At 37.0% G+C, this 72,089-nt stretch overlaps 1 protein-coding gene across 2 annotated transcripts; it reads left to right on the top strand.

The window, feature by feature from the left end:
- Positions 1-41,759: 41,759 nt before the first annotated feature.
- Positions 41,760-58,398, top strand: P2ry10 (P2Y receptor family member 10). 2 transcript variants are annotated; one of them, XM_076918328.1, is made up of 3 exons: positions 41,760-41,811; positions 43,473-43,569; positions 54,210-58,398. In XM_076918328.1, the coding sequence occupies exon 3, from the start codon at positions 54,259-54,261 to the stop codon at positions 55,243-55,245; it is 987 nt and encodes a 328-aa protein (XP_076774443.1). In that variant the 5' UTR covers positions 41,760-41,811; positions 43,473-43,569; positions 54,210-54,258; the 3' UTR covers positions 55,246-58,398. The 2 variants fall into 2 exon arrangements, with proteins under 2 accessions (XP_076774443.1, XP_034341691.1); XM_034485800.2 differs by lacking the exon at positions 41,760-41,811 and having other exon boundaries at positions 43,368-43,569.
- The last annotated feature ends 13,691 nt before the right edge of the window (positions 58,399-72,089 follow it).

Consider the following 72,089-nt stretch of genomic DNA (forward strand, 5'->3'; position numbering starts at 1 on the left):
ATAAAATACAGGTATCATGTTACACTCCACAGACCTGAAGAAGCTAAACAAGAAGGAAGGTACATGTGAGGAATCTTTGAATCTCACTTATAAGGGACTAAAACAGTCATAGGAGGCAGATGGAGGAAGGGATCTGGGAGAGAGTGAAGATGGGGAAGGGAATCGGGGATTCAGGATCATATGTGGGGAATGACAGAAGAGATGGCTAGATGGCCATGAGAATGAATGGAAATCTTCAACTGACAGGAGTGAGGAGGTTGGGGTGGGGGATCTCCAGGATGAAACAGAGCCATGGGATAAGGGAAGCACCCAAGAATAAATGGGGGTGACTTTAGTTGTGACTCACTACATTGGGGATATGGAACCTGAAGAGGCCACCTCCTGTTGCCATGCAAGAGCCCAAGTGGAACAACAGAGAAACAAACCTACTAACAAAATTTTGAACCCAACATTTATCCTGTCTAAAAGAAATTCAGGATCAGGGCATGGAGCAGAGACTCAGAAAATGTCCAAGCAAAACCGGCCCAACATGAGACCCATCCTATGGGCAAGCACCAATCCCTAACACTATTAATGATATTCTGTGGTTATACTTGCAGACAGGAGCATGTTGTCTTGTGAGAGGCTCCTCCCATCAGCTGACTTAGACAGATACAGATACCCACAGCCAAACAGTGTATGGAGCCTGGGCACTCTTATGGAAGAATATAAGGAAGGAATGAGGCCCTGAAAGGGATAGGAACTCCACAGGAAGACCAACAGAGTCAACCAACCTGGACACTTGGGGCTCTCAGCCACAGAAGATACACAGGCTGTACCCACACCTCTCTGCTCACACGTAGCAGATGTGTAGCTTGGTCTTCATGTAGGTCCTGAGCAAATGGAGCAGGGGATATCCCAAAAGCTGTTGCCTGTATGTGGAATATGTTCTAGATGGGCTGCCGTGTCTGGCCTCAGTGGGAGAGGAAGTGTCTAGCCTCACAGAAACTTGAATTGCTAGGGAGAGGGAATGGGGGATGAATTGTGTATGTATGGTGACTGGGAGGGGCAGCAAGTGGGATGTGAAGTGAATAAATAAAAAAAAATAAATTAAATTTTAAAAAGACTAAACCTCACAACACATTCATGTTAACTAAGCCCTAGAGAATTATCTTTGGGTCCTCAGTTTCTTCTTTTATAGTTACAGCAAAGTGAGAAACCACCTTGAAGGTTTATGAGGTCTTGGTCTCTTAGGTAATAGTAATCCCTGAGAAATTTTCTATAGTCCTGAGATGAAATAGTACTCAGCTCTTAGCTCTTAAAAAGCTTAACTTGAGGGGTACTATAAAAATTTCCACTATTCCTGTGACAATCCTGAACAGCTGCCCACAAGTATGGACGCTTTATGCTCCAGGGTGTATGCTTAGGTATCCTTGTTCTAGTGTGTATTAGTTCTGAGCCATCTAACTGGTCTGAACTTAGTTAAGCAAGACACAGGTGTGCAGAGTTACTGGGTCTATCCTTTTACCTTTTACTTCTTTATTATCTCCATCTATTCATTATTATTAATTGTAAAACAGTCTTTCTCTCCTACTCTCTTTCTACCTTTCCTCTATGTCAATTTGCATGGGATTCTCCACTGTATTCTTCAACAAAGTGTTACTTATAATGAATACCCTTGTTAACACAATGGTGGGCAGCTATAATCCTAAAGACTAATTAATTATCATTTTGTGCTAGAATTTTATAGAACAATTCTCATGTAAGCAATGGATATTTTCATTAAGGCATTACTCACCTTCTTTGTCCCATATACAAATCAATCTCAGTAGAGGAGAATTTCATGGGCTCTCAGCGTCATGCTTAATACAACCAGTACTCTAGAATTTGACAATATGAAAAACAACTGTAGTCAATGATTGGGTGGATGTGAGCTTCAGAAGTAACTTTTAGGTTTTGTTTTTTTGTTTTTTTTTTTTTTTTTTTAAAGAATTCTCTATAAGACCAATAGTCAAAACATGGAATTTTTCAGTCACCACAGTGAAAAAAATTCTAATGTTTCTAATAAAGGAAGTGAGAAATTGGTGTCTGAAACAACAAGGCTGTTTTAAAGCATCTAAAACCGCTTTCATTTTATGATCTATCAAAATCCACTTCATTGTGGTTGCTGAGATTAAGGGACACTGTTTTATGACTAAAGAGGTCAGCCTGGAGGGACAGACCTCATCGCTTTTTCTGTTCTGAAGATATTTAAAACAAAAGACCCCAGCATGAAATCAAATTACACTTTATAAGTTATTTTGTTATTTTGTTAAGTGTTGACTAAGCAACACTCTGCCTCAACATCTCTTTGCCTGGCCTACTGTGGCTTTTGATAGGAGACTGATGAGCCTCTTCTGACTCTCACCCAAACTCTTCATGTTAACATTGGACAGGCCACTTGGCTTTGATCCTCTTGGAGCACCAATTCTACTAACTGCCGGTCCCAGCACCTGACCCTCATCAGGCAGCCATTTCTGTCTGGAGACCATGCTGTGGAACTCCCCCACACTGGCATGAACTTTGTTTATACTTTGGAAAGAACCCAAAGACTCAACTCTGAGAGATGATCTTCTTAGAGCTCAGTATTATAAAAAAAAAAAAAAATCATGAACTGCTTCTTCATTTTTCCAGTGAACTACTTCTCTGATTCCCAGCCACTGATTCATAACAGTACAAACTTGCTTGCCTTTCAACTTGTAAATTCTGTCAGCCTGGCAGCTAGTACAACTTGCAACTAGTTCTACAAAAAAAGGAGACTTCGTGAGAGACCAAACTGGAAAGGAACAAAGGCTTAGGAATATTATTTTTCTGCTCTTCTAAAATTTTAATAAAATATAATCACATCACTCCACACCCATTCATTCCCTACTTCCAAAGCCTCCTATGACCCCTCCACTTTCTTTAAAATTGATGGCCTCTTTTTTCTTTGATAATTATTTGATTTGATTATACACACATACATACACACACAAATGCATAAATATATAAATATAACTTGCTGAGACAGTTTAGTGTTGCCTTTGTCTATATGATTTTAGTGATGGACATTTTTCTCTCATGATTATATAAATATTTCACCTTTAGCTTTTTTCTTACTCTGATACTTCATAGCCTGCTTGGAGTCTGTAAGAGTTCAATATATAATGGATAGACCCATAAAAAAGATAGTTTAATAGAGACTTCAAAAACCATGAATTGTTTTTTTGTAAACTCAAATTTATTAAAATTACTTTTAGAGAAACACAAAGTGAAAGAATTATGAACTTTAGAGTCAAATCAATATAGATTTTAATTAATAATCATGTGCTACCTGAAAAGACCCCATTTTCTTCATTCCTAGTAAACTTTTTTGGTTTTTTGTTTGTTTTTTTATTGGATATTATATTTACATTTCGGATGTTATCCCCTTACCCCTTTCCTCCCCCTGTACAGGAACCCCCTATCTCATTCCCCATCCTCCTGCTTTTATGAGGATGTGCCCCCACCTGCCCCCCCACTCCCACCTCTCCACCCTTGAATTCCCCCACACTCAGTGTCCAGCCTTCATGGGACCAAGGATCTCCTCTCCCACCTATGCCTGACAAGGGCATCCTTCCCTACATATACATCTGGAGTCATGGGTCCCTCCCTATGTGCTTCCAGGCTGGTGGTTTAGACCCTGGGAGCTCTGGTTGGTTGGTATTGTTGCTCTACTCATGGGGCCACAAAACCTTTCAGCTACTTCAGCTCCTTCTCTCTAACTCCTCCATTGGGAACCCCTTGATCAGATCAATGGTTAGCTGTGAGCATCTGCCTCTGAATATGTCAGACTCTGACAGACCTCTAAGGAGACAGCTATATCAGGCTCCTGTCAACATGCACTTCCTGACATTCACATCAGTGTCTACCTTTGGTGACTGCACATGGGGTGGATACCCAGGTGGTGTGGTCTCCAGACGGCCCCTCCTTCAGTTTCTGCCCCACACTTTGTCTCCATATTTTCTCCCAGAGTATTTTGTTACTCCTTCTAAGAAGGACCAGAGCACCCACACTTGGTCTTCCTTCTTTACAAGCTTCATGTTTCATGTGGTCTGTGAGTTGAATCTTGGCTATTTCAAGCTTTTGGGCTAATATCCACTTATTAGTGAGTGAATACCATGTGTGTTCTTTTGTTGTTGGGTTACCTTACTCAGGATGATATTTTCTAGTTCCATCCATTTACCTAAGACTTTCTCGAATTCATTGTTTTTAATAGCTGAGTAATACTCCATTGTGTAAATGTACCACATTTTTTATATTCATTCCTGTGTTGAAGGACATCTGGGTCCTTTCCAGCTTCTGGCTGTTATAAATAAGGCTGCTATGAAAATAGTGGAACATATGTCCTTGATATATGTTGGATCATCTTCTGGGTATATGTCCAGGAGGGGTATAGCTGGTTCCTCAGGTAATGCTATGTCCAATTCTCTGAGGAACCAACCGACTGATTTCTAGAGTAGTTGTACCAGCTTGCAATACCACCAATAATGGAAGAGGGTTCCTCTTTCTCTACATCCTCACTAGTGTCTTCTATCACCTGAGTTTTTGATCTTAGCCTTTCTGACTGGTGTGAGATGGAATCTCACGGTTGTTTTGATTTGCATTTCCCTGATGACTAAGGATGTTGAACATTTTTTTAGATGCTTCTCAGAAATTTGAGATTCCTCAGTTGAGAATTCTTTGTTTAGCTCTCTCTGTACCCCAGTTTTAATAGCGTTATTTGGTTGTCTGGAGTCTAATTTCTTGAGTTCTTTGTATATATTGGATATATTAGCCCTCTATTGGATGTAGGATTGGTAAAGATCTTTTCCCAATCTGTTGGTTGCTGTTTTCTCCCATTGACAGTGTCCTATGCCATACAGAAGCTTTGCAATTTTATGAGGTCCCATTTGTCAATTCTTGATCTTAGAACACAAGCCATTGGTGTTCTGTTCAGGAACTTTCCCCATATGCCTAGGTATTTGAGGGTCTTCCCCACCTTCTCTTCTATTAGTTTCAGTGTATCTGGTTTTATGTGAATGTCCTTTATCCACTTGGACTTGAGATTTGGATAAGAATGTATAGATTTGCATTCTTCTACATGCTGACCTCCAGTTGAGCCAGCACCATTTGTTGAAAATGTTTACTTTTTTTCCACTGGATGGTTTTAGCTCCTTTGTCAAAGATCAAGTGGCCATACGTGTGTGGGTTCCTTTCTGGGTATTCAATTCTATTCCATTAATCTTCTTGGCTGTTTCTGTACCAATACCATGCAGGTTTTATCACTACTGTTCTGTACTACATTGAGGTCAGGGATGGTGATTCCCCCAGAAGTTCTTTTATTGTTGAGAATGGTTCTCGATATCCTGGTTTTTTTTTTTTTTTTTTTTGTTATTCCAAATGAATTTGCAAATTGCTCTTTCTATTTCTATGAAGAATTGATTTGGAATTTTGATGGGGATTGCATTGAATCTGTAGATTGCTTTTGGCAAGATGGCCATTTTTACTAAATTATTCCTGCCAATCCTGGAGTATGGAAGATCTTTCCATCTTCTGAGATCTTCTTTGATTTCTTTCTTCAGAGACTTGAAGTTCTTGTCATACAGATCTTTCACTTGCTTGGTTAGATTCACTCCAAGATATTTTATATTATTTGTGACTATTGTGAAGGGTGTCATTTCCCTAATTTCTTTCTCAGCCTGTTTACCCTTTGAGTAGAGGAAGGCTACTAATTTGTTTGAGTTGATTTTATATTCAGGCACTTTGCTGAAGTTATTTATCAGGTTTAGGAGTTCTCTGGTAGAAGTTTTACAGTCACTTAAGTATACTCTCATATCATCTGCAAATAGTGAAATTTTAACTTCTTCCTTTCCTATTTGTATCCCTTTGACTTCCTTTTGTTATCTAATTTCTCTAGTTAGGACTTCCAGTACTGTATTGAATAGGTAAGGTGAGAGTGGGCAGCCTTGTCTAGTCCCTGATCTTAGTAGGATTGCTTCAAGTTTCTCTCCATTTAGTTTGATGTTGGCTACTAGCTTTCTGTATATTGCTTTTACTATGTTTAGGTATGGGCCTTGAATTCCTGATCATTCTAAGACATTTACCATGAGGGGCTGTTGAATTTTGTTAAATGATTTCACAACATCTAGTGAGATGATCATGTGGTTTTTTTCTTTGAGTTTGTTCATATTGTGGATTGCATTGATGGATTTCTGAATATTGAACCATCCCTGCATTCCTGAGACAAAGCCTACTTGATCATGATGGATGATTGTTTTGATGTGTTCTTGGATTCTGCTTGTGAGAATTTTATTGAGTATTTTTGCATCGATATTCATGAGGGAGATTGGTCTGAAATTCTTTCTTTGTTGGGTCTTTGTGAGGTTTAGATATGAGCATAATTATAAGCTTCATAGAACGAATTGGGTAGTGTTCCTTCTGTTTCTATTCTGTGGAATAGTTTCTATTCTGTGGAATATTCTATTCTTTGGAATAGTTTGAAGAGAATTGGTATTAGGTCTTCCTTGAAGGTCTGATAGAATCCTGCACTAAAACCATTTGGTCTTGTGTTTTTGTTTGTTTGTTTGTTTTTGTTTTGTTTTTTGTTTTTTGGGTTTTTTTGGTGGGGAGACTTTTAATGACTGCTGCTATTTCTTTAGGGGTTATGGGACTGTTTAGATGGTTTATTTGCTCCTGATTTAATGTTGGTACCTGGTGTCTGTCTAGGAAATTGTCCATATCATCCAGATTTTCCAGTTTTGTTGAATATAGGCCTTTGTAGTAGGATCTGTTGATTTTTTAAAATTTCCTCAGATTCTGATGTTATGTCTCCCTTTTCAGTTCTGATTTTATTAATTTTGATACTGTCTCTGTGCCCTCTGGTTAGTCTGGCTACAGGTTTATCTATCTTGTTGATTTTCTCAAAGAACCAGCTCCTGGTTTTGTTGATATTTTGTATGGTTCTTTCTGTTTCTACTTGGTTGATTTGAGCTGTGAGTTTGATTATTTCCTGCTGTCTACTCCTCTTGAGTATATTTGCTTCTTTTTGTTCTAACGCTTTCAAGTTGTTAGTGTATGCTCTCTCCAGTTTCTTTTTGTAGGCACTTAGAGCTATGAATTTTCCTCTTAGCACTGCTTTCATGGAGTCCCACAAGTTTTGGTGTGATATGTCCTCATTTTCATTAAATTCTAAAACGTCTTTAATTTCATTCTTCATTTTTTTCCTTGACCAAGTCATCATTGAGTAGAGCCTTATTCAGTTTCCACATGTATGTGGGCTTTCCATTATTTTTGTCATTATTAAAGACCAGCCTTAGTTCATGGTGATCTGATAGGATGCAAGGGATTATTTCAATCTTTTTTTTATCTGTTAAAGCCTGTTTTGTCACTAATTATATGGTCTATTTTGGAGAAAGTACCATGAGGTGCTGAGAAAAGGGTATATTCTTTTGTTTTAGGATGAAATGTTCTATAGATATCAGTTAAATCCATTTGGTTCATAACTTTTGTTAAGTTCATTGTGTCTCTGTTTAGTTTCTGTTTCCATGACCTGTCCATTGCTGAGAGTGGGGTATTGAAATCCCTCACTATTATTGTGTGAGGTGAAATGTGTGCTTTGAGCTTTAGTAAAGTTTCTTTTATGTATGTGGGTGCCCTTGAATTTGGGGTATAGATGTTCAGAATTGAGAGTTCATCTTGTAGATTTTTTCTTTGATGAGTATAAAGTGTCCTTCCTTATGTTTTTGATTACTTTTGGCTGAAAGTCAATTTTATTTGGTATTTGAATGGGTACTCCAGCTTGTTTCTTGGGACCATTTGCTTGGAAGATTGTTTTCCATTCCTTTAATCTGAGGTAGTGTCTGTCTTTTTCACTGAGGTGTATTTCCTGTATGCAGCAAAATTCTGGGTCCTGCTCATGTATCCAGTCTGATAGTCTACATCTTTTTATTGGAGAATTGAGTCCATTGATATTAAGAAATATTAAAGACAAATGGTTGTTGCTTCCTGTTATCTTTGTTATTAGAGGTAGAAATATGTTTGTTTAACTATCTTCTTTTGGGATTGTTGGAAAATTACTTCCTTGTTTTTTCTAGGTCGTAGTTTCTTTCCCTCCTTGTGTTGGAGTTTTCCATCAATTATTCTTTGAAGTGCTATATTTGTGGGAAGATATTGTGTAAATTTGGGTTTGTCATGGAATATCTTGGTTTCTCCATCAATAGTGATTGAGAGTTTTGCTGGGTATAGTAGTCTGGGCTGGCATTAGTGTTCTCTTAGTGTGTGTATGATATCAGCCAGGATCTTCTGGCTTTTGAAGTTTCTGGTGAGAAGTCTGGTGTAATTCTTATAGGTCTGCCTTTATATGTTACTTTACCATTTTCCCTTACTGCTTTTAGTATTTTTCTTTGTTTTCTACATTTGGTGTTTTGATTATTATGTGACAGGAGGTATTTCTTTTCTGGTCTAGTTAATCGGAGTTCTGTAGGTATCTTTTATATTCATGGCTGTCTCTTTCTTTAGGTTAGGGAAGTTTTCCTCTATAATTTTGTTGAAGATATTCACTTTACGTTGGGAGTCTTCACTCTCATCTATACCTATTATCCTTCGGTTTGGTCTTATTGTGTCCTGGATTTCCTTGATGTTCTGGGTTAGGAGTTTTTTGCATTTTGCATTTTCTTTGACAGTTGTGTTAATGTTTTCCATGGTATCTTCTGCACTTGAGATTCTCTCTTCTATATCTTGTATTCTGTTGTTGATGCTTGCATCTATGACTCCTGATCTCTTTGTTAGGTTTTCTATCTCTAGGGTAGTTTCCCTTTGTGTTTTCTTTATTGTTTCTACTTCCATTTTTATGTCCTGAATGGTTTTTGTTTAATTCTTTCACCTGTTTGGTTGTTTTTTCTTGCAATTCTTTAAGGGATTTTTATGTTTCCTCTTTAAGGGCTTCTATCTGTTTACCTGTGTTCTCCTGTACTTCTTTAAGGGAGTTACTTATGTCCTTCTTAAAGTCCTCTATCATCATCATGAGAAGTGATTTTAATTCTGAATCCTGCTTTTCTGGTGTAATGGGTTATCTAGTGCTTGCTATGACGGGAGAACTGGGTTCTGATGATGGTAAGTAACTTTTGTTTCGGTTGCTTATGTTCTTGTGCTTGCCTTTCACCATCTGTTTAACTCTAGTGCTACGTGCACTCACTGTCTCTTACTGGAACCTGTCTTTCTGGTTATCTTGCTTGTGTCAGAACTCCCGAGGGTTCAGATGCCTCTGTTATCCTGTGCTCCTGTGATCCTGAGCTCCTGCTGCTCTGAGTTCAGTGGCTCCTCTAGGATGTCTCAGGATATGGTGTCTCTAGGGGAGCAGACAGGCTAGGTGTCTGCCCCAGCCACAAGGACCAAGTAAGGTCCTGTTTTCTTAAGGATACCACAAACTTGTGAATCCAAGAATCACTATGAACCCTACTGGAGATTTTGCAAGAGTATGGCATCTGGTGGGGTTGCCAGGAAACCCTGGGGTATATTTTTGTGCACAGGTATTAATGTTTATTTTCTCTTTCCCAAAGCTACTGCACCACTAGGATCTTCTTCCTGATTTTCCTGAAAATGTCTTGCACAAATATTTCTCCATTCCCAGATTTTGAAGCAATAAGAGTTATTGTATTTATGAATTCATTCATGTACACATTATACATGCATTCCTATGGGTGAAGAAGTCTACTTTTTTACTAATAGAAGTAGATCAAATCAATGAGAATTTCTCTTTCTAACTTATGTAAAATGTCTCAGCACTTGGCAAAAAAACAAACAAACAAACATTGTTTTTAGAGCTCTATAAAGCCCTTATCTCAATCAAAGATTATGGTGGTTGATCTGAAAACAACAGGGCCAATAAGAAAATAATAGAAAGATGGGTCATTCTGAGAAGAGACAGTCTCTTCAATACAACTATAAGCACTAGAATATAAATCCTCATTGTACCCGGAAAAAACTGTAATGTAGAAGTTAAAACTGAACAGATAACTTGTGTCTAAGTTCCATATAACATTTCAAGCAAGCAATGCTAATAGAGGCTTAATTTATATGCAAATTATAACCACTGGAATATCAGAAACACAAGTAATGACTCCCTTACCACTTGAATTATTTGGTTTGCTTGGGTTATCTCTGATGGTAGACAAAATGTTATCATACAGGCTGAAAGATAATTATCCAAAGTAGATAAATATTAATGGGCACAAAGAATACTCAATACAGTAAAAAGAATCAGAGATAAAATAATGAATGGCCTAGGAAGATGACTCGTTGTGTAAGAGTGCTTGCTCTAAAACCAGGAGAACCTGAAATTGAAACCCTAGCAACTATGTAAAAAGACACACATAGCTGCTTATTCCTGCACTGGAGAAGAGGGAGGCTGAGTTAAACCCAATAGTTTTTAATAGGACAACCTAGCTAAAATGGAGAACTGCTTTAGTGAGAGACCCTGTTTCAAAGCAATAGTAGAGAGATAGGGAGGGGAGAGAGAGACGGAGAAAGAGAGAGAATAAGTAAAAGAGAACAAAGTTATAGAAGATACTTAGTCAATGTTCTGCTGCAACCTCATGCAAATAACACACACAGAGACACACAGACAAACACACATGAAGGCACACACTAAAACTTTATTGGGTATTGGGCTAAAAGAAGGAGAGGGATAAAGAATTACATTTACATTCCTAATATAGTAGTGGTTTTGAATACAAAAAAGAAAAATGTTTGAGGGAAAACTAATATATATATATATATATATATATATATATATCATTTGAGTGTGTCTGAGGCAATAAAAGAGATGCAGTAAGTGGGCTTTTGTGGAATATCAATTTGGGATTAGAAAACTTTTTTTCTGGAGATATAAATTTAAGAGCACTTAGTTTGTAATGAATCTTTCTTGTTATAACAATTTTAGAGGTTTTGGTATATCTAGTCTCCTGAGTATATTTGATCATATTTGAGGTATTCAAATAGGACTATATCACATAGTAAGAAAAGTGGAACGTAGGGTGGAGTAAGAAGGGAACTAGATCTTTCACAAAATATTCAGTGTTTTATCGGATAAATTAGAACTCTGTTTATCTGTTTTCTGCATCACTCCAACAAAAAAGGAAGTGTTTTTTTTTCGTTTTTGAGATTTATTATCATTTTAAAATTTTTATGTGCATGCGTGTTTTGCTTGCATGCATATCTGGGTATTATTTTAATTCAGTGGCTTGGAGACCAGAATAGGGTGTAGTAGTCCATGGAACTGGAGTTGTAGATAGTTTTTAGCTGCCATGTGGATCCTGGAATTAAACCTGGGTCCTCTGGAAGAGCAGCTAATGTTGTTAACTGCTGAGACATCTCTCCAATCTCAGTAAGTTTTTTTCTTCCTAATTCATCTTTCTATATAATTGGGAAGTAGCTAGATTTGAATACATTAATAAGTATAAAGTATGTAAAATCCTTGCTGTGCTGGATTTCATTAGTGGTTTCAATGAATTAGGTTTCTACTGCTTATATACCATGATAATTCAATGTTGCTGCAGTTGTTGCAGAATAAGTTCAATATAACAAGGCATAATTTCATTGACTATCTGCTTATTGCTGTGTTTATAAACACCTGAGTGAGGATTTTACAGATGTTGAACTGCTGTGGCAGTGGCTGTATGGTTTTAAAGTGCTTCTTGACATTGTCTAATTATCCTTCAAAACATTTAGTATAGGTGATTCCCCACTTCCTCGTGAATATTAAATATTATCAATAGATCCTTGCTTGTTTTATAAGTTGTTCTTTTCTTCATGAAATATACCAACTTTTCTTATTTGTTGAAGACCTCAGAAGACAGCAGATAGTGATGGCTCTTTGTTAACAATGTGACTAAATAATGCTTCTATTCTGAAACCTATGTGGTCATATTTTTGAAGTGATAGCTTTGGTACATATAAAATATTTTCGGGTAAGAAAACTTGCTTCTTTGTTGAATGACATTTTCATACCCTCAGAACCTTACCCATTCTGTGACTTTCAAAGATTCTGGATAAATGTAAAATGTTGCAGATTTTGTTCACCAAATTTCTTTTCATAAGAGTGATGAGATAAATGATTGAATTAGAGAAAAACAATACGATGTTGCCAGATTCTATGGTAACTTCTTGACTCAGTACGCACATTTCCCCCCATGAGAATCTGGTATAAGTTACCACACAGCTGCAAGAGATCTGATCAAGAAAAAGGACCAAGGATGACTTCAGCAAAAGCATTACTGGCTTCCTGTTTCTGTATACTCTAAAATATCATTAGACTGAAATGCAAAGAGCAAGGGAAAACACTTGGAATAAATCTGAATCCAGATTTGACAAGTCAGGTTTGTTTTTAGAAGGTTATTCACTTAGCAATTGAGTTGTTTATTCTTGTTTATAATTTGGTTGCTAAGATGACTTGATCAGATCAACTGTTCTGGGATCTATACATTTTTCTTCACTCAAGGAAGAAAAGGAAGACTTTCATATGACTTAATCTAATTATGTTTTTAATGCATTGTACTGATCTAATATTTTCATTAAAGATCAGTGAAGCATGTAATAGTACCTGACTTCAGTGTCTTGTTTCTCTATTTCAAAAGCAGTCACTTCACATGTATTCTTGCCCTTAGTTCTTGCAAAAATCCTCTGAGGCAAGAATTTTTATCTACATTTTACAGCAGAGCCGGAACTGAAGCCCAGCTTATTTATCTCTTGCCCTTTCCTCTTGAAAGATAGAGGAAATCTCTCATGAATAGAGGTATGACAGTTGCTTTAAGAATGTAAAAACAAGCTTAAAATAATTTGACTAAAAATTAGAAAAGAATCATAGAAATTTTAAAGGTGGCATCATTTCAATAGTGTCATTTGTATTTGAGTCACACCAAAATTTTCCACTAAATTGGATTGATTGTAACATCATAAGTGGACATTTAATTTAAAAAGTAAAAAAAAAAATCCTTATTACAGGCAAACACATATGTATATTGCTTAAATGTCTTGTTTAAATCATATATATGTGTGTGTATATCTTAAAACTTGATGACCATGAGATTCAATTCAATTCAATTCAGTTTAATTCAATAACATGACTCAACCTTTTTACATATACATAGACATCATACACACTTATATGTCATATATGCATAACACACACACACACACACACACACACACACACACACACACACACAACTTACACTCGATATCCAGAAGTTGAAGGGGCACATTTGATGAAACAAGTAGACAGAAATAAAAACCCCAATATAATGTAAATGAGTACACATTCTGGATGTTCAAAAAGCATAATGATCTCCTCCAACAAAGTAAGAAAGATGTAAAATTTGGACAATAATTTGACAGAAAATTGTATAAAAATTTAACTGGCAGCTGTGGAACTGGAATTTATGGAGATGAATTGATTTATACAAAGGCTTGGAGATAAGACATTCCACTATGTTTGGATATTAAGATGATTAGTTTACTTGAAGCACAGTACCAATTGGGGGCAGAGAAGGAATGGTTTGAGATCCAAGTAAGAGTGTGTCACAGAACTGGTGCATTGTTATGGGTCACTGAAGGTTTCAAGCAAGATAGTAGACATGATTAGAGCAAACCGTTGAGGAGATGAAGCTGATAGTTCTGTGTAGGACAAATGGCCATGTGAAAAAAGACTCTGAGTACAATTACAAACTAGAAAGTGGGTGTAGATGTAATTGAACAAGGGAGTCATGTTCCAGCTACAACAAATAGCAGAACTTGGCAGCTTCAACCACATGGTTCTGGCTTTGAAGCCAAGGACACAAGAAATGGATGACAGAATCTTCATCTGTGACTAAGGAAAGCTGCTGAGACCAGGCATGCATCAAGGGTGTCCCTGTATATAGAGAGGCCTAGAGAGGCCATTGTGTATAGTTGTTAAAGTAAAGCCTGAATTGCCATGGAGACCCCCAAAATGTTGGAGATGCCAGAGTCATGAGATACTTGCTAAGTAGAGCTGTTAACAGGAAGTGGAACCATCTCAAGAGAAGGGTGTTGCTGTCAACAAAGCTGAAAGGGGTTGAAGGTCTGAAGATCAAACCAAGAGATGCAGAGTTTGGAGTTTGTCCAGATGGATTTTGGTCTTGCTTTAGTCCAGTATTTTCTCACTAGGCTCCCCTCCCTACTTTTTGGAGAAGTAATACATATTCTGTAACATTATATTTTGGAAGTATGTTATGTACTTTTTGATTTTCATTTCATAGGGTATCACAGTTAAGAGATTGCAAGAGTTTCAGAAATTAGGTTTTAAACAAGGCTGAGATTTTTATAGACTATGAATGGTTCTATTTAAAGTTGGACTAAATGCAGTTTGCATTATGATATGGCTACAAGCCTATTGGGGCCAGGGAGTGGGATGTGGTGGTGTCAATAAAAATGACTCCCATAGGCCCATAAAGAGTGGCACTATTAGGAGGTGTGACTTTCTTGGAGTATGTGTGGCCTTGTTGGAAAAATCATGTTATTTGAGGTCTCAGATACTCAAGCCAGGCTCAGTGTGTCACTTCTCTTCCTGCTGCCTGTGGATCCAGATGGAGAACTGACAGCTACCTCTCCAGCATCATGTCTGCCTGCATGGAACCATGCTTCCTGCCATGATAATAATTAACTAGATTTCTGAACTGTAATACAGGTCCAATTAAATGTTTTCCTTTATAAGAGCTGGTTTACAGCAACAGAAACTCTAAGACAGGTAGTTTTGTTCAGACTGCTTCTTAAAATGTTATTTTTTAGTAAATTTATAGAATAGTCCATATAACATTTCAGACATCTTTAGTATTAGTTATCCTTCCCCCATCCATTCCTTTGTCTTACCCTCCCATAGCCCTTGCCACATAGACTTGCTCCTCCCATTAGTTCCCCTTTCCACTTCATATCATCTTTCTTCCTACTATCCTCCCTTTCTTATGATCTTTCTAACTCATCACTCAAAGGTTATTTTCTAGTTTCCTAGATCCCACAGGCACTCCAAACCTGCATTAAATGCACAAACCTAAAGACTCAAAGTTAGAATCCATTTATGACAGAGAACATGTGGAATTTATTTTTCTGGGTCTGGGCTGCTTCACTCAGTAACATTTCCCATTAGTTTCAATCCAAAGGTCCCTCAGTTTATTGCAGAGAACTACCTCCAGTATTCCTAGGACCAGGCTGCTGCTGATCTCTTTTCATTTCTAGATATCATAATTTATGTAAAGGCTATCTGGTAGGAAAAGAAACTAATTATACCTGTTTGAAAGGACCAGAGTTTTCTTGTATGATCCGATGTACCTGCTCAGTTTTCCAGCCTCCTTTAGCTGACTGCCTGAGCTACTGGTATTGAAATGAAAGGGAGCTAGTCTTTGTTCCACATCTTCAACTTTAATTGTGATATATTTTCCAATGAGTTTGCTCCAGTTGCGTTCTTCTGGGTCTACACTGAATTATAAGAGTAGATATTGGCAAGTAGCATGGAAATGTATTCTCAACCAAGAAGCTTGAAGAGTATCTTCTGAAGATAGTAACTGGTTATAATACCAGGTTTTTATATTGAGATACCAGGTAACAACTTTTCATCCAAGGGTGTGCCATGCAGCTCTTGGGTCAAAGGACCGTTCTGTTTACAATGTTTCTGTGCCTTTTTTCTCACTACATCTCTTCCCCTTTCTCACCATATTACTCTTTATTCTCTCTCATGCAATTGGGCCACACTGGGCCTAGGGTTGAGGCGTTGTTTCTCACCTACTTTCCAATATAAAAGGAAGAACCTCTGGTATCTTCAAGTCAATATTAAACTTCAGTGCTTTCACTCAGTCATCTATGTCACTTAGAAGTGAGTTTCCACTTGTTTGAATTCCAACCCGCTGAGAAGTTAAAAGATTCTACTTGCTTCTTTTTAAAATTAATTTAGCCTCTCGTATATGACATCCAGACAATAGCTTTCCCTCCCTCCCTCCCTCCCTCTTCCCCTCCTATCCCTCCACCCCTTCCTTCTCATCCACTCCTCTCTTACTTCCCTTCAGGTAAAAGCAGGCCTCCCAATGATATCAACCAAATATGGCATATCATTTACATGTTTCTTAAAAATCTGCCATTGTGGTTCCTTCCTAGGTTTATTTTTAGTGGATAGACAAAACGTGAAAACTGTATATGCATACAATTAGGAGTTATCACATGATGTTTTAGCATGGATACACAGTATAGAATGTTTAAATTAGGTCAAACATATCTGTTATCTTAAACATTTATCATCTATTTATTTTTTCAAGGTTTAAAATATGCAGTATTTATCATTATCAATAGTCTTATGGCTATGCAAGAACATGCCAGAACTTTCTACTATGTAAGTATACTACTTTCAAGTTTTTGAAATCAATGTTTTAGCATTCATATATTAAGTATTCTATTTTTTTCACCTTCCCTTCTCTCTCTCACTCTGGCCCCACTCATTCCAGCCCAAAGGTTTATTTTTTTACTTATGATATGTAAGTACATTGTACCTGTCTTCAGACACCTCATAAGAGGGCATCAGATCTCATTACAGATGGTTGTGAGCCACCATGTGGTTGCTGGGATTTAAACTCAGGACCTCCAGAAGAACAGCCAGTGCTTTTAACCACTGAGCTATCTTACCTGCCCCAAGATTTCTATTTTTTTAAAGTTAGCAATGCTAAGTAGGACCCTGATAGCTTGTTTTATTAAAATAAAGCAGCTGTTGGAGATTTTAAAATTTCCTTTTTTGTTCTCGGTTTCACTTCTTTCTGTTTTCATTTTTGTTGCTAGTTGCACCTTATAAACTTTGGCATTAGTTTTTCTATTTTAGTGACTTAAGGCATAATAAGTTGTTATTTTGGGGATCATTCTTTATATTAATATAGGTAGTTTAGAATTTTCATTTAGAGTGGGTTTTCTTGCATCCCACATGATTGACTGAATTGTATTTCCCTCCCTGATTTGCCCAAAGATATTTTTATTTTTAATTCAATTTCTTACCATTTCAAAAATCTCATATAATAACAACAGTGCAAATTGATCATACACATTCACCATTACCTTCCTCAAATCTCCTTAGTGGCCCAACTCAGCTTCCTCTCATCTTGCTGTCTTCTTTAAAAGATATTTTTATTAATAACCCCTGGGTTCAGTTAGTGCCTTTGCACATAGGTATGGACCATTTACTAGGGCACAAACAGTATACTAGTTATTATATTTCCCTAACAGAGAGTAACTATCCCTCCTTTGCCAGTCATCAATATCCAGTAGTTTCTCTTGGGTATAGGTGGGGCCAAAGAGATTCCTCTCATCTAGGCTGGAAATTTGACTGGATTTATTATGGGTAATGTGCTATGAATTTATTCATGCAACAGCTATGTTGTACACAGAAGTCTGCCTTTCACTGATCTCTTCCTCATCTACTGGCATTTACATTCTTTCTGCTGCTTCTTATGCAAAGTTTCTTGAGCTGTGGGGAATAGGAGGTTGCTACACATGACCCATCCACTGCTGAGCACTCAATTGTGTTTGGTACTTTGATGTATTATGGGTCTCTATCTATGTTAACCATCAGCGACTGCAAAAGGTAGCATCCCTGAGCAAAATTGAGAGCAGCTTAAAGGTATGGGTATAAACATTGTGCATATATACTTTGAATTTCTCCTTTGATCCTGTGGTTGTTCAATAGCACATTGAGTAAATTTCTCTTGTTATTTATGCCTATTTTCATATTATTGGGATTAGGTGGAACACAAGATATGATTTCAGTCTTCTTAGATTTGATATGATTTATTTTGGGGCAGAGTATTCTGGAAAATATTTCACATCTAGTAATGATCAATATATCTTTTACTGGTATTGGATAAAATATTTTCATGTTGTCATGTTCATATTATCTGAAATATGATTCAAATCTAGTATTTTTGTACAATTATTATTGGAATTAGAGTGTTGAAGATACTTTATATTATTGTACATGTCTCTTTCTTCCTTCTCATGCATCTTAAATAGTTATATACTCCAATATTTTTAAGTACATATTTGTATTTTTATCTCTTCTTTATATACATCAGGCTTTAAAGCAACTTTTATCAAAATAGATATATTTATGAAATCAAATTTTTAAATTAAGAGGAATTTTATTGTTATGAATAGTTTGCACTTCACTGATACGAGTCTAAGACAAAACTTTTCAGTTGAATCTTCCTTTAAAAAAATTCTACCAAGAACAATTTTCCTGACTATATATTATTGGATGTGTGACATTACACTGGAGCATGGTCAATTTAACAGGGGACATATCAGAAAAGAAATCTGACTCTTCCTTTTCAAGCAGCAATCAATTGCCTATATCTTTTAAGATAGGAATGAGACTTCATACTCACTTTCCCTCTTCTTGTTACCATTAATAAAACAGAAAGTACACCTCAAGAATAGGAAGTATACAACCACCTCATTAGCTGAAGAAATGGCTTTGACAAAATCCAACATCCCTTCTTTATAAAAGTGCTGAAATTGAGAATCTAGGGATACAGGGGATATATCTCAACAAAATAAAATCAACATACAGGAAGCTCACTATGGAGCTCACTATTGTCATCTTGTTACTTGTTTTCTGGCTGTTTTATAGATTCTTTGTTCTTGTCTTCCTGTGTATATTGCACTTTGGGGAATTCTGCAAGTACTATGTTTGGATTCATTGTATCATGTTTGGATCTATTATGCCTTTTGTGATTATAGTGAGACAGAAATATCTTATACTGATACTATTTTAATCTGACAATATTAGATGCCATGTATAAAAACTTGTAGCCTTTATCTTCCTTTCTACAATTTATAATTTTGGTGTCACTTCTTTATATTATATAATTTATGTTATATATTTCTTAACAACTTATCGTTAATTTAGTTATTTGTGACTGTGTCTATTATTAAACTTCATACTACAAATATAAATTACCATTAAACTACTAGTATAATATTGGAGTGCTCTGAATTTGAGTATATTTATATTTACCTATGAGTTTTATAATTTTCAATATTATCATGTCAATAATTAGTATATTTTTGTTTTCTCTTGAAGAACTCATTTAGGCACCTTTGAAAGCCAGATTTATTACTAAATTCTGTCCATTTGTTTTGTTTTTCTTTTTCATGGGAGAAATATTAATTATTCCTTCATTCTTAATGTAAGTTAATATGTATTAATATATATCTCAATATATCATATAAATAGAAATTAAAAGTTCATATAATGACATATTTTTCTTTTTTTCCATTTTTTATTGGATATTTTTATTTACACTTCAGATGCCATCCCCTTTTCCCCCATTCCCCCCCCCTTAGAAAGCCCCTATCCCATGCCCCTTTTCCTTTTTGTTTTATACACTTTTTAAAAAATGTTAATCAAAGGCTTTATAAGTTTGGTAATGCTCAGTCAGAGGAGTAACCCACTACCCGACCTAGATATATCAACTATCTTTGACTGGTGGAGATACATGAACATCTGCCTCCCTGTCTCCCCCCTCTTTCTGTCTTTCATCACCTAGCTTCTCCTCTCCTTCTTCTCCTCCTCTTCTTACTCCTTCTCTTCCTCTCAGTACTCCTCTCACATTAACTCCTCCTACATATCACCCTTCCTGTTAAAATGAAACTTTTCTCTCAAAATACAATTAGAGCATAATTATGCCAATTTGTACCAGTGAGGTACAAGATAGTCCTAATACCCAGTCCATCATTTTGTTGACTAACCAGAACCTCTGTCATCTATCCTAACTAAAACACTTAGTTCTGAACCTGGCTTTTTCCTTGGTTTTAGGATGAATGTCAGCTGATGACCATCTACTCAAACTTTCTCTCAAGGTAAATACCCAGGATTGGCTATGAGACTATAAGTTTTCATCCCCATCAGAAATCCAGAAATGACTGAGTTAACTATAATTGTGGGAAGCACAAAGCATAGCTTCTAAAACTTAGCTAATTTATAGAGACTGCTGAACACCTGGACACTCCCTCTACTACAAAACGTTAGAGCATCTGTTTCTTCTGCCTTCTGGCCCGGGATCATCTGACAGACCTTAGTGCTGCAGAATTATTAAGGGCTGATTACTCTGTCTAGGCAGATATAATCAGTTGACTATTCTGCAAGTGTGTCCTTTTCTGGACAGTAATTTGTATGTAGAAGGAAAGAGGCAATTCTTGCCTAGTGGCTGTCTCACCACAACTGGAGTAACTCCAAAGATGCTCAATTTCTTCTTAGAATTCAATACAGGAAGCTGTCAGGAGCAGACAGGTCTCTAATCAAAATGAACATTAATACAGAAATGTTTGTCATGTCAATTCTGTGGATTTCTGATGTTTTGAAAACCAACTATCCATGTAAGGTAATCTGGACTGTTGTCTGTTAACTCCACTCAGCTATTTCTAAATAAAACATAGAGAACACCCTTATAATAAACCCCAAGTCATGAATTTGCTATAGTCCCTTAACTCACAGGCTGACCATCTCAAATCAGTTAAAAAAGTTAAAGAAGGACTGGGTCTAAGCCTTGTATTCCTAAATGTGTTATACTGGTACAATGCCTATGAGAGTAACAATATCCATCTCACTTTTATATCAATAAGAAGCTCATACCAACGAAAACCTTAAATTTGAAATCAAAGTAAATTTTGTATCATTTAAGAAATTATAGCTTCATCTTGATATTAATTATACAGATTTCTACCAATAGTTTATGGCTATGCAATAAGTCCTAGCTAGTCCTTCCTGTTCCAACAAAACCACTACTTTTCCCTAGAAAGACAGACAATATTAACCACCTCAGTCCCCAAGCCCAGGGAATAGGGGCGCTGACTCTTCTTTAACTTCTTCAAGCTGATTATGGGCGTTGAGATATTAGAAGGGGGGGGGAGAAGAGCAATTGATAAGCCTCTGATGCTGTGTCTTCACTGCCTCCAGATGGAATTCCGGGACCTCAGAGGTTTGAGCAGGTCTGCCCAGCTTGCTTGTTGAGTAGATACACCAAGGCTGATCATTCTGCAATATACAATTCTCAAAACAAATTTTAGCATCAAGATAGTTTTTTTTTAAGAGGGCTGACATTTTATTAAGGATTTTGGTTCTAACCACTTTTCTTTTTTTCCCCCTCTTTTATTGGATATAATATTTACATTTCAAATTTTATCCTTTTACCGCATTCCCCCCACCACCCAGGAACCCCTTATCCTATCCCCCCTCCTCCTGCTTCTATGAGGGTGTTTACCCACCCCCCCAATCTCCTTCCTCACCATGAGACCCGCCCCACTCAGTGCTCAGCCTTCAAGGTACCAAAGACCTCGTCTCCTACCTATGCCCAACAAGGCCATCCTCCCCTACATATACAGCTGGAGTCATGTGTCTCTCCATATGTGCTCCTAGGCTGGTGGTTTACACCCTGGGAAGCTCTGGCTGGTTGGTATTATTGCTTTCCTCATGGGGCCACCAACCCTTTTGGCTCCTTCAGTCCTTCTCTCTAACTTCTCCATTGGGAACCTTTGATCAGATAAATGGTTAGCTGTGAGTATCTGCCTCTGGTATGTCAGACTCTGGGGGACCTCTAATGAGACAGCCTTACCAGGCTGCTGTCAGCTTTCCCTTTCTGACATCCATATCATCGTCTATTTTTGGTGATTGTACATAGAATGAATACCCAGGTGGAATGGTCTCCATACAACCTCTCCTTCAGATTCTGTCCCACACTTTGTCTCCATATTTGCTCCCTTGGGTATTTAGTTACTCCTTCTAAAAAGACCTAGGCATCCTCACTTGTTCATTCTTCTTCATGAGCTTCATGTCGTCTGGTAGTTGAATCTTTGTTGTTTCAAATTTTTGGGCTAATCTCCGCTTATCGGTGAGTAAATACCATGTGTGTTCTTTTGTGATGGGTTACCTCACTCAGGATGATATTTTCTAGTTCCATCCATTTACCTAAGAATTTCTCAAATTCATTATTTTTAATAGCTGAGTAATATTCCATTGTGTAAATGTACCACATTTTTTTTTTATCCATTCCTCTGTTGAAGGCATTTGGGTTCTTTCCAGCTTTTTGCTATTATAAATAAGGCTGCTATGAACATAGTGGAGCATATGTCTTTGTTATATGTTGGGGCATTTTCTGGTTATATGCCCAGGAGTGGTATAGCTGGTTCCTCAGGTAGTGTTATGTCCAATTTTCTGAGGAACTGCCAGACTGACTTCCAGAGTGGTTGTATCAGCTTACAACCCCACCAACAATGGGGAAGTGTTCCTCTTTCTTCACATCCTTGCCAGCATCTACTATCACCTGAATTTTTGATCTTAGCCATTCTGACTGGTGTCAGGTGGAATCTCAGTGTTGTTTTGATTTGCATTTCTCTGATGACTAAGGATGTTGAGCATTTCTTAAGGTGTTTCTCCACCATTCGTGTTTCCTCAGTTGAGAATTCTTTGTTTAGCTCTATACCCCATTTTTAAATGAGTTTATTTTGTTGTTTGGCGTCTAATTTCTTGAGTTCTTTATATCTATTCGATATTAGCCCTCTATAGGATGTAGGATTGGTAATGATCTTTTCCCAATCTGTTGGTTGCCATTTTGTCTTGTTGACAGTGTCCTTTGCTTTACAGAAGCTTTGCAATTTGATGAGGTCCCATTTGTCGATTCTTGATCTTAGAGCATAAACCATTGGTGTTCTGTTCAGGAACTTTTCCCCTGTGCCTAGGTATTCGAGGGTCTTCCCCAACTTCTCTTCTATTAGTTTCAGTGTATCTGGCTTTATGTGAAGGTCCTTTATCCACTTGGAGTTGAGCTTTGTACAAGGGGATAAGAATGGATTAATTTGCATTTGTCTACATGTTGACCTCCAGTTGAGCCAGCACCACTTGTTGAAAATGCTGTCCTTTTTCTACTGGATGGTTTTAGCTCCCTTGTCAAAGATCAAGTGGCCATAGGTGTGCGGGTTCATTTCTGGATCTTCAATTCTATTCCATTGATCTTCCTGCCTGTCTCTATACCAATACCATGCAGTTTTTATCACTACTGCTCTGTAGTACAGTTTGAGGTCAGGGATGGTGATTCCCCCTGAAGTTCTTTTATTGCTGAGAATAGTTCTTGCTATCCTGGGTTTTTTGTTATTCCAAATGAATTTATAAATTACTCTTTCTATCTCTATGAAGAATTGATTTGGAATTTTGATGGGGATTGCATTGAATCTGTAGATTGCTTTTGGCAGGATGGCCATTTTTACTAAGTTAATCCTGCCAATCCAGGAGCATGGGAGATCTTTCCATCTTCTGAGATCTTCTTTGATTTCTTTCTTCAGAGACTTGAAGTTCTTGTCATACAGATCTTTCACTTGCTTGGTTAGATTCACTCCAAGATATTTTATATTATTTGTGACTATTGTGAAGGGTGTCATTTCCCTAATTTCTTTCTCAGCCTGTTTATCCTTTGAATAGAGGAAGGCTACTGATTTGTTTGAGTTGATTTTATATCCAGCCACATTGCTAAAGTTGTTTATCAGGTTTAGGAGTTCTCTGGTGAAGTTTTAGGGTCACTTAAGTATACTATCATATCATCTGCAAATAGTGAAATTTTGACTTCTTCCTTTCCTATCTGTATCCCTTTGACTTCCTTTTGTTGTCTAATTGCTCTAGCTAGGACTTCCAGTACTATATTGAATAGGTAAGGTGAGAGTGGGCAGCCTTGTCTAGTCCCTGATCTTAGTGGGATTGCTTCAAGTTTTTCTCCATTTAGTTTGATGTTGGCTTCTGGCTTGCTGTATATTGCTTTTACTATGTTTACCTATGGGCCTTGAATTCCTGATCTTTCCAAGACTTTTAACATGAAGGGATGTTGAATTTTGCCAAATGCTTTCTCAGTGTCTAGTGAGATGACCATGTGGTTTTTTTCTTTGAGTTTATTTATGTAGTGGATTACATTGATGGATTTCCAAATATTGAACCATCCCTGCATTCCTGGGATAAAGCCTACTTGATCTTGATGGATAATTGTTTTGATGTTTTGATGTGTTGTTGGATTCGGTTTGTGAGAATTTTATTGAGAATTTTTGCATCGATATTCATAAGAGAGATTGGTCTGTAGTTCTCTTTTTTTGTTGGGTCTTTCTGTGGTTTCGGTATGAGCGTAATGGTAGCTTCATAGAACGAATTGGGTAGTGTACCTTCTGTTTCTATTCGATGAAATAGCTTGAAGAGGATTGGTATTAGGTCTTCCTTGAAGGTCTGAAAGAATTCTGCACTGAAAGCATCTGGCCCCGGACATTTTTTTGGTGGGAAGATTTTTAATGACTGTTTCTATTTCTTTAGGAGTTATGCAACTGTTTAGATGGTTTTATCTGTTCCTCATTTAACTTTGGTACCTGGTATCTGTCTAGAAAATTGTCCATTTCATCCAGATTTTCCAATTTTGTTGAGTATAGGCCTTTGTAGTAGGATCTGATGATTTTTTTTTAAATTTCCTCTGTTTCTGTTGTTATGTCTCCCTTTTCAGTTCTGATTTTATTAATTTGAATACTGTCTCTGCGCCCTTTGTTTAGTCTGGCTAAGGGTTTGTCTATCTTGTTGATTTTCTCAAAGAACCAGCTCCTGGTTTTGTTGATATTTTGTATAGTTCTTTCTGTTTCTACTTGGTTGATTTCAGTGCTGAGTTTGATTATTTCCTGCCGTCTACTCCTCTTGTGTATATTAGCTTCTTTTTGTTCTAATGCTTTCAGGTTTGCTGTCAAGTTGTTAATATATGCTCTTTCCAATTTCTTTTTTGAGCACTTAGAGCTATGATTTTTCCTCTTAGTACTGCTTTCAGTGAGTCCCACAAGTTTTGATATGATGTGTCTTCATTTTCATTTAATTCTAAAAAGTCTTTAATTTCTTTCTTTATTTCTTCCTTGACCAAGTTATCATTGAGTAGAGCATTGTTCAGTTTCCAAGTGTATGTGGGCTTTCTGTTGTTTTTGTCCATGTCAAAGACTAGTCTTAGTCCAGGGTGGTCTGATAAGGTACAAGGGATTATTTTAATCTTTTTGTATCTGTTGAGGCCTGTTTTGTGACCAATTATATGGTCTAATTTGGAGAAGGTACCATGAGGGGCTGAGAAGAAGGTATATTCTTTTGTTTTAGGATGAAATGTTCTATAGATGTCAGTTAAGTCCAATTGATTCATAACTTCTGTTAGTTTCATTGTGTCTCGGTTTAGTTTCTGTTTCCATGATCTGTCCGTAGCTGAGAGTGGGGTGTTGAAATCTCCCACTATTATTGTGTAGGGTGCAATGTATGCTTTAAGCTTTAGTAAAGTTTCTTTTATGTATGTGGGTGCCCTTGCATTTGGGGCATAGATGTTCAGAATTGTGAGTTCCTCTTGGTACATTTTTCCTTTGATGAATATGAAGTGTCCTTCTTTATCTTTTTTGATTACTTCTGGTTGAAAAATGATTTTATTCGATATTAGAATTGCTACTCCAGCTTGTTTCTTGGGACCATTTGCTTGGAAGATTGTTTTCCAACCTTTTACTCTGAGGTAGTGCCTGTCTTTTTCACAAAGGTGCGTTTGCTGAATGCAGCAAAATGTTGGGTCCTGTTTATGTATCCAGTCTGATAGCCTATGTCTTTTTATTGGAGAATTGAGTCCATTGATATTAAGAGATATTAAGGAAAAATGAGTGTTATTTCCTGTTATTTTTGTTATTGGAAGTGGTGATATGTTTGTGTAGCTACCTTCTTTTACAGTTTTTGGAAGATTACTTTCTTGCTTTTTCTAGGTTGTAGTTTCCCTCCTTGTGTTGGAGTTTTCCACCAATTATTCTTTGAAGTGCTGGATTTGTGTTGAGATACTGTATAAATTTGGATTTGTCATGGAATATTTTGGTTTCTCCATCAATATTGATTGACAGTTTTGCTGGGTATAGTAGTCTGGGCTGCCATTTGTGTTCTCTTAGGGTCTGTATGATATTGGTCCAGGATCTTCTGGCTTTTATGGTCTCTGGTGAGAAGTCTGGTGTAATTCTTATAGGTCTGCCTTTATATGTTACTTTGCCTTTTTCCCTTACTGCTTTTAGTATTTTTTCTTTGTCTTGTACATTTGATGTTTTGACTATTATATGGCGGGAAGTATTTCTTTTCTGGTCTAAACTATTTGGAGTTCTGTAGGCTTCTTGTATATTTATGGACATCTCTTTCTTTAGGTTAGGGAAGTTTTCCTCTATAATTTTGTTGAGGATATTTACTGGTCCTTTAAGTTGGGTGTCTTCCCCCTCATCTATACCTATTATCCTTAGGTTTGGCCTTCTCATTGTGTCTTGGATTTCTTGTATATTTTGGGTTAGTAGCTTTTTGCATTTTGCATTTTCTTTGACAGTTGTGTCAATGTTTTCCATGGTATCTTCTGCACATGAGATTCTCTCTTCCATCTCTTGTATTCTGTTGGTGATACTTGTGTCTATGACTCCTGCTCTTTTTTTTTTAGGTTTTCTATCTCCAGGGTATTCTCCCTTTGTGATTTCTTTATTGTTTCTACTTCCATTTTTAGATCCTGGATGGTTTTGTTTAATTCCTTCTCCCGTTTTGTTGAGTTTTCTTGCAATTCCTTAAGGGATTTTTGTGTTTCCTCTTTAAGGGTTTCTATCTGTCTACCAGTGTTCTCCTTAAGTTCTTTGAGTTTGTTATTTATGTCTTTCTTAAGGTCCTCTATCATCATCATGAGAAGTGATTTTAATTCTGAATCCTGCTTTTCTGGTGTGATGGCGTGTTTAGGGCTTGCTATGATGGGGGAACTGGGTTCTGATGATGTCATGTAACTTTGGTTTCTGTTGCTTAAGTTCTTGCGCTTGCCTTTCGCCATCCTCTAGTGCTGCTTGTATTTGCTGTCTCTAACTGAAGCCTGCCTTTCCAGTTATCTTGCTTGTATCTGATCTCCTCGGGGACCAGATGTCTCTGTGATCTTCTCCAGCTGCACTGAGAACAGTGGTACCTCTAGTATGCCTCAGGATATGGTGCCTCCAAGGTGGCAGTCCAGCTAGGTGTCTGCTGTTCTGCGTGCAGTGTCTCCTCTATGATATCTCAGGATATGTTGTCTGATGCTCTGAGTTCAGTTGCTCCTCTGTGGCTCTGGGTTGAGTGGACCTTCCAGTATGTCTCAGGTGGAATCCGGGGTCCACACAACAGTAGACTGGGCAGAGTTCTGGTCTAGGCCTCAGATCCGGGAGAGGGGCGGAAGGGGAGTGCTAGTTCGTGGGGGTGGGGGTGGGTGTTGGGTATCTGCTGGAATCTGAGTGCTCACAGTACCCAGCTATGGGCTCAGGGCAGTGTGTGGGTTTTCCTACCTAGGCTGGCTGTGGGATCCGTGGAGCCTCCAGGATGTCTCGGGCAGAATCCCAGGATATATTTTCCCGATTTTATTCAATTGTTTATCTGTATTTTATTGTATCTAACCAAGTTTCTTTAAGATCACTATTTTTAATTCTACTTTAGGTAGCTTATAAATTTCCATTGGTTTGAGTTCAACTGGAGAATTATTTGTTTTTTATGGTATCATGATTCTTTGCTCTGTTCCTTTTATCTTTGTATTGGTGTCAATAAATTTTTCAGGTCAGTTACTTCTAAACATTTCTGAGTGTCTTTCTTAGGGAATCATTTTTATATGTAGATGAAAGCCATGGAACCCACTTAGAATGGCACAGTTGTTCTTATTGTGAGTGTGTATAATGGTATAGTATCTTTGTGAAATTTATTCAATTGTGTTTAGTGTATTTAATTGTGTACTTAAAATGTCTTTGTTGCAGGGCCTTGGCAAAATAGGCTAGGATTGTACAATGTCAGTAGCTTTTTGAATACGTATCTTATACACAATGGAAAGTTTTAGCTAAGGGTGTCATTTTTGTTGTTGTGTCTGAGATAACAGGAAGGAAGACACAGGTGCACTGTATTGTAGCCTGCAGTGCTCATAGTGGTTATGGTCTGAGATCCTGAATTTAGAGGTTTTGGCAACTACTGTAACACCTGGATCTTAAGCTGTGTGTTTATTATCTGGATATATAACCCACAAACCAAGGTCTTTGATTGTGAGATATATACTAGCAGCTTGAATATAGGAGGTAAAGATATAGCTATAGCTGACTTTTGAATGCAACACTGAAACATTGCTGGAGAAGATGGAATGCACTAGACCTGTAAATTTGGTTCCTAGAACAATAGTACACAATGGCAACTCAGGCTCCTGGGTACGAGCCACCACATGGTGGTACCTTAAGACACTGGGATGTTGTGACATTGATAGTAGATCACTTCACAAAGTTAAGTAGAATGACAAGAGGGACTTAAGAATGACAGAGTGCACCCGTGGCTTGGGTGCTGGAAGGCAGGCAATGAGTAATGTCCTTATTGTATGGTAAAGTAGAGCACCACAGCCACTCAGTCTTTGGAGCCTATTCCATCCAAGGAAACAAAGCACCACAAATGTTTGTCACTGATGGTAGGGTAGTTCTGTATAAATAATGCTTTGATTACCTGGGAATTAAGACAATGCATAAGTTTCTTGGAGAGGTACAATTGTTCAATTTGGCTAAAACACCAGTTCCCTGTGGGGCAGAATATTGTGTCAGCTCAAAAACCAATGCAATAACTGTTTTCATTAACTGAAGTTCTGGCTCTTCAGAATATAGGTCACTGCATCAGCTAATTGGGCTCTGTATTTAATATTTTCTTAAGAATTACAATTTAAAATTTTATATTAACATTCATTACTTATATATATTAATGGAATTCAATGTGATATATTTTTTATTCTTTAATCCTTTTTTTACAGCCCAGTCTTCATTCCCCTTCCTATCTGCCCCTCGACTGCTCCCCATCCCATATCTCCCCCCCCCATCTCCAAGAGGATGTCCCTACCTCCCATTGTCACCTAACCAGACCTCCCCACTCCCCAGGGCCTCAAGTCTCTCGAGTATTAGGTGCATCTTCTCTCATTGAGGACAGACCAGACAGTGCTCTGTTGTATATGTGTCAGAGGCCTCATATCAGCTGGTGTATGCTGCCTGGTTGGTGGAATACTTCTTAGCTATTGAGAACAAGGACATCATGAGTTTTGCAGGCAAATGGATGAAACTAGAAAATATCATCCTGAGTGAGGTAACTCTGACCTACAAGGACATACATGGTATGTATTCACTAATAAGTGGATATTAGCACACCCCAAAATTACAGAATACCCAAGACACAATCTCCAGAATTCAAGAAGTTTAACAAGGTGAAGGGCCCAAGTGAGGATGCCCCAATCCCTCTTGAGAGGGACAAGAAAGCAATCATGAGGGGCAGAGGGAAGAAGGGACCTGGGTGGGAGAAGAGACAGGGAGGAGAAGAGGGGAACAAGATTGATTTTGATACTTTAATATATGCATGCTGCATGAACTAGTTAAATCCAGCAGTCCTTTATCCACTCTTCTCAACACTGTCCAAAAGTCATGCAGTATGCATACATGTGGAGGCCAGAGTTAAGCATCAGATAGATGTATTCTCTATTGCTCTCCACCTTATCTTTTGAGACTGGATGCCTCATTATCACTAACTTGGAACTCACAGTTTAGCAAATATAGCTCCAGTATTATTTTGTCTTTATGTCTCTGGTGATAGGGTTACAGGCATGAGCAACAAAACTCAAAGATTGTTTTGTCATTTTTGCTTTTATATGGGTGCTGGAGATCCATACTCAGGCTATTGCCCTTGTATTATGGCTACTGACACATATGTCAAGCCCACAAATTTTCTTTACCCATCTGTTTATGATTTGCTAAACTCATTCTATATTTTTACAGTCTTTAAATAAACATGGGTATACAAGTATATCTTTAGCATGCTTATTTTAGTTACTTTTCATTTATGCACAGAAGTAGGATAACTAGACCACATGGTAATCCATTTTCAGTTTTTATGAATTCCCATACATTGGCAATAAATGGACTTATTCACATTTCCCCAATAATATATTAAAAGTTTTTTATTTACATCTTCAACACCACTTATATTTGTTTTGATCATAGCAATTATAACTGGCATGAGATATTATCTCTCACAACTGCATCTGAGTCTAGTTTTCTCAAAAATATTTTTTAAAACCACTGTGACCACATTGCTGTAGCAATGAATCTTCAATAATTCTCCAGTGCTACCCACGCCCACAATGTTGAGACTGCTCAGTGCAGTACTTAAGTTCCTCTAACAAGTCTCAGTCTCTCTATCCCTTTTCAGTTTGTATTAATTATAGACAATCCAGTCAAATCTGATTAATGATTTTGTTGAATAATGATTTGAATTGTAGATTTATAAAACTATTTAATAACCTCTATCCAGACTTTGTCTCAAGCAACCACAATAGGTATTCCTTCGAAAAAAATGCAGAGTGCCCAAACAAAACTGCCAAGATTCAAGTGCTAATATCTTTGTTGGTTTCATTGTTGTCTTTACCTTACTTCAAATGGAACAGATATTGGTTGGAAAGATATTATTTTGGTAAATTATTTCATATTAAAGATGGTGTAGATAATATTTGTATGGCCCAATATATGATGTGTTCAGGTTCTCCCTTAAGTTTCTGATTAACTTGTAATTCCACTCCCTGCTTTAAAGTGCCCAAATAGAGCACATAGGGGGGACCCATGACTCCAGCAATATATGTACGGGAGAATGGCCTTGTTGGGCATAGGTGGGACAGGAGATTCTTGGTCCCATGAAAAACGAACACAGAGTGGGGGCAGGAATGTGAGGGTGGGGAGGGAGTACTGGGGATGGGGGATAGGTGGGGGCACAGCCTCATAAAAGCATGAGGAGGGGAGATGGGATAAGAGGTTTCTAGGTAGTGGGAGGAAGTGGGGTAAGTGGATAAAATCTGAAATGTAAATATAATACCCAATAAAAATAATAAATAAAAACAATTCAAAAAAACATTGAGTGCCCAAATAATTTTTTCCATCATTTTTTACAGCTTGCTTCATCCTGTTCCCCTGTCTTGGTATATGCTTCTATCTATACACATCTGTAGTTTCTGATGAGAAATGATTACTTTCAAGATTGTTTTTGTTTTTTGCTTAATCAACTGATGTAGTTGTGTATCTCTAAATTTATGCTATATAGAGTTTACATAGCTTCTTGAATGTATACTTTCTGCCATTTATTTTTTTCACTGGACTAATGCTTTCTGCCATTATTTCTTCAAAGACACTTGAAAAATTTCACTCCTTTTTTTTTCTTTCTGAAATTCCCATTAGGTACACATTGATTTGCATAATAATTCTACATATTTTCTTCATTTTTATTCTTTCTTTGTATTGTTTATTTTATTAATTGTAGGATTGATTCATTTTAAAAATTGTAATATAATCAGTCATTTTACCCCTTTTCATTCACCTCTCCAATCCCTTCTGCATACTTCCAAGTTCTTTCTTTTAAAAAAGTTATTGTTTTACACAATCACATAATAAACACACATACATACAAACAAACACACACTCTCATGTGCAAGCACACACATATGTGAATGTAACCTACTCAGTCCAATTAGTGTTACTAATGATTTCAGAGTTGACCAATTGGAGGTTCATCTCTGGAAAGACTATTTAGATTGGTAATCTCAATTCTTCTATCTTAAATTAGAATAATTCTTTGATATTTTGAACCTTATTTATGTTTATAGTGAGATTTATTTCACTTTGTAGTTTCAATTTTAACATTTTAGTAGACTGTTTTGAAGTTTTCTCTGAACTGATTTGTCTTTTTAAGAAAAAATTTTTTCTTTTTTTTATTTGTAGTTTTTATTGGATATTTTATTTATTTACAATACAGATGTCATCCTTCTTTCCCATTTCCCTTCCCTAGAACCCCCTATCCCGTTCCCTTTCTTCTTTATGCTTTTATACTGTTTTGAGTACATGCATGTATTAAGGTCAGTTCTAGGTTGAGGGGCTAGCAATATAACAGATGCAAATAGTCAAGTGACAAGCAATACAATAAACACAAATAGTAAAAAAAAATGCAAGGCATTAAACCCAATTATGTGAACACTCCCATGATCACTGTTTCTAAGGGCTTATCAGGATGATCAAAGTATCCGAGCCTACTTCCCTGTCCTAGCCCAAAGTCATCTTCATGTCTGAAGCCTACTTCCTTGTTCTAGCCTAAAATTTAGATTCCTGTCTGAAATTACTTCTTTGTTCTAGCATAATATTTAGGTTCACACATGCTCCACTATATTCATGGCAGCCTTATTTATAATAGCCAGAAGCTGGAAAGAACCCGGATGTCTTTCAACAGAGGAACGAATACAGAAAACGTGGTACATTTACACAATGGAGTATTACTCAGTTATTAAAAACAATGACTTCATGAAATTCTTAGGTAAATGGATGGAACTAGAAAATATCATCCTGAGTGAGGTAACCCATTCACAAAAGAACATACATGGTATTCACTCACTGAAAATTAAATATTGGTCCAAAAGCTCACAATACCCAAGACATAACTCACAGACCACATGAAGCCCAAGAAAAAGGAAGACCAAAGTGTGGGTGCTTCGGTCCTTCTTAGAAGGAGTAACAGAATACTCCCAGGAGCAAATATGAGACAATGTGTGGGGCAGAAACTGGAGGAGAGACTATTCAGAGACTGCCCCACCTGGAGATCCCTCCCAGATGCAATCACTATATGCAAAAGAATTAGTCTTAACACACATGGTATGCACTCACAGATAAGTGGGTATTAGCCCAAAAGATTGCAATACCCAACTCACAGACTACATGAAGCTCAAGAAGAAGGAAGACCAAAGTGTGGGTGCTTCAATTCTTTTTAGAAGAAGTAACAAAATACTCATGGGAGCAAATACAGAGAGGAAGTGAGGATCAGAAACTGGAGGAGGGGCCATCTGAAGATTGCCATACCTAGGGATCCATCCCATGTGAAGTCAACAAACACAGACACTGTTGTGGATGCCAGGAAGTGCATGCTGACAGGAGCCTGATATACCTGTCTCCTGAAAGGCTCTGCCAGAGTCTGACATATACAGATGTGGATGTTCACAGCTAACCATTGAACTGATCATGGGGTTCCCATTGGAGGAGTTAGAGAGAAGACTGAAGGAGCTGAAGGGGTTTTCAGCCCCATGGGGAGAGCAACAATACCAACCAACCAGAGCTTCCAGGGTCTAAACCACCAGCCTGGGGGCACATAGGAAGGGATACATGGCTCCAGCTGTATATGTAGGGGAGGATGGCCTTGTTGGGCATAGGTGATAGAGAAGGTCCTTGGTCCAGTGAAGGCTGGATGTTCCAGTGTGGGGGAATTAGAGGACTGGGAGGTGGGAGTAAGTGGGGGCACATCTTCATAGAAGCAGGAGGAGGAGGCATGGGATAGAGGGTTTCTGGGTGGGAGGGTGGTAATGGGGATAGGGGATAACATCTGAAATATAAATAAACTATCCAATAAAAATTATTCTTTAATCCTTTTTTTTTACACTCCAGACTTTATCTCTCTCCCAGTCCACCCTCCAATTGTTCCACATCTCACATCTCCTCCTGACTCCCTCCCCTGTCTCCAAGAGGATGTCCCAACCCCACCCCAACCCACCAGACCTTCCCACTCTCTGGGGCCCCCAAGTATCTCTAGGGTTAGGTGCATCTTCTCTGACTGACACCACACCTGGCAGTCCTCTGCTGTATATGTGTTGGGGGCCTCATATCAGCTGGTGTATGCTACCTGGTTGGTGGTTCAGTGTCTGAGAGATCTTGGGGGTCCAGGTGAGTTGAGACTGCTGGTCTTCCTATAGGGTCACTCTCCTCCTCAGCTTCTTCCAGCTTTTCCTTAATTAAACCACCGGGGTCACCAGCTTCTGTCCATTGGTTGGGTGTAAATAACTGTTTCTGACTCTTTCAGCTACTTTCAGAGGGCATTCATGATAGACTTCTGATTGTAAGCACACGATAGCATCAGTAATAGTGTCATTCTTTGAGGCCTCCCCCTGAGCTGGATCCCAATTTGGGCCTGTCACTGGATCTCCTTTTCCTCAGGCTCTTCTCCATTTTTTTCCTGCAATTCTTTCAGACAGGAACAATACTGGGTTAGAATTTTTGACTGTGGGATGGCAACCCCATCCTTCCACTTGGTGCCCTTTCTACTGGAGGTAGACTCTACAAGTTCCCTCTCTCCACTGTAGGATATTTCATCTAAGGTCCATCCTTTTGAGTCCTTAGAGTCTCTTACCTCCCAGGTCTCTGGTACATTCTAGATGGTCCTCCCACCTCCTACCTCCCAAGATTGCCTGTTTCCATCCATTCTGCTGGCCATCAGAACTTCAGTCATGTTCTCCCCATTACTTGATCATTTTCTTCTCTTCCACTCCTTGTCTACTTTCCCATCCAGGTCCCTCCCTCCCTCCCTCCTCCCTCCCTCCCTCCCTCCCTCCCTCCCTCCCTCCCTCCCCACTCCCTTCCTCCCTCCCCTCTCCTGTGATTACTTTCTTCTCCCTCCAAGTGGGATCAAGGCATCTTCACTTAGGTCCTTTGGATTGTTAGCCTTCTTGAGTTCTGGGGATTGTATCCTGGGAATTCTGTACTTTTTTGGCCAATACCAACTTATTAGTGAGTACATACCATGAATATCCTTTTTGGGTCTGAGTTACCTTATTCAGGATGATATTTTCTAGTTCCATCCATCTGCCTGCAAAACTCATGATATCCTTGTTCTTAATAACTGAGTAATATTCCATTGTGTAAATGGACCACATTTTCTGTATCCATTCTTCTGTTGTGGGACATTTGGGTTGTTTCCAGCTTCTAGCTATGACAAGTAAAGCTACTATTAGCATCGTGGAAACACTTGCCCCTGTGGCATGTTGGGGCATCTTTATTGGCACAGGAATAAATTTCCTAAACAGAGTTCTAATGGCTCAGGCTCTAAGATCAAGAATTGATAAATGGGACCTCATGAAACTGGATAGCTTCTGTAAGGCAAGAGGCATAGCCAATATGACAAATCAGCAACCGACAGATTGGGAAAAAGTCTTAACTAACCTCACATTCAATAGAGGGCTAATATCCAAAATATATAAAGAACTCAAGAAGCTAACCACCAAGAAACCAAACAACAAAATCAAAACATGGGGTATAGAACTAAAGAGAGAATTCCCAAAAGAAGAATCTCAAATGGCTAAGAAGCACTTAAGGAAATATTCAAAGTCCTTAATCATCAGGGAATTGCAAATAAAAACAACCCTGAGATTCCACCTTAGACTAATCAAAATGGCTATGATCAAAAACTCAGGTGACAGCACATGTTGGCAAGGATTTGGAGAAAGAGGAACACTCCTCCATTGCTGGTGGGATTGCAAACTGGTAAAGCCACTCTGAAAATCAATCTGGAGTTTCCTTAGATAATTGGAAGTCCCAGCTATAGCACTCTTGGGCATATACCCAAAAGATTTGTGTCTTTAAGATGATATTATTTTCATACTTTTAGGCATTTTAAAAAATAATTTTCCTTGGACCTTTGAATATATTCTACATAACTAATTCGATTTCTCTGCTTAGCAAAGTTACTCTCTAGCATTTATTTTCTCCATTTTCCCCTCTAATTCCTGTATTTCTTGCTTCTCATCCATCATATTTTTTCTTTATTTAACTACTACAATTACATAATGCAAGTATTCTAGGACTTAGATTCTTGTCACCTCCCATAGTATATTGTTGCTGTTACTTACAATTTTGTTTCATTGATTTCAGCCCGAATTTGATTATTTCTTGGTGGTATTTGAAGTATTATTTCTTCTTGTTTTTTTCCTAGAAATTTCATTTTTGTCATTGAGTTACTAATATGAAATCTCTCCAAGTCTTGTGGAGGCTCCCATTGCTATGAACATGTCCTTTAGACATTGCCAGCATCGTGTCTCAGGTTTTAATTTGCTGTGTTTTTTCCACCCACATATAAAACATTTTAAATTTATTTCCTTCCTGATTTCTATCTCAACTTAGTTTACATTAAGTACAAAGTCATTCTGTGACCAAGTTTGTGAGCTTTTTGCCATTTTTATTGTTTTTGATAGCTAACATTAATCCAATGTAGTAAGATAAGATGTAGGGTGTTATTTTAATTAAAAAAAATCTTTGTCGCATTTGTGTCCTGATATGTGGTCGATTTTGAGAAAAGCTCCATGTACTGCTGAGAAAAAAGTACACACACAGAGAGAGAGAGAGAGAGAGAGAGAGAGAGAGAGAGAGAGAGAGAGAGAGAGAGAGACTAATTCTGTTAGGTGTATTTGATTTATGATACTATTAAACTTCATCATTTTTATGTTTAGTTTTTGTCTGGATGATCTGTTTATTGGTGCAAGTGCGGCATCAAAGATACCCACTATCAGCTATCACTGTGTTAGTGTAAATATGTAGTTTTAGCTGTAGTGGTGCTTTTTATTTTTTCTGTGAACTTTGATGCACTTGTGTCTGGTGCATAAATATTAAAATCTATACTATACTCTTTGTGAATTTTTCTTTTAATAAGTATGTACTGTCTTTCCCCATTTCTTTTAATTAATTTTGGTTAGATGTTATTTTACCTTTTCCATCCAGTACCCTTAGATGATGATGTATATTTCTTGGATGCAGCAGAAAGATAGATATTGTTTCTAATTCAATCTGATGGCCTATACATTTTTATTGGGCAGTTGAGACAATTAATATTTAGGAGTAGTAATGAGCAGTAGTACATGTTAATTCCCATTATTTTGTTGTACTGTGTTTTTCTCCTCTTTGAGTCACTGTTATGGGATTAATTTTTCATATAGTTAGCTTTTATGAAAGAAAAATTTGCAGTTATTATATAAAGTGATACTACTTGTCTATTTTTAATTTTAATGTATTCTATAAAAAATATATATAAATACATTGATAAATATATTTTATAAGTAATATTGTTCTATACAGTACATATTATGTGGATTTTAAAAAAATAAAAAGGGAAGTTTTCTATTGTATTTTTAAAACATTTATTTGGTATGTCTTGTTCTTTCAATGGATCTCTTAGTGACACATCAACAATGTGATTTTGTCTCCACACTATTATTGGCTAAGCAAGTATAGATGTGTCCTCAGAAGTTTCATGTGTCGGAACCTGTATACTTTTCAGAAAAATGGAGGGACAGATTAATTAGTTTTCTGCTACAAAGAGAGACCCTGAAATGAGATTACATCACAAAATAATGAGGAATTTTTTTTGAATTTGTATTACCCTCTCTAATGTCACACTTAACAAAAGATGGATTATCATTTCTATTTTTACTTTTAGAGTGCTGTTTTTGCTGTAAAACTTTTTGATCAAGATATATGTTATCTCATGGGCGTGAAGGATTTATTGTTTTGAACATATTTTTATTGTTTTAATAACTGTTTTAATACTGAATATTATAAATAGCAAAAGAATACAAACAAATGAATCACTTATTTAGACACTAAATATTATTGGTTTTGTTTATTATTTATTTATTTATTATGTTATTTATTTATTTATTTATTTATTTATTTATTTATTTGAGATAGGGTTTCTCTTTCTAGCCCTGGCTGTTCTGAAGCTCACTACATAAGGCTGACTTCGAAGCCTTAAAATAAAATAAATTTTAAAAAGTTTACTGACATCAATAAATGATACAATTCTACTTGTAGGGAACTAAGGTTCCAGACACTTGGACCCCACACTCTTGTGTTGTCAGTGCCATTTCTAAAAATCCTTTTAATATGAAAGATCCACTTGGGCCATTTACTTATTTTTATTACCCTATTACCAAATAGTTATTGTTGAAAATAATAAATTTCATATTTTTATTCATATTCTTTGTTCTTGGAAAATAGCCAAACTTAAAAAAAACCCTAGATGTCACAAATAAGGCAAAGTATGCTGTCTTTTCTGTTTTTGCATGTAAAAATTATTCTTTTAAAACAATAGGAACACAGAGGAAAAACATTATATCCTTTAAAAGAAAAATAAAACAAATGATTCATAATGGAAGGTGATGAAGAAATACAGTCTTCATCACATTGTGTAATTTTTCAAACTATCAATTTCATTGATAGATGTTTTTCTATAAAATAAGAAAGTGGGAAAATTTTACTTTCTTTACTTTCTTCATTCTTTGGCATTTTGATCCTTGTTCATAACTTTGGATGATTGGAAACTAAAGAGACCACTCAGTGAAGCCAGACCAGGCAGTCCTCTGTTGTACATGTGTTGGGGGCCTCATATCAGCTGGAGTATGTTGCCTGGTTGGTGGCTCAGTGTCTGAGAGATCTTGGGGGTCCAGGTTAGTTGAGACTTCATATGAGGTCACCTTCGTCCTCAGCTTCTTCCAGCTTTTCCCTAATTCAACCACAGGGGTCTCCAACTTTAGTCCAGTGGTTGGGTGTAAGTATCTGCCTCTGGGAGAAGACATGCCTAACCCTCCAGAGATTTGAGGCCCCACGTGGGGGTGGGGGTGAGGGATGGGGACAGCCTCTTGGTGACAGGGAGGAGGAGGAATGGAATGAGGAACTGTGGAAGGGTGGACCTAGAGGAAGGAAAGATTAGATTGTAAGAAAAAAATGAAAGTTATTTAAAAAAAAAAAAAAGAGATCACCCAGAATCAAGTACAATTTTATCATTTTGGGTGATTTACAGCACATATAAAAAAACTGGTCAGTTTGTCTTAATGCAATATTTTCCTTTGAAAGTCTTCTAAAATAAATTTTTTTTTAGAGTTCATATCCACCGAAACTAACTTACTTCTTATGACAGCAGGTTCCTCTTATGGGGCCTCAAGAAGTGTCCCTGTGCTAATAAATGTCTATGCAACAAGCCTCTCTGGGATTCAGGAAAATGAACCTCTCTTCCAGTTATAAATTGTATTTTTCTTCCTGAAGAAGACACTTCAAGGTACAATTCAAAAACTTTTAATGGAAAATATGCAAAAATTGTCTCCCTTCAAAGACTGATTTATTCCTATTCATGAAGGCTCATTTCCTCTTTCATTTTACTGATTACAGTTTTAAGAACCCTTAAGAGAGAAATAATTCTTTTGAAATTACTCTCCACCTTCGTTTGTGCACTTGTTGCCCTAATCCACATTCTTATTACCTTATACTTAAGTTAGTAATATATCCTCCCCAAAGCTCTCATCATCCAGCTCTGCCTTCTAAGTGTTCTTTTAGGGAATTGTAGAGATAAAAAGTGTTGGATCAGAATCTTGCCTCTCTTATTTGCTTGCTTTCCCATCCTTAAGAAGTTAATTACTCTTCTGGTTTCAATTAAGTAACAGACAAGACAGGCTGTATTATCAATTCTTACTTCATAGGAAGGATTCAATGAGATAATATGTATAAATTGGCTTTATTATTGACACTGTACCAAAAATATTCATAATATTTTTCATTCCTCTGCCTTGGTTTTTATAACTTCTTGGATCTGATTATTTCCATGCTCTGTTTACATGTATCTACAAAAAAATCTCATTATACCCTGTTTTCCAAAATACCTTGTGCTTCAGAAAAGTGTTTTGCTTGGTATCTCTCAATTACAGACATGGCTATTTTTCCCTTTTGTATTTGATAATATTTTATTCTTTCTTAAAACTACTTACTTATTTCTCCTTAAATTTGCTATTCTTCAGCAATGCTGATGTTTTACTGTGGCTTTGCTATATTTGCTTAAATTCGATACACTTGTCTTTATATGTTAGTATGTTTATTTAATCACAGTTTTCAAACTTTACTTTTTGATATTATAATTACATATATCTATATATGAGAGCACTTGAAGAAATATGAGTCATGAAACAATGACTTTGAGAGAGCAGTGTTTTTCAAATAAAAGGGGCTGGAAGGCAGAAAGGGAAAGATGAAAATGTTATATTTACATTTTAATTTTTTAAAAAATAATAAAATTTCAAGTTAAACAGAAAACAACCTAACTACCTACCATAGTCTCATCTAAAAATAATTACTACTTTTGCAATCACAGATTTATTTTGTCACATCTAGAGTCTTAAAATTGATAACTTTAAAAATTTAGAGAAATGTTCCTTGCACTCCTGAAAATACTAAAGTCTGACAGTCTTCCAGAATGATGTGTTCTATTCTTTGGGAAGCACAACTTAATGTAAACAACAACAACAATAGCAAAAACCCTTAACATTAAAAAATGCCCCCTTTTTAAAAAATTGGATATTTTCTTTATTTACATTTCAAATGATATCTCCCTTCCCAGTTTTTTCCCTGGAAACCTCCTGTCCTATCACCCCTACCCCTGCTTCCATTTGGGTGTTCCCCCATCCACCCACCCACTCCTGCCTCCCCTACACTGGGGCACCGAGCCTTCACAGGATCAAGAGCCTCTCCTCCCACTGATGCCAGATAAGGCCATATTCTGCTACATATGCAGCTGGGGTCATGGTTCCCTCCATGTGTACTCTTTGGTTGGTGGTTTAGTCCCTAGGAGCTCTGGGGGTCTGGTCAGTTGATATTGTTGTTCTTCCTATGGAGTTGCAAATCCCTTCAGCTCCTTTAGTCCTTTCTCTAACTCCTCTACTGGGGACCCTCGTGCTTAGTCCAATGGTTGACTGTGAAAAAAAACCTTAATATGTACTGAGCATCCAGGACTTACTTACTTTTCAAACAGATTCATACTGTGGTCACACGAATTAATAACAGATTATATGTTATGCTATGTTTTCTACTTATTGACAACAGAAGTTATAGTTCTAAATCCCATCACCTTCACTCAGCATTGCAAAAAGCTGATAATTATTTTATTTCATTAAGTATTTGTTGGGTAATTAATTATAAAATACTTCACAGTGATAGTTTATGGATATACAGACAGAAATCAGAGTGTTTAAGAAATGGTTTATCCAAGAGTTTGTGTTGACTGGTTCTAATCCAAAAATATTTGAGGTCAAAATTCACTTTTGTGTTGTAGTTTTTACTCAGTAGTTGAGGAAATATTGGTGTTAGTTTAAAAGGGTCCATACTATGGCATATTACTCCAAACTATAAATGTAAAACAGAAAGTTAGGCAAAGATATAACAGTTCAGTCACAAAAATCATTAATCTAAAATGACATACTATAAAAAGATCCCTTTCACTATCAGTAGAGTTGAAACTGGCTCTTTTTTTAGTAGACTCTTAAAACGAGGGACATCTATAGCCATAATAATTAAATCATGCTGGATGCTTAAGAAAAATTGAGATTTTCCTGATCTTAATTTCAGATAGATTCTCTTAAAAATAAAATAGATGTTAATGAATAATCTCAATAATAGCTATTATTACTTATTGAATGCCACTTTTAGAGTACCTAAAAACATTTGAAGTCTAATTGTAAACTTTTCCCAGTATAGGGAATATATATGATGCAGTAAGCATAAAGAAAGGAAGCATCCAGGTTGATGGTTGATGGGTAAGATAGGACAACTGCCCTAAATTTAGATTATTATGGCTGGGATATTGACACACAGACCACTGACTGGACTCAGCAACTGGTTAGTTAGGGATGCTTGTTAAGTTAGCTCTTTTTGTTTGTCTACCAATTTATTCCTGCTGGATGACCTACATATTTACCTGATTAAATTGTTTTTGCCTGAATTGGGTCACTAACTTCTGATCTGTTTCTCTCCTTATCAGAGATGAGGATAGGCAAGGGTACTTGAATACAAGAGAGAGGTGAGGTAAGTAGTCAATCTTTCTTCTAGCAACATTAAGACGTCTGTGAAATGAATGTGGTATGGGTGACACTGGTCATTTATGAGGAAAGAGTATTTTTATCCTTCTATCCCAGGCTTTGGCCTTAAAGTTCAACAGGTCTGAAAGTATATATGTATTTTTCAGAGAAGGATAATACCCTAGGAAACTGGCTCACAGTGCTCATACTCACAAGGGACAGATTTGCATCAGGACGCCAATTTAATAATTTATAGTACAGAAAAGAACTGCCAAATGGACTGAGATGTGTGTTGGCCTGTCAGCTTAGTTTCTTTTCAGTAAGGATGCCAAATCAAAAAAACTAAATTAACAACAGATTGGAGCTGGATAAATCTATGCAATCAGAATTAAGAGGAGGACTGCAAGGTCAAGCTTGTTTCATTACATAGTTCAGTCAGGAAGAATACCCTATTTCATTGCCAGTCCTCACAAGTCATGGTCCTATCATCAATCAACCCAGGCTCTTAGTTTCTAATGCTAAAACCATTTCTTTTTCATCCCTCAACACCCTTGTGACTTTTTATTGGACATCCCTGTGTACTGGGCCTAGCTCCACCTAGGTCTCTAACGGTTCTGGTTTTCTAAGATGCAAAATGGTTTTCGTTGCAAAATGAGCTGTTGCAGTTTCCAGGTTGCCCTCCTACAAAAACGTGGTCTTCCATTTCCTTCTTTCATCAGTCTTATCTGTGAATCAAAATGCTACTCTTTGACTTAACCCACAAGTATTTATGTTTTTCTTCTTTACTATGGTTATTACCCAGAAAGTTCGTTGCAGCTGCAGGCTGCAAATTTGAAGTGTGGTTCTTTCACATGCCTGTAGAGGTTTATACTAGTTTGTAAGCCTTGTTTCTCAGAATTTTTCTGAAACTTAGCTGAAAGTGTTGTTTCTAAGTGTGTGGTATTTACTTGCATATTTTTGACGATCCCAGAGACATTGTGAAGAATCATTGTGAAGACTCCTATTACACTGGAAAAAGATCTGTGATCAATCATGCTTTTCATTTATTTACATGTACATTCTTTGAGAATTTATTTAGTCACCCACTTGCACACTTTTCATTTAAACAACACTTACAGAAATGCTTTGTTTGCAATATAAAAATAATCTAGACATAGCCTTTGCTCTCAGTTTGGTACAGTTTTCAGTATAGCAAAGGCACAAAACAAGTTAAGTACACATTAAAATGTGAATCTAGAAGTGGTCTGATCGAGATGAGGATGATCTAGATTGAGTGGAAAGTTTAGACTGAGATAGTCCTGTTAGTTTTGATGTGTATTTTGAAGTTTCTTCAGCTTTTGCCTGCCAGAATTCAAAGAGCAGCAGTGTTCCAGTTCTTAGGTAAATTTTTTAAAAAATATATTTGGCTTGGAAGTCTTATCTTGACCCAAAAACCTACTGGATTTAGTAAGAAAAACATTCAGGTTGTGGTGGAAGGAAATAAGGTGGGTAACAGTTAAGAAGGCAAAGATATATTAGCTGTTTGCGCAGTACAAATGAAATAAAGAAAAATCACACTCGACTAACGTCATCTGCTCAAGGGACTTACCTTCATTCTGTGCAAGTAAGGTTTCTGTGGTGAGACACTAATGTGCTCTACTTCCTCTTTCAACACTATTTTTTTTTCAGTTATCAGCAGGATATGTGCTTGCTGCCCAGAGCTGTACATTTTTACTCCCATCTCTTTGCAAATATACAAGTTTCCTTATCCCAGTTCAGCATCACGGTAAGTTCTAGCCCAGCACCTGTAACTTTGGGGTTCTGTTTGGGAGGATTGGTGGAGACAGGAAGATCAAGACAGGGGTATATATGAAGGCAGTGTTTTGAATAAGATGGTCTCTGGTTTGTCGTCTCAGGATTCTTACAGAGGGAACAAATGTGATTACCTTTGAGTCTAGCCAGAGTTCAAAGTGAAGTATAATGTGATCAGCCTCCATTGTTACAATAGCAGTATGGAGGATGTGATATAACTCACTGCTTGCTAAAGGGGCTTTTTCTGTAGAGTTGACAAGGAATAGTGGATGCCACAAAAGGTAAGTACAGGGTTGTATTTAGTCTCATTTGGGACAATTCGACATATTATCCAATAAAACAGGATTTGAAGTTGTGTTGTGTATAATTTATCTAGTTGCATACAAAAAATTAGGTTTAAGCTCTTAATGGTAAGCCTAGCTTACAGAGATACTGAGACAAATAGTATTTTTCTCTAGCATAAAGGAAGAATGTCCGATGATGTACTTTGGAGCTAAAAGGTCTATATAGATAAAAATCCCTTATGATACAGTCAAATTATCTGAGTCAGTGAGATGAAACCACTTAAGAACAGTCAGGTAATGAGTGACAAAAATTACAGCTAGAATCTGAGTCTTAGAACACATGTTCATTTTCTCTTATCGAAGGCTGTGTCTTTCAGAAATCATATAAAAATACCTATGACCATTTTGATTATCAGAGTTTGTTCAGAGGTATTCCTTGATTTTTTTTAACAGTCATTGTTGTTCTAACTTCAATATTTCAAGATAGCAGAGTCCAAATGTGAGACACTTATCTTTTCAGTGAATGCACTTTAGAGTGGAACTAGCAGTAGTGAGTCAAAAGCCAGCTTCTCTAGGGAGTTTGTAATGGTAGAGAGTGTGCTTGGATAATTCCAGAATTAGTCCACATACAATAATGCTGACTTTGTCCTACTTTTCAGGAGAAGAGAGTCTTGATTTGTAGAATTCTTCAAGTGGGGATATTTTCTGTTTGTTTATTTAAATAGATAGAGAGAGTCATTATATTTACTAATTAGAGAACTTATGCAAAACTAAAATACAGGGTACATGGATATGCAAATATATATAGGGTTTCTAATTGTCTAAACTATACTGATTATCAGGCCATAAATTTAGGACAGTTGCTTTTTATAATGTTTCTTGCTGAATCCATTTCCTTTTTTGGCCTAACATAGTTCTTTTTAGGGCCTAATTGAGAAAGTTGTTCAGTTTGAACTCTATGGGCTACTAAATCAAAGTAGTGGAGAAACAAAGAACTCCACGTGAATGAGCACAGTTTTGGGGGAACACTGGGGGTGGTACTTGGTGGCTGTATTTGAAATAAGTGATGTGGCATCCTATGAAGCCTGTGCCATGGTTCTAACAAAGAACACAGAGATGTTTGCTGTGAAACCACAGTACGGTCAATTTTTCATAATCAGGGCAATGGTTGGGTAGGGAGTTCTACTGTGTATTTTAATTAAATTATCCCAAAAGTTTACTTGATGTTCAGATCAGGATTTTAAAGCCATTGGTTTCTTCAAGAAACAAAAAAAAATTAATGTAAGGTTGATGTTGTAAGGAACCAAATCCTGGACTAAGAACAATCTACCCATTGCATTGGTACTTTGTAACTATAGTGTATGTTGACACCAAGAAGAATGTGGACATGTGTACTTTCAGCATTTTTATTAAAATAGTGATTTTGTTTTTTTCCACATCTCTAGTTCTATCTCTTTTTCAATTTTTATAAGACAACAAGTCCACAGGCTACCCCTACTATCAAGGAAAATAGAAGTAGTTATGATATATATGTTTGCTAAGTTGTTTTGGTTTCTTAATGACAAGAGGTTAAAGAGAGAAGGAGAGCTGAGAGGGTGAAGAGCCATGGAGCTCATACTTAGGGAATGAATAGAGCTTAATCCCAGAACTGACTTTCCATACTGAGTCCATTGCTTAATAGTTTTGAAAAAATGCGATTACTTATTTGAGTGCTAGTATCCTCAAGTTTCAATGAAATGATTCACTAATACTATCATTTGTAATCATCATTCTACAATGATTTTTTGATCATTACATACACATGTCTATAATGCTCTAAGTATATTTGCTTATCAGGGGTAGTGGCTGCATCAGGATCTGGCAAAGGCAGTAGTGTTAGGGGTAGTGACCATAATAGACAAGGTAAGTTAGAGCTAGAACAGAGATAAAGACCATTGAGTTCAATTGCCATATTTTAATAATATAGAAATTAAAAATGGGCTTATTACAACAATGTAGAGAATTGGTATTTGACTAGTAGAATCATAGTCTTTTTGATCCAAGTGTAGTATTTTTAAAAAATATTCTTCTGTTTTCAGTTTTCCCTATCCTACAAGTCTTGCTCAACTCAACAATCCTTCTATCAAAGCCAAAATTTAAATGTACAAAATTTTCTATCTGCAATCTACTGCAATTTGAGCCCATATGCAGAACTTCATGAAAAAATCCTTGATTTTGATAAGACACCTGGTGGGACTACCCTGAGACCTGGTGGGCAGTCATTTGTCTTATATGTGTAGAGAATATAGATAAAAGTGCTAGAACTACATCCAAGAAGTGCAGTGTCTTTATTGTTAAGGAGAATATATTCCATATAAATGGCATCTGAGAATATTTTTCTTCCATGAAAAAACTTGTTTAGAAAGGAGAGTTTCAGGTTTTTCTAGTTCTGTGAAGACATCTTATTACAAATCAAATTGCAATACTTCTCAGACTTGTGAAAATAAAATTAATCCTGCTGAGAGTCAATTTCCCGATCTGTTAAAGGTATAATAATAAAACTCCTAATTCCTACAAAAATATTGATATACATAAGAATAGCATTGGGTAACTTATAGGAAACACAGAGACTTGGATTTACTATTTTACTATGAGTTAAAGACAAATCTCATATCATAATTATATAGATATGCTTGAGTTGTCTCTTTGTGAAAACTGAATATTAGGGAGGGGAGCTTAATTTTGGTACCTCTTAAAATCTTGGCCTCAGCATTAGTGAATTAGACTAAAGAGCCTGATATAAACACTTAAGAGCACAAATTTTGAAGCAAAACTTATTTTTACAAAACTATAGTGCTAAATGATGGGATCCTACTTAAGCTTATAAGATTCCTGCTAGAAATAGAAAACTGGAATTATAGGCTTTTAATTTCTTTTTTTCATGTTTTATTTTATATTTTATTTACACTTCAGATGCCATCCCCTTTCCCCATTCCCCCCCTTAGAAAACCCCTATGGGCTTTTAATTTCTTATGTGTACTAATTTCTTGAAGTTTAATCTCATTTATCTCAAGAGAAGGAAAGTGAAAGATTATGGTTTTTGACTGGGAAAGTAGCTCATGTGACAGACATTCTTAAATGTTTTTAACATATGCCTGCACTATATACTCTTGCTTGCAAAAGTTCCTACTCCCTGTCTAGACCTTTGTTCAATATGGATGAATTATATATACTGTTCTAAGATATACAATCTTTCTATAAAAGGAGTACATTTTCATAGTGAAATCTGCAAATACAGTAAGAGTTGGAAGAAGAGAAAAGCCAAAGTACAGTTCCTCAGTGCTGGAGAAAAATAAGGGCTGAAGTGGGCCCCTGAGACAGGAGGGAATGATTGACCTCTGAGAGAAAGGATTTTATCATGGAGAGTATATATATGAGTATATATATATATATATATATATATATATATATATATATATACTCATATATATATATATATATATATATATATATATATATATATATATGAATGATATGTCTTGGATCAGTTACCATGGTACATTTTGAGTCAAGTTTAGTGTTGATGTTAGAAAGAAATGTCCATGGAAAAGATAGAAATTGGTGAATCTTGACAGAGAGAACAAATATCAAAAGCACCAGCATAAGAAAGAGGTAAATTTCATAATATTTTATTTCTTTAGTGCATCTTTCATGGCATGTTTTTAAAAGTATATGATCATGAATCACTCTTATGTTCTCTCACATATGACTACAAAGTTCTTTTTAAAAGACTTATTATTATTATTTTAAATTTTATGTGCCTGTTTATATGCACACCACATGCACATGTACATGTGCAGGTCAGAAGAGGGCATTAGATCTCCTGGAACTGAAGTAATGTATGCTTGTTAGCTTACATGTGTGTACTGAGAGTCAAACTTAGGATATCTGTAAGAACAAGTGCTCTTAACTGTTCAGCCATCTCTTCAGTCCACTGATGCAAACTTCTTGAAAATATCAGGCAAGTAAATTCTTCTCCAGAATTTGTTATTCAACTCACCTATCCTCAGCAGTTAGCATATATCATATAAACATAAAAATATCTGTTCTCTAGATTAAATTACTAATTAAGTCCCAGATGAATATCATTAATAACAATTAATAACAATTAGTTCATATTGGCATGCTGTGGAAGAAAAGGTGCAACTACAATTTTGAAAGAATTCTATAGTATAAATAGAATAGTCAACATTTCAGGCAAACAAGGCTTGACTTTATTTGTTCCCAGACACCGCCTTAATTTTCATCCCTATCTCTGTTTCTATAGAGACCAACTAGAGAGTAGAAACATCTCAACTCAACTACCATCTTCACTCAGTTGAGATCCTGTATATCCTAGAATTTTATAGAAGCAGGAGAACATGGCACAAAGACCAGTAAGAGGCCAACTTACCAGACTATTGATTTGAGTACTAATATAAAATAATCTTGTGGCCATTTATCAAGACCCTAATTTTTTTCTTGAATCCATTGTTTTGTTACCAAAATCTATGGTATCTGTTCTATTTACCTTACAGGTATAAAGATTTCTTATCACCCATACTCTTCACCTCAATTCATATGATATGGTGATTTTTATAGATATTTTAGAGATTTCTTCAATTATTTCTCTAAAAGATTCCTCTAGTGAGCTTCAGAGGAAAAATATTTGTGAAGACTTGGTGTTTTCCACAAAATTTACCCCAGGACCCATAGGACTGGATTCTGCTTCAAAAGTCCATGGGGTGGGGGGTGTGGAAAGGTAAATAAATACACAGAGTCATTTCCCTTTTGAACTTGCTTTCTAGGTGTAAAGAGCTTCGAGATGTACAGATTGAGTGTTTATATTGCCATTCTGAGTCCCCAAAGCAGATAAGAAAACATTTGCTAGTAAAATGAAGCAAGTATACATATCTGTGATACTTTTATAATGTTCAACAAATATTTTTTAAAGAATAAAAAGCCATGAGAATCTTATTTCAAGGACTGTTTTTTTAAGCCTCTACAGGCCTGACTTTCCTAAGCAGTAAAGGGTACACTCAGGAGAGTCTAATAATCCAAATGAGAAAACCCATTTTTTATTTTTTTTAGGGAAGCAGCAGGTAACTAAAGTGGACTAGTTGATAACCTCATAACCTCAAGACTTTTGCAAAATGCTTTGAGTTTAGAGCTTTGAACCACTTACAGACAAAATTTCTTTGAATACTTAATAGCCACATGGTGATGGATAAAACACTCTTTTATGGCACCAATGAAGTTAATAACAGGATGAACAGCGTGGTGAGCAAAGGATTAAGTGCTGATGCTACAAAGATTAAGAAAAAAGAACTTGTAATGATAAATAGAATTCACATGAAAGCTCAAACAGTAAAGCTTCTCTGACCTCCAAACCAAGACTGAGAGTAGCTAGATGTATAAAGACATGGAATGAGGCCATTCTGAATAGAGGGATCAACAGGTGCAGAAAAGGGAAGCACACACTCAGGAATGAATCACGAATTTCACATCTCTTCATGAGACAGGAACCAAAAATATGTCTAGGTTAAAGGAGAGCAATGTTGGTAATGTAAGTAGGGGAAGCTACCCTGAGATTGAGAGAGCAAGGGAAAAGGAGAAATGCGGCTAGAGTGGCAGTGCTAGAGAACAGTACCAAAAACCAGAGAGAATGAGGGGCACCCTGGATACTTTTGTCTTAGTAGATTTGTAGACTGCTTTTATTTCTTAAATTTCAGAATGACACAAATTCTTCAGAGAAGGCGAGGTGTTCCTGTTCCAATGTGTTACATTTCTGTTGAACCAAGAATAAATTCCCCATCTCTCCCCGGCAGGGGATTTTATACTTAATTTTTACTAAGGAGATGAGGGAAACCTCTTACTATTTCCTTTTCTGTTTGTTCTGTTTAGAGAAGAGTTTTGGTAACCAGGTCATGAGAATCTAAATTTGTGACTAATTGTGAATTTCTGAGTTGTATATGTGACAGATTCAGAGGCACACAAACCCATAATAAAAAAAAGGTGCAACTGGCCTTATGCTTTCTCTTTTGACCAAACTGAGCTCTGCTATTTAACTCTGGGGTGTGATGCTCTGTTAACAAGTGAAACTGTCTGGACTGGTAAAACAAACAAACAAAAAACCAAAACCCAGCAAATACCCATATGTTCGTTAAGTATAAAAGTGGAAGTGGGATTCTATTGGGCTTGAGGTGTTCTTAGTTCTTGAAACTGTAGTGTGCTGGCTGCTCCCTTTGCTCTCTGGAAACCTCTGCATAGGTAACAACAAGTGACAACAGAAGTAATGCCAGCATCGAAATTAGCATGGTTGTTTGGAAGGATTCATTTTTACTCAGTTCAACAAGGCAGAGAGCTTTCACCATGGTGGATAGAAAACAGAGACAGAGCTCATCATCAGTGACTAACATCATTTAGTCAGGCTTTGCCTCCTAACATTTTCAGAGCACTACAAGCTGGGGACATAGAATTTGACATATGAACCAACGAGGGGAATTTCCTTTTGAATCTGTGAAAATGGTGGATAAGCTATCTACATTTTAAAGTCACATCTAGTTCCAGGGAGTCAAGAGACAAAGTTCCTTAAGACTTGGAACAACCCTACAAAAGAGTATGCTTTTTTTTTTTTTTTTTCCCACTGTGGTGGTTTGAATGACACCCACTTAGTGACCAAGACTGGAAGGTTTTGAGAAGAATGAGGAGGTATGGCCTTGTTGAAGTAGGTATGACCTTGTTGAAGGGGGTATGTCACTGGGATTGAGCACTAAGATTTCAAAAGCCCATGGCAGGCTTAGTATCTGTATCTGTGTCTGTGTCTGTGTCTGTGTCTGTGTCTGTGTCTGTCTGTGTCTGTCTCTGTCTCTGTCTCTGTTGTTGTCTCTCTGTCTCTGTCCCTCTGTCTTTCTGTCTCTGTCTCTCTCACTCTCTGCCTGCTGCCTATAGATCAGGATATAAGGCTCTCAGCTACTGCTTCAGTTACATGTTTGTTTATTTCTCACTATGATGAGCATGTACCAACTCTCTAAAGTTGTAATCAAGCTTCCTATTAAATGAATTTTTAACAAGAGTGGCCTTAGTAATGGTGTCTCTTTACAGTAGAACACTGATTAAGTCAACCTCCAAGTTCACTAAATCTCTCTAAACATCAGTCTCTCCATCTGTTATATAATAAAAATAATATATGTCAATTATTATATTTTTAATAATAATAATAATAATAATAATAATTTATACTAGTAAATTATATAACACATGTGGATACTTTTTTTTTGCTGATCCTGGTCTACAATCTTCATGGTTAAAATATGATTTTCTCCCTTTTACCTTTGAGTACCACTCTATTTGAAGTCCTCCATAAACAAACAGGATGACTACATTACTGTTTATGACATATCACCAATGATAGGTCAAGTATATTTACATATGAAAGAGAAGAGTAGGCAAAGTGAAAGTACTTAGGTTCTTTTCTTTCTGTGAAATTGTCACTTGGGGTTCTGTTATGTTATTCCATCTCTGTGTATGACAATGGGGCTGAAAATGGTATCAGATACCATTAGTCCACAAAGAAAGAGAACTTAAAACTACAATACTCCATTGTAGTAAATATACGCAACAGGTAACAGAATAAAAGTAAAAATGTAAGAATCCAGTTCCTATCAGAAACAACTTCCGGGCTTCCTTCCTTTCTTTCTACCTTCCTTTTTCCCTTCCTTCCTTTCTTCATTCCTTCTTTTCTTCCTTCCTTCCTTCCTTCCTTCCTTCCTTCCTTCCTTCCTTCCTCCCTTCCTCCCTTCCTCCCTTCCTCCCTTCCTCCCTTCCTCCCTTCCTTCCTTCCTTTCTTCCTTTCTTCTTACCTTTTTATTTCTTTTTTTCTTCCCCTTGAAACTTTGAATAAAATAATCATCTTTGCAATCTGATAAAAGGGATGCTTATGTAATTTGTTGTGGGGAGGGAAATGAAGATTGAGAGGAATATCTGTAGAGATTAAAACACCTCCCACTTGAATTCTCAGATCTTTAATTTATCAATTTCTCTTTAGTACTAGCTTCTTTTTCCTGTATTATGTATAGGCTTAATCGTTGATTTTCAAAGATCCTTCCTAATCTAAGATTTTATAAGGTAGTTAAAATAAGATAATAAATCTGTTGCTACTTCCCATTGTCTTCTGCAGGTAACATCTACAATTCTGTGCAGAACTTGAGAAGCCCTACAGATTACTTTGTTTTCTACACCTTAACATAACACATAACTAAAACAACAATGAATCATCATATGATATAAAATGTCTAAAGTTTTGTTCTTATAATGATTACTTTAATATTCATTCAAAATTCAATTTTAAGTTGTTCTCAAAAAGTAGTTTGGATAGCCTGTTTTACTGGTATTAGGGCAATGTTCACCATGACTATTAGATAATGTGTCCTCTGCTGACATTGTGCCAATATAGGATTCTTTTAAAAAATGTTAAATATTTTTTGAGATTATAATTATATAATTTTCCCTTTTCCCTTTCCTTCCTCCAATCCCTTTAATGTATTCACCTTACTTTCTCTAAAAATTCATGCTCTTTTTGATATTGTTGTTGAGGTTGTGTGCTTTTAAATACATAAATATAACCTGCTCAGTCCATATAATGAAAATTGTATATATATGTTTTCAGGACTAACCATTTGATATTGGATAACCAATTAGTCTGTCCTTCCTAGAAAAAACTTATTTCTCTGCTCATTACTGCTAGTAGTTTTTTTTTGGGGGGGGGGAATCATCTAGAATTATGAAGGGTTATGGCCTCATGAATTTTCCCCTTCCACATTAGAGGTGCTGTCCCAATTCTGCTCATGTTTAGGCAATGATGTTGATAAGACTTCATGGGTAAAAATTCTTTGATGTTTCTAAAAACAGTCTTACAGCAAACTTTCTGTTCCTATGACTCTTACAGTCTGCCTACTCCCTCTTTCTCAGTGATCCCTGAGCCTTAAGATGAAAGAGTTGTACTGAAGTTGGGGTTCACAACTCTGTATTTTTTTTTCTGGTTGTGGTTTTCTTCAATGGTCTCTTTATTGCAAAGTGAGTTGTCCTTGATGAGGGGTGAGGGATACACTTATCTGTAGCAGGACAAATATTTAAAATGTTAGATATGATAGTGGTGTAGTGAGTGGTCAGCTGTAGTTTCTTCTCCACAATTCATGGCTTCACTATCCTGGAGTAGTTGACTAGTTTCCAGCACCAGATACGATTTCCCTCCTATTGAGTGAGTAGGTCTTACATCCAAATTAATACCAAGGTATGCATGCCAATATTTACTGTACCTTTGGGATTATTATGTCATGTTGGTTGTTAATGTTATTCATAAGTATCATATCTATCAGTTGCTCTCTTTCTTTGGAAGCTTGTGTGGTGCCTTCTGGTACCATGAATGCTAGTTTTGATGGAGGAGCTTTCAGATACAGCTCAGATACAACTCATGTTCTCTGGGTGTTGTGTCCAAAGTGTTTAGTGTCTTCAGAAATATAGACTTACCTCCTACCTCTGTTAAGCAAGGGAAACAGCAATTAGCCTATAATGTTTTGAGAGTCTCTTGACTATCCCTAAGCATCATCTCAAAAAAAAAAGCCTCAAAAAACAAAAAATCAAAAAAATGCTTCTCATACCTGGCATTGGCTTTTGATAGATAGTATATGTCACCTGGGGGGAGAATTATCAGGCTGGAATTTAAATTTTCATTTAAATTTTATATTTATATGTATACAGACTAATGTATATAATGGTGTAGGATTCTTCAGAGAGGGAGACCTGAGCACTATACTTCCAAAATTACAAGAAGAAAATATTCATAGTTCAGTACGTGAAATTACATATTATTGAAATATTTCATGTAAGTTGATAATGGAACACAAGCACAGGGAGATAGACCAACTTCAAGAGGACTCAAGTAGTGAGCTATTATGATAAAATAATGAAAAGGTCATATTCCCACATTCCCCAAGTTAGCCAGGTGCAAACTCAAGACAGTTTCTAATGCTGGAGAAGGGAGTTTGAGGAATATATTTAAATGCCACAATGTCTTTGATATGATAAGAAGAGTATAAGAAATATGTCAGGGCACATTTCCACCATTTCTTAACTGATTTACTGTACAATGTTGGGTCAGAAATGCATCTTCTTTGAGCCACTTTTTTATTAATCTATGTGTTATCTCTAAATGGAATATTCTATATCTCAGTATAAAAGAGAGCCTGAGATATTCACTAAAGTATTAGTTAACCATTGTGCTTTTTAACTTTGTGTGTGTGTTTTTTTGCAGAAGCCATAATTCCACAGTTTTTCTTGATGAACATACTGAGATATTCAAGATGGGCAGCAATAGTACCAGCACTGCTGAGAGTAATTGCAATGTCACTTATTTGACATTTCAGTATTCTTTGTATGCAACCACCTACATCTTCATATTCATTCCGGGTCTCCTGGCTAACAGTGCAGCCCTGTGGGTTCTGTGCCGCTTCATCAGCAAGAAGAACAAGGCCATCATCTTCATGATCAACCTCTCAGTGGCAGACCTTGCTCATGTCCTGTCCTTACCTCTTCGGATTTACTATTATATCAATCGTCACTGGCCGTTCCAGAGGGCCCTTTGCCTGCTTTGCTTCTATCTGAAATATCTCAACATGTATGCCAGCATTTTTTTCTTGACCTTCATTAGCCTTCAGAGGTGCCTCTTTCTCCTCAAGCCATTCAGAGCTAGAAACTGGAAGCGTAGGTACGACGTGGGAATCAGTGCTGTCATCTGGATTGTTGTAGGGACTGCCTGTTTGCCATTTCCCATCCTGAGAAGTGCTGGCTTAGCCAATAACACAGAATCTTGCTTTGCTGATCTTGGGTACAAACAGATGGATGCAATGGTTCTGGTAACCATGGTTACAATTGCTGAGCTTGCTGGATTTGTGATTCCAGTTATCACCATTGCCTGTTGTACCTGGAAAACAACCATATCCTTGAAACACCCACCGATTGCTTTTCAAGGAGTAGGTGAAAGAAAAAAAGCATTAAGGATGGTTTTCATGTGTGCTGCAGTCTTCGTTATCTGCTTCACTCCTTATCACATTAACTTCATCTTTTACACCATGGTGAAGGAAAGCATCATTACCAGTTGTCCCATTGTGAAAAGTACCCTGTATTTCCATCCATTTTCCCTGTGCCTTGCAAGTCTCTGTTGTCTTTTGGACCCAATTCTTTATTATTTCATGGCTTCAGAGTTTCGTGACCAACTGTCTCGCCATGGTAGCTCTGTTATCCGTTCTCGTCTCATGAGCAGGGAGAGTGGTTCATCAATGGTTAGCTAAAATGAGATAATTCTTCAGTTAGATTCTCTTTACCTAATGTTCTGTGGCCTATTTTAAAGTCAGGAATTGCCAGGCAAAAAATTTCTTTAATTGAATCTTGGAAATAGCAGAAATAAATTTTATTGTGTGATGGTTGTGGTCTCCACAGATGATGGAGGCATAATGTGAAAAAATGTGGGAGTATAGAGAAAGATGGTATCCATGTGCTTCCAATTTAAAATTTATGGCATTATATTAGTCATAAGTCCCAGATAAAGTTAAAGTTTTTAACAGATGTTTTCATCTAAATATTTTTGAATGTATGTATTTAAATTTGTCTTCTGTAAATAGAATAATACTGAGATACAAGATGTATATTAATCTCTACAGAAAAGTAAATGTCTTCCATGGAATAATTTTATTTCTGAATGAAGTAAAGATTCAAGTTTTTCTAAAATATAAAACACAGACAATATGATACCAAAGTTAAAACAATGTGTGAATGAATTTTAGCATTGCACTCTTGCTACTGAATGAAGGGCATGAAAATCCACTCCTTGGATGTTTATAGATGTCTATAGTTTTCTAGGTTGGCAGTTTGCTATATATTATTACAAAGAACATCTCATCTTTTCCAATACAAGCGACAATAAACGTGGAAATTGCAAATAGAAATGAATAAATGTAACAGCCGAGAGGTTAAACAACTTGCCTCAGGATTAAATGTTAAGTATACAAGGCATATGCTTATACTATTCCCTCTGCTTATATTTTATACTTATTAGGTCAGTACTAAGTTTGAATTGAATGCTGAAGACATAAACTGAAGATAAGCATAGAAAATATAGATCATTTTAACACAATTTTCTTGGGCTCATCGAAAAATCCATAGGTTGGGGATTAGCATGATTCTGGATAGAGTCTTCTGTGATAAAGATATTGTCCTATTAGAGTAATCATCTGTATAGTCATGATGAGAAGAATCCCAGTAGTTCATTATTTCAAAGTCCATTTTATAGCTTAATATAAGCCATGCAAAGCCCATAAATGGAAAACTATGAAACTGAGCTACATTTTAGAAAATGTAGGTTTCCTTTTAAGAATTTTCCTTTAAATTTTTTTTTTACACATTACTATCTGTCACTAAATAAAATCTCAGGGGTTTTCAGATATCATAACTCATACAATTGCACTAGAAACAGATGTATTATCACATTGTGAATAAATATGAGGAAAATATGTGAATTTATCATTTCAGGAAAGTTTCAGATACTATTTTAAGTATTCATATAGTTGATACAAATACAACAGACCCCTCAGCTTCTCAGGTTGACAATTCACTGGTATTTTAAGTCTAAAATTAACAGAGTGTAGACATTTTGTGTGTAGGCAAGAAAAGGAAGTGGTAGTCCTTAGAACATGCATTTGTGTAGACTAAGGAAGAGGAAGGGACCACCAAAAGGAGGAATTAAAAAGAACATTTCTTGGTTTTGGGACATGAGATAGTTCTGTAACTATAATGTAATAAAGTGTTTTTTTTTAAATTGAAACTATGCATGATTTATCAACTTGAATATATAAACACTGCTTTAGAAAGTTCTCAGTGTGTTTGGAATTAATGGTAACATCACAATCATTGTACAGAGTGTATAATTCTTAAGAGAAGGATTTTAAAAAATATTCACTTGGATTCTTCTATATTTTTGTAGAGAAAGAAAAATCAGCTGTCACCGTTAGCCCTTTATATGTCTTCTAGCAAGTGTTTGGAAGAAAAGTAGTGCTTTCTGCAGTTCACTGAATAGCATGTAAATTAAATTTGGCCCGCATTTAAAAGGAATATTTGGACTTTTTACAGCTGTGAATTTCTAATGTGGTCACAGAAAAAAAAATGATAATATCTAAGCAAGCAATGATTGGTTTTGGACTTCAAAGGCTGGGAAACATTACATAATCCAAGGAGGAAACTGATGATTGAAACGATGAGATTATTTTATGCGAGGATTCTGAAATGCAAAAGAAGATGGTTACAGCTAGTAATTCTTCAATTTAACTTTCTATATTTAAGTAAAATGCAACTAGCAAAATTATTTTAAGGCATTACATTTGATAGTACTATCATTGCCTTGATTATGTTTATCACAGAGATATGAGGTCAGAAGAAGGGAACAGCTAATGATACAGCCTTATATTGGCTTTTAAAAACCTCAATTCTAAATGCAACTGCCCTACAGTATCCCAAACTATTTGTAAAAGAACTGTTAAAGTCTACTTACAGATCATATAGAATCCTAGAACACTGAGTACTTCTGATAGTTTATAAAAAACTACAAATATCATAACTCATAACAATTTATATATATTTAAATGCAGATTCTGCATGATTAGATATGCAGTTTAGTTTTCTTTAGGAGAAATGTATTTTATTTTTTAAAGTGTTGTTTACTCTTTTTTATAAAGTAGTAAATGCTGGAAAAGCATGGAAATATATGTTTCAATCCACTATTTGAGAACGTTTTTGTCAATGTCCGCCTATCCTAATGATGGAAACAGTAACTAGCAATCAACATCATAGTTGGCTAGAAATTTAGAAAGAAGCAATTAATAAGGTGATTAAGTTAAAGGTTTAGAATGAGAGGACCTCAAATGCCAGGCATTGCACATGCAGTGTTAGGTGGTAGACTGACACAAGGCTGAGCATGAAAATTGTGGAAGTATAAACAATGATCGAAAGACAAACTGTGGGGTAAATATATATTCTTGTTTACTCATTCATTCTGAGGCATAGTTTCTCAAGGCAATGTCACACATGTATGTTTGAATAATCAGAGAGATACAAAAGAAATAGTGATCATTTACTCAGTATACAACATGAGGAGTTTTATATAGATTATTACACTTATTATTTATAATACCATCATGTATGTACCATAATGACCCCCCACTTTTCAGACTGGAAGAAGTCAAAAAGACAATCTTATACTTAAGTTATAGCCTATGCTTCTAGGCACAATGAAACCCACTTTTTTGTATTCTAACTGAAAAAAAAAGCATCAATGGCATCTCACAGGAAGAATATATATTTAATAACTTATAGGGCTATGATTTTCAATTCTGGAATTTGAAGTTTAGAGGTGACCTCCCTAATCAATGTACTTCTAAAATATACCTTATTATAGCTGAATAAATTTTATAGAAAATGTTTATTTGTCTTTGAAGGCAGAATTTCACTATGTATCTCTGGCTGCTCTGGAACTTGCAGGCTTTCACTATATACACTAGGATGGCCTTTAACTCACAGAGATCCACCTGTTTCTGCATTATAACCACTGGGATAAAAGGTGTCTGTCATGCCTGGCAATTTTTTTTATTATTTTAAAAGTGATACTTATCTTTTCAAAAATATTTTTATTAATAATTTTATTTGTTTACATTTCAAATGTTATCCTCCTACCCTGTCTCCCCTCCTAGAGCCTCTAAACTCCTTCCCCTCCCCTTTGCCTTTGAGAGGGTGCTCTCTTACTCACGTACCCACTCCTGCCTCACCTATCTAGTACCTCCCTTCTCTGGGGTATTAAGCATCTACAGGACCAAGCGCCTCCCTTCCCAATGATGCAGGTTCATATGTAGCTGGAACCATGGACCAGCCCATGTATACTCTGGTTGGTGATTTAGTCACTGAGAGCTCTGAAGGGTCCAATTAGTTGATACTGTTGTTCTTATGGGGTTGCAATTCTTTATAGCTCCTTCAGTCCTGCCCCTATCTCTTCCCAGGCTCAGTTCAATGGTTGGCTGTGAGTATTGGCATCTGTCTTAGTCCGCTGCTGGCAGAGCCTCTCAGAGGACAGCCATACCAGGCTCCTGTCTGCAAGCACATCTTGGCATCAGCAATAGTGACTGGGTTTAGTGTCTGCAGATGGAATGGATAGCAGAGTAGAGCAGTCTCTGGATGGCCTTTCCTTCAGTCTCTGCTCCATTTTTGTCCCTGAATTTCCTTTATACAGGGACAATTCTGGGTTAAAATTTTTGAGATGGCTGGGTGGCCCTATCCCTCCACTGGGAGCCATGTTTATCTACTGGAGAAAGTCTCTTCAGATTCTATCTCCCTGCTATTGGATATTTCATCTAATGTTATCCCCATTGGGTCCAGAGAGCCTTTTGCATCCTTGGCATCTGGGGCTTTCTAGTGGTTGCCCAAATTCCCCACACCCCACTGCTACCTATTCTTATTCATTCTCCTGGCACTCTGGATTTCTGTCTCTTCCCATACCTAGTCCTGTATCCCCCTTTTACCTCCCCCTTCCCTTTCCACCCAGCTTCCTCCCTCCCTCTGTCTCCCATGATTATGCCTCATAAGTTTGAGTATGCTGTGCCTTCATTTTTGTTAAATTCTAGGAAGTCTTTAATTTCTTTATTTCTTCCCTGACCAAGTTATAATTGAGTAGAGAGTAGTAGTTTAATTGAAGTTATTTCTTGACCCTTTGAATTGGTAATATTCACTTTCTTCTATACTTATTATTCTTAGGTTTGGTCTTTTCACTGTGACCTGAATTTCCTGGATGTTTTGGGTTAGGAGCTTTTTGCACTTTGTATTTTCTTTGAGTGTTGGGTCAATATTTTCTAAGGTATCTTCTATGCATGAGATTCTTCTGTCTCTTGTATTCTGTTAGTGATGCTTGCATCTGTAGCTCCTGATCTCTTTTCTAGGTTTTCTATCTCCAGGGGTGCCTTTCTTTGTGATTTCTTAGTCTCTATTTCCATTTTTAGATCCTGAATGGTTTTGTTCAATCTTTCACCTGTTTGATTGTGTTTTCCTGTATTTTGTTAAGGGATTTATGTTTCCCCTTTAAGAGCTTCTACATATTTACCTGTGTTCTCCTGCACTTCTTTAAAGAAGTTATTTGTGTCCTCCTAAAGGTCCTCTATCATCTACATGTTTTAAAATTTTAGGTCGGAATCTTGCATTTTAAGTGTGTTAGGATATCCGGGTCTTGCAGGATAGGAGAACTGGGTTCTGATGCTAGCAAGTGGCATTGGTTTCTGTTGCTTATGTTCTCTCACTTGCTCCTGCCTCTAGCCATCTGGTCATCTCTGGTGTTAAATGACCTTGCTCTCTCTGACTGGATCTTATCTATTCTGTGAGCCTGGTTATGACTCAGGCTGTCTCTGAGAGGATGGTTATGTCAAACCTCCTGGGAGTTGAGCTGTCTCTGGGTGTGGGCAGGGGGTAGTGAGAGGGGGATTGGTGCATCTTATCTGCCCCCGGGTTCAGTTGTAGACTGTAAGGATGATGTGTCTCCAGTAGGGCAAATAGGTCCTGTGTTCACTGGGCCCCATGGGGGTCCCAGTTAGGCTACGTATTTGGGTGGGGGGTGTCTTATGTATAAACCTGGTTGTCAAGGACTTCCTGGGAGTCAAGCTGTCTCTGGGAGTGGGAGAGGCTCTGGCCCCAATTTTTATCTTGTTTTATTCAAAAAGCTGTACATTTAGAATACTGTGATACTTGTGTTACAGTTTCATTTACATTTTCCAAAGCCATAAATTTTTCTTATTTTTTGTCTGGGATCAAAGATATAAGCCACAGCATCCAGCTGATAAAAATGTGTGTGTGTGTGTGTGTGTGTGTGTGTGTGTATAAATAAAAAATATGGTTCCCAATGCCTATACCTGGGAGCTCACAACTGCTTGTAACTTTGGTTCCAGGGTATCTGACAAACTTTTAAGGTCTCATCAGGCATCTGCACACACACAGAGAGAGAGAGAGAGAGAGAGAGAGAGAGAGAGAGAGAAAGAGAGAGAAAGAGAGAGAGAGAAATATATCTTTAAAATATGGATAACTCCCTACCCTGGCGATGGGCAGAGACACCGTGTTGTCCTTGGTGGTATTTTTCTCATGTCAGTCAAGGGTAGAACAGTGGCCCACGCTGCTTTATGTCTAGGACACATAAAAATCAAACCAAACCAAACCAAATCAAATCAAATCTAGGCAGCTCAGCTCAGAAGGAGGAAAAGAGACAGTGAAATCTACTTTCCTCCATGCCGTGCAGTGCTGGCAGGGAAAAACACCCAGAGACTTGCCCTCCATCCCATAGCAATGATGGACCATAGACATACAGAGCCACAAAGGAAGACAAACAGAGACCTGCATACCACCAAGTCACCTACAGGCCAGCCTCTTGCCCATTGCACAGGCAGGCTGTAGATACCAGCTTGCTGCCATGCCAAACAGCTCTGCCCCTCACCAACTGCACCACTCTGGAGAGCACTCTATGCACCTTACCTGGGCAGCAGAGCAGACCTGGCTTTGTTGGCAGGCATGCAGGTGAGTTGACCAGGAAAGTGAGAAAGTAGGAGAGCTGGCTCTGCCACTTGTCTGTCGTGAGGTGGCAAGAGTGCAGGAGCTATGCCCTCCCTCTCTTGCCCCTTGCCACCTTCAGAAGCTAGGAGAGCTAGCCCCAAGGTCATGAGAGTGAGTGGCCCTGTACCTTGCTGGCTGCAGAACTCAGGAGAGTGGCCCTGCACCTCACCTGGGCAGCATAGTAGGGCTGGCCCTGGCTGAGGGTGCACTCATTGGGGTGAGGCAACCCTGAGGGCAAGAACACTGGAGAGCTAACCCCACCACTCATCTGCCAAGAGGTGGCATAGGAATGGGAGTGATGCCTTCCCTCCTTGTCCCTTGTTACCTGCAATATTTAGGAGACCTGTCCCTAAAAGCATGAGAGCAGGAGAGCTGTCTGTGACTCTTCACTGGCTGTAGAACTCTGGAAAGCTGGCCTTGAACCTCTCCTGGACAACACAGTGGAGCTGGCCCTGATGATGATGTCCCGGGAGATCCAGTGGGTATGAGAGCTGGAGAGCTGTCCCAGTCCCTTACAGCTTGCAGTACTTGGGACAGTGGGTCCCAAGTACTTGATTTGGCAGCACAGTGAATGTGGATCTGGAGATGTGGGTGCAGGTCAGCTGCAAGCGCATGAGAATAAGAGAGCTGGCACAGCCTCCTTCTGATGGCAGCATTGGGTGATCTAGCCAGAGCAGTGCTGTGGAACTCACCCTGGTGGTGCAGAGAAGGGACAGCAGGCATTCTGATCAAATAGGCTCCCACCCAGACCAGATCCAGGGCTTTGAGTTGGCCCATCCGGAAATCTGTATCATCTCCATGGCACACAGCAACAACACGATAACCAGGAGTAGTCCTGGTGAGGATCCAGTATTGGTGATGTCACAGAAGCCAGAAATCTCGAACTGGACCAATGACTCATTGCAATGAGCGTTTGCAGGTGAAGATGTGTGGACAGAGGGATATACTATGGGACACACTGTGACACACTACAGCTTCCATGATGAAATGTTTTCTATGCTTTCATTTTTTGTTTGTGTATGTGTTTTATATTGAGGGAAGGGAGGTAGCAAAGTTGAAGGGCAGATATAAGGGAACAAAGAGATGGATGAGAAGTACTGTGGTTCATAATGAAAAATTCACAGGGAATCAGCAAAAACTTAAAAATGAAATATATAAAATAATAATGTCACTTTAAAATTTAAAAATTATTAAGTTAAAAGATGTTATTTTTTTTTCAGAGCTGAGGACCAAACCCAGGGTCTTGCACTTGCTAGGCAAATGCTCTACCACTGAGCTAAATCCCCAACCCCAGTTAAAAGATGTAAATGTCATCGTATTGTACTTTATGTGGCAACAAGTTCTCGATCTATGGTGGCATTTGTGGCTTCTGTTTTAGGAAGCATATATCTATATACAAAAAAAATCTTTTTTCTTCAGATTTTAATACCCAATTCATTTGAAATGATATTTTTTCTACACTGGTTACATAGGGTTAGATTGATATTTGCATTTTTATTGAAAAAAAAAAGCTTTTATATATTCTGATTATAGTCTCTGCTCCCTCTACTCCTCCTACCTCCTCCTTACCCCCACCCCTCTTCTCTGGATCTGTTCCCTTTCTGTTTTTCATTAGCAAACAAATGGGCTTCTACACAATGATAAAATAAAATAAAATAAAATAAAATAAAATAAGATAAAAAAAACTGACATATTGGAATAGGATAAAACAAATGAACAGAAGAGAAAAAATCCCAAGAAAATGCACAAGAAACAGATACAGACCCAGAGACCAACTTTTTAGCACACTTGGGAATCACATAAACTTGAAGCCATAACATATATACAAAGGACATGCAGGGTAAAAAGAGTAAAATCTATAAATAAAATTAAAGAAATATAAAAATAAAAATAGTATAAACTTTAAAATAGTAATTAATTTATTTTACATTCTGATTGCAGCTTCCCCTCCCTCCTCTCCTCCTAGTCTCTCCTTCTCCCCTCACCTCCCCCCATCCTCTTTCCCTCCCTTTTCCCTCAGGAAAGAGGAGGCCTCCCATGGATAGCAATCTGCCTTGGTATATGCAGTTGCAGTAAGAGTAGACACATCTTCTCTTATTGTAACTAGGCAAAGCAGCCCAATTAGGGGAAAGAGAGCCAAAGGTAGGCAACAGAGTCAGAGACAGCCGCTGCTCCTGCTGTTAATAGTCCCAAATGATTACCAAGCTGCACAATTGTTGGATATGTGCAGAGGGTCTAGGTCCATCCCGTGCAGGCTCTCTGGTTGGCAGGTCAGTCTCTGTGAGCCACAATGGGCTAAAGTTAGTTGAATCTGTAGGTCTTTTTTCATGGTGTCCTTGTTCTCTCTGGTGCCTTCAATTCCTCACCCTCTTCTATAGGATTCCCTAGGCTACACCTAATGTTTGTCTGTAGGTTTCTATATCTGTTTTCTCCAGTTGTTGGGTGAAGCCTCTCAGATGACAGATATGCTAAGTACCTGTCTACAAGTATGTGAGAATATTATTAATAGTGTTAGGTGTGGACTCTCTCTCTCTCGCATAGCATAGTATGGTCCATAGATGGGCCAGTCATTAGTTAGCCTTTCCCTCAATTTCTGCTCCATCTTTATTTCTGCCCCTCTTGTAGACAAAACAAATTATAGGTTGAAGGTTTTGTGGCTGATAATAATATACATTGTTTTTTAAAAAGGACAAAACAAAACTTTGACCTGACATGCAAAGTGGAACTTTCAAAGAGGCTGTTGATTTCATTTTCTGTTGTCCATTTACAGTTGGGCTTGCAGCCTAACCATGTAGGTTATTAAATTTGTATTTGCAAGTTGTTACCAATTGGAGATTGCTTTGGGGTTAGGGATGGGGGCATGTGCCCACTTCTCCTTTCTGACGATGATTCATATAGGTCTGATGCGTGCTGCCTTGGTCTCTGTGAGTTTACATGTTCACAAATCATGTTGATTTAGAGTGTCTTGGTTGTCAGCTCCTTGTCGGCAGGTCCAGGTGAAAGGAGAGAGATTCTGGTCCCACCGGGTCTCTCCAGGGTTGAACAAGATGGTGAGTGTTGATGGCCCAAAAGAAACATACCCAGCCAGGCCAGAAGTCTTGTTGAAGCAGGAACTCAACTTTAATGTATCAGCCCCTCGCTTATATAAACTTGGAGCTTAGTGAGGAGGAGATTTGGTGGGGTGAGATGTTGTAGGGGGGTACGGAAGAATGACGGAGGGTATGGGGTGACTGACAGGGCCAATGGCAAAGCTCTACATCAGCAACAGCGGGGCAGAGGCAGGGCCAAACGGGTATTGTTGAGTCATCCCAGTATGGAAGTGACCAAGATAGGTCTCAAAACTCAAGCCAGGCTTGGGTTTGTCCACAAGGCTCAGACCAGGGACAAAATGAGGCCCAACACTTGTTTTTATTTATCTAATTTAATTTAATTTAATTTAATTTAATTTAATTTTATTTTATTTGTGTGTCTTCTCCCTTGCCTCTGGGTCTCTGGGTCTTAAACTTTTTAGGCCTCCTCCTTCATAAGGTCTATTGATGTCTGAGGGTAAGAATTTAATGGAGAGACATCCCATTTAGTGCTGAGTGCTTCAAAGTCTTCCTTTCTGTCTGTGAGTTTCTGTATTTATTCCTTTATGTTGCAGGAGGAAGCTTCTCTGATAATGGTTGAAAAAGGCACTGATCTGAATATAAGAAAATGTCATTAGGAGTCATTTTATTGTGATGTAACTAATGTTAGTTGTAGAACAATAATTTTTGGTTTTATTCTAGGCCCATCCTTGGGCTATGTAGCACCCAAAAAATGTCAGATATGGGTTTGATCTTCTGGTTAAATCAGTCAAATCAGATATTGGTTGGTCACTCCCATAAGATTTGTGCCACCATTGAACTGGCACATTTTGCAGGTAGGACACCTTCATAGATCAAAGGGTTTGTGTCTGTGTTGTTTATATTTCTCATTGGTAGCATGCAGAGTATCTTTCTGTATCAAAGACACTAGTATATGGGGGTGAAGACTCTATGTAGGTAACAGCTGGAATTCACCATGCTCAATGAGTTGTAAGCATGTTGTCTTTATCAACTGGGCCTTGCTATCACATTGTGAAAAAAAAAACCTATAGTCTTCACAACAGCCTGGGTTGTTTGGGGTTTCCAATGTAACCCCTTTGGCCAACAACTCAATTAGATATTACCCAATCCTGATACTTGAAGCTTTGTCTGGTGACAAGAGATGGTCAATTGGGACTCTGTCTTTCCTGTTATTTGGCAATTTCATGTGGATCACTTTTATAAATTTTAGGAAATTTCTACTGCATAAGGCTTTCATATAACCCCTCAATTGCCCTTAATTTTAGCTGTATCTCACCATATTCCCTCCATTATCTTCTTCACTACCTCTCTATCCCCCCATTTCAGTTTCCCTCCCTATTCATACATAAGTACTTATTCTATTTCTCCTTGCTCAGGTGATCTATCTGACTCCTCATTCCCTTATTCTATAATTAATCTCTGTGCTTCTGCAGATTGTAGATTAGTTATCATTGATTTAACATCTAATATTCACAAATAAGAAAATATATACTAAATATGCCTTTTAAAAATCTAAATGAGGGTTATACAGGATGATTTTTTTCTACTTCTATCCATTTGCCTGAAAATGTCATGACTTCATTTTTAATGGCTGAAAAATATCCCACTGTACAAAGTTACCACATTGTTTTTAATTCATTCATCTCTTCAGGGGCATTTAGGTTGTTTTCAATTTCTTGCTATTATGAATAGATCAGCAAGAAAACAACTTTGAGCAAGTGTTCGGGTTGGATAATGAAATATTTTCCCGTTCTGTAGGCTACAATTTTCATATAGTGACATGTAACTTATTTGGGGGGATAAGATTATAAATATAATTACTTTTGATCTATTGTTTCACAAATTTCAGAATTTATTAGATAAGATATTATATTATTTACTTATTTTGATTTGTGTTTCACTGTGCAGTACAGATTGACTTCAAGCTAAGATCTTTATGCTTTAGCTTTCTCAGTACTGAGATTGTAGATATGTGGCACTATCTCTTGAAAATATTTGTTTCTTAATTTTATTTTTCTGAGTTTCATACATTATTTTTCTCTTTATTTCTCTATGTCTGTTCTCATTACCCATGTGTGCATTTTAATTATTTATTTTAGTTTTTGAAATTATAATTGTACCATTACTTTTCCCTTTTTTCCTGCAAACCTTTCCCTAAACTTCTCGCTGCTCTATTCCAAATATATGGTCTCTGTTGCTATTAATCATTATCTATGTATCTGTGTATCTATGTATCTATGTATCTATGTATTATGTATGTATGTATGTATATATGTATGTATGTATGTATCTATCTATCTATCTATCTATCTGTCTATCTATCTATCATCTAACTTCCATAATATATAAGTATTTTATTTAGTATACAAATCCAACCTGTTAGGTCTGTACAGTGTTACTTATATGTGTTTTATGATCATTTGTTGTTGGATAATCAATTGGGGCTCTCTTCTTTGGGCAAGACTATTTCTTCATCTCAGCATACCTTAGTTGATTGACTTCCCAAGTCCACATTAGTATATCTGATGTTCTTGTTCAGCTTACAATTGGCAATCAGTTTGGTGAGACTATAGGGATGTAGCTTCTCAAATTCTTAGGAGCCATAATTTCACAGAAAACTTCCTGTTCTTCTGGCTCTTAAAATCTTTCTGCCCCTTCTTTTGCAATGATCCCGAGGCTTTGCTGTAGGAGATGTATTATAGATTTATCCATTAGGCCTGGGCTCTACACTTCTGCATTTTGAATAGTTTTTATTTTTTTTGTAGTGGTTGCAAAAGGTTTTCTGAATGAGGGGTTAAAACTACACTTATCTGTGAATATAAGTTTAAATATTTACAATGTATTTAGGAATTGTTCTGGTATAGTAAAACAGTGGTTGTATAATCTCCTCTAAGATCACCTCACTAACCCTGTGTAGTTGACTAGGTTTCCAGTACCACACATGATTTCTTTCTTGTTGAATGTGTCTTAAGTTTAATTAGGGACCCATTATTTATGACCAAGGCATGTGTGTCACTATTGCGCTATTAGAGTGGTTGTGTCATGCAGGTACAAACTAATAATTATTATTGGGAAGTATATAAGGAAAAAGAAAAACAGTTGTTTAAAATCACAGTGTTTTGGGGTGGGCTGAAGAACAATGAATCCAAAGGAGAATTAGTAGGCATTAAATTACATAATATGTGATTGTGAATTTTGAAGCATTTTTGGACTGTTATTAACAATCCACTCTGCTCTAGATTATAAAGAAAACATCATATTCAAAATGCAGTAATTATATATAAAGACTAAAGTTAGAATTATTAAGAACATAAACAAAATATAAAATGATATAGGATAATGAACATAAGTTAGAATAAAAAAACAATACTAGGTAGGGTAAAGCATTTATGGCAGAATACATTTGTAATCTTAGATATTAAGGAGGTTTTGGAAAGAAATCACAAGTTCAAGGCCAGTATGGCATACACATTGAGTCTGATGCTATTCTAGGTAAGAAAAATTGAGTCCCTGCCTTAAAAATAAAAGTAGAAAACAATGCTGTACAATAGGTTAGTGGTAACGTTGTTTTGGAATATGTACATGACCCTGGGCACAGTTTAATCCCTGCTTATGAAAAACAAAGAAGAAACCAGGCTCATGATAATATATCCATTGCAAATGGATATGAAAAATCTTTTTATTCACAATTGTATTAGTTCTTTGAGAATTTTGTACAATGTATTTTGATCATAACCCTCTCTCCTTCACACCTCTCAGGTGCATCCTCCATTTCTTACCCACCCAACTTTGTGACCTCTTTCATTTTAATCCATCAGATGTAGTTTTTGTTGAAAATATCCTCTTTGGTTGTGGCTTTCACTGCAATATGTCAATCCACCAAGGACTACACCCTTAAAGAAAACTGACTCTGTGGTGGTTTGAATAGGTTTGGCCCTCATAGATTCATGTGTTTGAATGCTTGGCAATAGGGAGGAGCACTATTAGGAGGTGTGCCCTTATTGGAGTAGGTGTGGCCTTGATGAAGGAAGTAAATCTCTGTGTAGGTGAGCTTTGGGGTCTCCTATGACCAAGCTCCATCCAGTGTGGAATCAGAGCCTCCTCCTAACTGCCTGCAGAAGACAGTCTCCTCCTGGCTGCCTTCAGATCAAGATGTATAACTCTTGGCTTCTCCAGTGCCATGTCTGACCAAAAGCTGCCACACCTGCCAGGATGATAATAGACTGAACGTCTGAAACTGTAAGCCAGCCCCAAATTAATTAAATGTTTACCTTTATATTGCCTTGGGCATTGTGTCTTTGTACAACAATGATACCCTAAATAAGATAGACTCCCTCTCCTATAAACTGAGAATTGTTAATAACTCCGTGGCTAGAGCTGAGATTTTATAACATAATCCAGTCTTCATGCTAAAATTTTGTCAGCCTTGAGCTTACAGAGGTCTTGTGTATTCTGTCACAATAGCTATAATTTCATATGTGCAACGGGTCTGCAGTATCTAGAAAACATTATTTATGTGTTATTCACTGCTGAAAATATTTTAGTTTAGATGGTTATATGTAAGAATTACCAAAATCGATCAAGAATATAAATTTTAAAAATGATCACATAAAAATTATGAATGTTTAGTGCATTTCTATCAAAGGCAACTGGCTCTACTTGATGTATATTTTTAAAATGGCCAGTGAACACATTACTGTTATTTTGTTTATAATTTACAAAGCTAAATATATCACAAAGCTTTTTCTCCTGTTTTCCTGCACTTGAACTTTGCCTTTTCTTTTTCTTTATTCTTCTCTCATAAAATACACCCCAACTAAAGCCTTCCATCCCTTCACTCTTCTTATCACTTCCACAACTTCACCCCCAGATACACTCCTCCTCCATCATCCTCCAGAAAAAAGCAGGCCTCCTAGAAATATCTACCACACATGACATTAAAAGGTATAATAAGACTAGGTGCTAACCCTCATATCAAGCTGGATGAGCCAACCCAGTAGGAGCAAAGGATGCCTAAAGCAGTCAAAAGAGTCGGAGACACCCACATTTCTACAGTTAGAGGCCCCAAAAGAATGCCAAGACACTCAAGTATAACTTAGATGCAGAAGACCTAGCACAGACCCATTCAGCTTCTGTGCTTGCTGCTTCAGTCTCTGTGAACCCCTATGAGCTTTCATAGTTGATTCTGTGGCCATACTCTCCTGGTGTCCTTGACCCCTTCTTCTTCCATGTCTATGAGGTTCTCTGAACTCTATTAACTTTACTGTTAATGTTTTTGTGTTGCCCCTAAAACACAGAAACAGAGTTGTACTAAATCATCCTATAATGCAATTGTGTCCTTACTTTGAAATGCATAAAATTAAATATGTATCCTCCCCAAAATATAGTAAAAAATCTAGACAAAATGCTGAGAATTATAATTCAATAAATTAAAAACTGAATAGTATATATAGGTAGAATTTTATGGCAAAGCTTAGAGTATAATGTTCTTTCAAATAATCAAAAGAAAGAATTAGAGAAATGTGGCTTGGAGTAAAACCGATTGGTTTTTATGTCTTGCTGGCTCTACTGACCATAGGTAAGTCATTTTACCTAGTTTAACTAAGAATTTTCAAGTCCCAGTTTTCTAACATATAAAAGTAGACTAGCAACAATTGTATGCTAATAGTATCATGAAGATTAAATAATGGCAATTAACAGGCTGCATAGACTTCTATAGTAATCAGTTCTGCTAGTGCTCATTTTAAAATGGAAGATAGTGTTCCAAATTTTTAGTGCATTCAGAGAAACAATACAGTCTCATCTTTGAAGGATTTCACTAAAATCTGGGCACATCTACTTTACTTCTTTTCATATACACGCATTATTTCACAATCTAAACTGATTTATGTCATATTACCCCAGAGCTCTCTTTCAAGTTTTTCAAATTAATGAACTAATGTATGATGATGTGTTTTTGCCTCGTGGGAGCACTATGGATTACCCATAAGAACATATGAACATTTACAACAGAATTCTAGAAGATTGTGTGGCAAATGGGGGGGGGATGACTAATAGAAGGAATTTCAAATGCCTCACCCTCCTGAAGTTCAGCTTTCTGTAGATCACATGTGGAAGTGGTTTTGTGTACTGACAACGTGTGGGAGACCAGTCTTGCTAATACTTTATTGAAATGTAAAAATATGACTTGTTTTATTAAAATAAATTTGGCAAGATGTTATCAAGACTTGAAAATATTCATACATTTTGAATTGGCAATGATACTTTGAGGACTCCTTGGTAAATTAAAGTAGAAAAAGCACTTGTGACAAAAATTCATTTTGAAGCTATTGAAATGGCTCAGTGTGTAAATAAATTTACCATTATGCCTGCTTATTTGAATTCAAATCCTATCATTCACATGGTAGACAGAGATAACTGGTTCCTGAAAGTTGTCCTCTGATCTGCATATATACACTGTGACAGTGTACATATTCAATAATACACAACATATAAATAAAAGGTAAGAATGAGAGTCCACTTTGGCAGAAAATAATTGCAAGTCCAATGAATGACCAATGATGGAGGAAGGGTGATTAAACAAATTGTACTAGATTAGGTGCTACAAATTTGGACATATATGTTTTATACATTGCAAAATAAGATGCACAATATAAGCAACAATGGCTAATCTTGCACTACCAAACTTATATTAGCATTAGGCCCTTCAATCATTTTCTTGTTTCCTCCATCCCAAACCCTCACAAGCAAGGCTGTATTGCTCAGAAGCAGTTTTCTTTTTCTAGTTCCAAAGGACAACAATTCACCATGAATTTAGATAGGAGAATCTGAAACATGTATTATTTACTATGTCTACTTTTATCATATTTTATGTACTTCTAAACACCTAAAAGGACTAGGTGTTTCAAATGAGAACATAAATTTGTCCCCTACATAAATAGTAGTGCTGAATCCACACACATGTAACAATGGTTAGATATCCAATTGTCTTCTGGTGAGAACATTTGGATCTCTGACATTTTTTACCCTTCAGACCCTCTCCTGTATCCTGTGACACAGGCACCTCTCACTTGGATGATACACTTTCACAGCTCTTCAGAAGATAACTATCTCATGGGTCCCAGGCTGGTGCCACTGGCCAGCCAGTGCCACCATCAGTTCGGGAACTTAGAGAGGGAACATGGTGGTCAGGCCGGGAGCTAGCTGGACCACCCGCTTGTTCTAATATCTCCTGCAACACCAGTAGACAAATATAGGCATATGTAATGCCTACAAACCATTGAACAAATTCCTATCCCGTCTTAGAGTTTTACTGCTGTGAACAGATACTATGACCAAGGTAACTATTATGAGGACAACACTTAATTGTGGCTGACTTACAGGTTCAGAGGTTCAGTCCAGTATCATCAAGGTGGGAACAT

This window comes from Arvicanthis niloticus, chromosome X (genome assembly GCF_011762505.2).
Source record: "Arvicanthis niloticus isolate mArvNil1 chromosome X, mArvNil1.pat.X, whole genome shotgun sequence".
NCBI classification, from domain to species: Eukaryota; Metazoa; Chordata; class Mammalia; order Rodentia; family Muridae; genus Arvicanthis; species Arvicanthis niloticus.

Excerpts from the sequence above, each read along its gene's own strand:
- P2ry10 (XM_034485800.2), top strand. The coding sequence starts at position 43,433 with ATGTGCTCTACTTCCTCTTTCAACACTATTTTTTTTTCAGTTATCAGC. Across the intron at positions 43,570-54,209 it reads TATCCCAGTTCAGCATCACG|AAGCCATAATTCCACAGTTT; the intron begins GTAAGTTCTAGC and ends GTTTTTTTGCAG.